Source organism: Nicotiana tabacum, chromosome 1 (assembly GCF_000715075.1).
Source record: "Nicotiana tabacum cultivar K326 chromosome 1, ASM71507v2, whole genome shotgun sequence".
In the NCBI taxonomy this organism is placed as follows: Eukaryota; Viridiplantae; Streptophyta; class Magnoliopsida; order Solanales; family Solanaceae; genus Nicotiana; species Nicotiana tabacum.
Genome location: NC_134080.1, coordinates 207,751,402 through 207,823,490, shown reverse-complemented (window position 1 = coordinate 207,823,490; position 72,089 = coordinate 207,751,402). Strand labels below are relative to the sequence as shown.

General features: G+C 39.2%; 1 protein-coding gene and 1 pseudogene across 1 annotated transcript; one reads left to right on the top strand and one right to left on the bottom strand.

Moving 5' to 3' along the window:
• Positions 1-28,825: 28,825 nt before the first annotated feature.
• On the bottom strand, positions 28,826-30,615 carry LOC142182179 (uncharacterized). Its single transcript, XM_075256207.1, has 2 exons — positions 30,446-30,615; positions 28,826-30,013 (listed from the first exon to the last, which is right to left on the bottom strand). Exon 2 carries the CDS (start codon positions 30,003-30,005, stop codon positions 28,986-28,988), a length of 1,020 nt encoding a protein of 339 aa, XP_075112308.1. The 5' UTR covers positions 30,006-30,013; positions 30,446-30,615; the 3' UTR covers positions 28,826-28,985.
• A 767-nt stretch (positions 30,616-31,382) lies between these two features.
• LOC107800381 (DNA-directed RNA polymerase II subunit RPB2-like) lies at positions 31,383-49,668 on the top strand (annotated as a pseudogene).
• The last annotated feature ends 22,421 nt before the right edge of the window (positions 49,669-72,089 follow it).

The following is a 72,089-nucleotide window of genomic DNA, read 5'->3' as shown; positions in this document are numbered from 1 at the left end:
CAATGAGAGTAAGCTGGGATTTGGTAGCAGACCTCAGCAACGATAAATTAAAGTAAGAGTTATGGCAGTAAATTCATACAGATGGCTAAACAGACATATACGATGAGATAAATATTCATGAATTCAACAAAGTATCGAGCAAAGGACTTTAGTATACGCATAGATTCCCAAAGGGACATCTTATCAAGCTCTACATATGAAGCCTAGAGATTAGCACACTTACAAGGTCAAAATCGTACAGACTGCATGATGAAAGGTAGAAATAGTTACGAGATTAGAAGAATTTCGACTACAGGTTGTGGGGTGAGGAGGAGGCCTAAAGGGGGAGTGCCCTGGACTTTGGACTTATTCACAAAACAGTCGTCTAGATTGCAAGGGAAGTTCTAAAGTATTCGGAAGATATAAGTATGAAAATGATAAGAGCATTAGTCAACAACGCGGAGCTCAGGACGCGAACGCGAAGCTTTTGTTACGCCCCGCAATATTACGTTGATGATGTTACGTCCTGCAGTATTATATTACGAGGATGTTATGCCTTGCAGTATTACATTACAGTGATGTCACGATTCACAGTATTAAGTTACAATGATGTTGCACCCTGAAGTATTGTACGTGGAATCTGTTGTAAGGTAATTGACATCAGTCCAAGTAAAAGATTATTTGGAGATTATAAGGATTATGTTATTTCACAAGTGATTATTAAATTCGTGAAGGTGTGAGGGGAAGAAAGTCGAAGAAAATGAATTTTGTTGAAGTTTGGCATTTTGAGATAAAATACGGCCCGAGCTAAAATACCTGGTATTTATGAACTAGTACCATACAAGGTACCTCATAGCCATGATAGTAAGGTGTATAAGGTGTATTAAAAGACAATAGTATTTTAAGTAATTCGAGACAATTTTTAAATTATGCAGGTAATTAATTAATTATCGGGTAATAGGACATTACCCAGTTAACTAAAAAGTGGATAAAGATTTATAATCTTTACCCACCCTTCCATGTGGTATAAAGCCACAATAGGCAAAAGATGACTCTTACGTCACCTTGCCAGATGTCTATTATACCATGAATTAAGTCTTAACAAGACTTTGGATAAGATTAGAATTCTTTGTAAAAAAGCCAAACCAATCTGCCTTTGGCTTAAAATTAAAAATCCAAGAACGTTAAGTAGAGGCATTTCATTTCAAACGAAATTGCTTCTTGGGAATTCTTTGTAAAAAAAAAAGCCCAACACAAATCTGCCAAGAACGTTGAAAGAAGAACCATCTTCATGTTAAACAAAGCAAGTTGTCGTTTAATCCGATTTTTTTTAGGTTCTAAGTTCAATCCACGAAGGTTTCCAACGGAATATTATACGGAGTTTTTCCTACTCAAAGTATGTTATGGCTTTCCCTTCTTTCTTTTGGCATGATCCATACGATACGAATGAAACGTGCAAATGCACAAATTCTATGAATGACTCTATTTATAGAAGTATTAGATATATATATATATATATATATATATATTCTTGAATTTCCATGTGTTATAAAATTTTATCATTTGTTCATGGGTCTCAGAAAAATACGAAAGTTGAAAAGAGTTTACTTTATAATATTACTCAAAGGCAAAATGGTCTTATGACATTCCGAAAGAATTTATTAACGTACTTTTCATGTATTGCATTCATGTACATTGACCCGTGATATATATATGTAAAAAGGAGGTGTGACAACGCGTATATATGTATGTATTCAAATAGCGTTATATACGCATATATATGTATGTATATATATGTATATGGGATATGGAAAAGTTTATGGCGTTATATACGCACCACCACCTGATTAGCTGGTATACGTTGATGATTTTGCCCACAGTGGCCAAGATGTTATGATGGGATGCCCTCAAAGGCTGATGATGTTATGAAACATGTACCTATGCACAACATGACATTCATATGCATATGCATGATACTATAATTATTTCGTGATTTACAAAGTTATTCAGACTTACAGGTTGAGTCATGTACTCTATATTTCTTCCATGTCTATTATGTATTTATTTATGTGCCTTACATACTCGGTACATTATTCATACTGATGTCCCTTTACCTGGGGACGCTGCGTTTCATGCCCGCAGGTCCCGATAGACAGGTCGAGAGCCCTCCAAGTAGGTTATCAGCTCAGCGGAAGATGTCGGTGCGCTCCATTTGCTTTGGAGTTGCTTGTTTGGTTGGTATGATTTAGACGTGTATTGTTTGGTATGGCGGGACTCTGTCCCGACCTTTATGATATTTATGTAATCTTAGAGGCTTGTAGACATATGTCGTGTATGTGAAAGATTATACGGCCTTGTCGGCCTATGTTTTGAGTTTATAAATAATTATGTTGGGTTATTAGGCCCGTATGTCACGTGTATATGATGATGTAATAAGAAAGATACATTACGTTGGTACTCGGTTGAGTAAGGTACCGAGTGCCCGTCGCAGCCCATCGGTTTGGGTCAGTGACAATTATGATAAATCACATCTTGATTTCACTTAAACTATCAGCTTTCACTACGTATGGCTCTAATGAAATAACTCTCTGCAAATTCCTCTTTCCCGACTCATATGTCCTTTATGAACTAAATTAGTTCTCCAAGAAAATTTATATTCAATATTGTCCATTACAATGCAGTCAAACACCAAAACTCAATCATTGTACCATAACTTCATTCATACCTAACGAAGATCATGCATATAGTGAGACTAGTTTAATTAAAAATACATTGATATCTTATTTTTTTCAAGTGAATCTATCCTATAGTAAGCAATTGCATTATTTGCCCACAATAATTCTCACTAGTATTAAATTTTTCATACCCTGTGAAATCCTTCAAATACATAAACGAGATAAAAAAAATTACCAGAAGAAAATGACTCAGATGAGAAGTTCGAGTATTACCCCTAAGAACCAGTACGTATTTAAAATTCCTCAAAGTTTGTTCCGGTCTTTTTCTTCGTCTTATCTTTCTTTCTTTTTTTCCTTTCATTGCATTTTTTTTGTTGCTATAGCTTCTGTTGCAGTGGCCTATGCGCTGCTTTCCCTTCCCCCAAATCCATTTTGTTCTCCTTGTGCACCCCTTTCCAGTGGGCTTAGCCCATTTTTTTTAATTATAATCTTCTTTTTATTTTTCTTTTTTCTTTTTTTGGCTAAATGATTAACACTTCCTCACTTAAATATGGGTTATTACATATTTCCCACCTTATGAAAATCTGGCCCCCAGATTTAACTTAAGTACATATCTGTAGACTGAAATAAATGAAGATATTTTAATCGCATAACATCTTGAATTTCCCTTGAATCTTCATCAACTATATGGTTTCTCTATTTGACTTTCCCGAACACAATTTCTCTTAACCATATCTTTCTTACTTGCATATTAAGAATAGTCATCGACTCCTTCTTGTAAGATAACTTCTCATCAAGCTGTATAGTCGGTGCTCAAGCACTTGAGAGTAGTCCGATATATATTTTCTAAGCATAGAGACATGAAACATTGGATGAATAAATGATAACTCAAGAGGAGGCGCAAAAGGATATGCCACAGCTCCCACTCGTTCATGTATCTCGTACCCTTGGGCTCAACTGTAACAACCCGGCTAATTGTTTTGAGAATTAAAGTCTCGTTTGGCGGCATAAGGTCTTGAGCAGTTTCATAATAGTGTGGTCGAGTTCAGTTACCGGATGATTCCAAGTTTAGTTGAAAGAAGGATTCTAGCTTTGGAATCTTAAGCATTAAGAGTTGACCAGAATTTGACTTTTATGTAAATGACTCCAGAATGGGATTTTGATGATTTCAACAGCTTTGTATGGTGATTTATACTTAGGCATGCGTCTGGATTTGGTTTTGGAGGTCCGTAGGGTAATTCGAAGCATTTCGGTGAAAGTTAGAAAAGTTGAGGTTTGGAAGGTTAAGAGGTTTGACCAAGAGTTTACTTTTGTGATACCAGGTTCGGAATGTGATTCAGAGAGTTAGAACAACTTCGTTATGTCATTTAGGACTTACCTGCAAAAATTTGACGTCATTCCGGGTTACTTTGATAGGTTTCGGTGCGAGTTTTAGAAGTTGGAAAATTTGAAAGTTCATAAGTTTGATTCATGGTGCAATTCGTAGTTTCAATGTTATTTGATGTGATCTGAGACCTCGAGCGAGTCAGTTTTAGGTTATGGAACTTGTTGGTGTGTTTAGACGGGGTCCCGGAGGCCTCAGGTGTGTTTCAGATGGGCTACGAGCTATTTCCTTCTATGCTTGGATTGTTGAACTGCTGGTGTCTAGTTTCCTTAATCACGTTCGCGTCCGTGTACCCGCTATCGGGTAGTGTAATTTTGGGGGATGAATTATTTGTTCTTCGCGTTCGCATGACTCCATCCGCGATCGCACAAGTCTGCCTTTTCCCTTCTTCGCGTTTGCGTAGTAGAAACTAGGAGTTGGGCGTTGGTGACCATTTCCTCTTCACATTCACATAGAACAGTTCGCGATCGCGGACTTGTGCCTTTTTGTTCTCCGCTTTCGCGTCCATCTCTCTGCGTCCGCATAGTGCCTTTCCCTGAGGCAGTGTTATTTCACCTAACACAATAGCATTCTTTGTCCGCGATCACGTAGTGTTTTCTCTGGCAGTTGAAGATTTATTCTTCGCGATCGCATCAGTTCTTCCGCGATCGCAATGTACAAATACCTCGGCAGAATATAAAAGTACTTTATTCTGAGGGTTAGCTATTTTTAACATTTTTGGAGTTCTAGAGCTCGATTTTAAGCGATTCTTTGTGGGTTTTTCAAGCAAATTGATTGGGTAGTGTTCTTCACCTAGAATTTATTATATTCCATATTTTATCTTTATTTTTATCATTAAATTAGAGTTTTGAGTTGAAGAAAAATGGGGATTTTGAAGAACGCATTCAAAATGTAAAAATGATGATTTGAGGGATGAATTTGTATCGAAATTTGATAATTTTGGTATGGTTGAACTCATATCGGAATAGGTGTTCGGGTTCTATGAAATTTATTGGGTTCTGAGTTGCGGGCCCGTGGGTTGATATTTACATTTTGATAAAGATTGAGGTTTTATTATACGAATTAGTTTCTTATGAGTTTTATTTGTGCTTTGAAGTTATTTTGGCTAGATTTGAACCGTCCGGAGATTATTTCACTCGAGAAGTTCAGTTTAGAGTATCAGTCTATCTTCTTGTCATGACCCAATTCTAGTTTAGGCCGTGATGGCGCCCAGCACCTTTGTTAGGCAAGCCAACAGTGAACAATCTAGTAATTTCCATTTTTTAATAATTTTTTCAAACAAGTAACTTTCATTAAATTAAAGAATTTAATGAATAACGGATTTTTAAAGTAATCAAAACGAAAGCAGCTAAATGAAATCATAACCGTAAAAATACAACCCAAAATCATAAGACTATCAGTGTATGCCAAGACCCGATGTCACAAGTGTATGAGCATTCTAGTAGAATGTACAAAAGAATATTAGTCTACTGTCCAAAATAAAATAGACAGAAAAATATAATAAAAGAAAGACTTCGGTTGATGTAGTACGGCTCGGAAGGAAGCTCACCGTGTAGTCTCGTAGAGGGGATCAAATATGCACGTCGGACTGGTAACCAGATGTACTCGCCTCAGATCCTGCACGATTAAGTGCAGAAGTATAGCATGAGTACAGAAACAATATGTACCTAGTAAGTATCTAGTCTAGCCTTGAAGAAGTAGTGACGAGAGGTCGACTTTGACACTTACTATGGGCTAACAATGATATATTAAAATTTTATACTAAGCATGGATTTCATGAATAATACTAAAAGCTCAATAGCAGGAAATAATAAATTCTTCTTTCACAAATATTAAATACCAAGTTTAGTTTTATCATTTAACAGTTTGTATTTCAAAGCATTTAAGCAATATCAATCATGAATAGTTTCAAAGACTATAATGCACAATTATACTGAAGTCGTACGGCCCGATCCAACATAATATTTAAACTTTTCACTGCCGAGCGTTGAACGACATGAACCATAGATGCATCTATCTGCTACCGAGGCGTTTGGCCCGCTCCACAAATAGAAAACATTCAAATAAAATACAAATTCTCATTTATAGTCAAGTGTTCCATTTCACAACTTCAAGTAAGTGAATTTAACCTTCTACAATGCTTTTATCAACTTCCAATATGACTTAAGCAATTAAATCAACAAGTAGGGTACAAACATTTAAAGTATAGCACTACCCGGACAATAGCATAATTAGTAGCTACGTATGGACTGTCGTCACCCCGTACATACGTAGACCCCACACATAGGACCACATATTAGTTATAATTCACCTATGGGGTTAATTCCCTCTTACAGGGTTAGGAAAGAGACTTACCTCGCCTCAAATCCTACTTCCCGGTTCAAGATAGTACCCAATCCCTCAATTTGGTGCCGAATCAACCCAAAACTAATCAAATAGTATATAAACTAATCAATACATACTCAAAAGTTCGTATTTTGACCATTTACGAGGTTACCCAACCCTAAATGTAAGATTCTTAAATTTTACCCCCATACCCACGTGCCCGAATTCCGGAAATTTTCAAAGAAAATTATTACCCATAACCCTATGAACTCAAATATATGATATTTACCAAGTTCCATAACCACTTTCGTGGTCAAATCTCATTTTTTATCAACACCCTAGGTTTTCATCAAAACCCTAGGTTTTCATCTAAAACCTTGATTTTCATTAATTTTTTCATGTTAATCTACCCATAATCTATGTATTTAACTCATGGTATGTAAAAATTACTTATGTCAAAGTGCTAGGTGAAAATCCTCTTCCAAAAACTCCAAAAATCGCCCAAGGGATGAAGGAAAATGAGAAAAATGCTCTAAGTCCCGCATTAAATGAGCTGGGCACAGGTCTCTGATGTCGCATTTGCGACACCAGGTTTGCAATGCGACAAATCTCCCACAGCTGCAGAACCTGGGCTTCAGCTGCTAAGGTTGTAAATGTGACGAAACTGTCGCAAATGCGAACACTGGTGAGGTCGCAAATGCGGCTCAAGTGTCGGAAATGCGAACACTGCCCCAGGTCGAGCTTCTTCGCAAATGCGAGGCTCGCAAATGCGAACAATTTCTCACATTTGCGAGACCGGCAATACCAACAATAAACACAAGAAAACGGTTGTTTTCTCATCTTTTTGAACGTCCGAAACTCACCCGAGCCCTCGGGGATCCACACCAACCACCCACACAAGTCTAATAACATCATATAAACTTGATCACGCAATCGAAACACCGAAATAACATCAAAAACCACGAATTGGATGCCAAAATGCATGGATTAACTCATGAACTCAAAAACTTCTAAAAACACTTCCGCACGTCTGATTCCTATCAAATCAACTCGGAATGACACCAAATTTTGCGTGCAAACCTTAAATGACATTAAGGACCTATTATAACTTCTAGAACTGGAATCCGAACCCGATATCAAAAAGTCCATCCTCAGTCAAATTTTCCAAAAACTTCAAATTTCTTACTTTCGCCAAATGACCCCAAAACAACCTACGGACCTCCGAATCCACTTCCGGACGCGCTCCTAAGAGCACAATCACCACACGAAGCTATTCCACTACTTGAAATCCCAAATGGACATCTAGAAAGTAAAAAACCATTTCATCCCAAACTTAGGGAATTTGCTCAAAATGTCAACTTTCACTATTACGCGCTGAAATGCTCCCAGTCATCCGAAATTCGATCCGAACATACGCCCAAGTCCAAACTCAACATACAAACCTATTGGATCCGTCAAATCCAGATTCCGAGGTCATTTACTAAAAATATTACCGAAGTCAAACTTAGCCTTTTAAGCCAACCTTAAGGAACCAAGTGTTCAGATTTCCACCTGAACCCTTCCAAATCCTGAACTAACCATCCTCGCAAGTCATAAAACAGCAAAAGCACATAAGGGAAGTCTTATTTAGGGGAATGGGGTTCTAGAAAGCAAAATGACCAGTTGGCTTGTTACATTTGCCACCTCTTAAACAAATATTCGTCCTCGAACGGTTTAGAATCATACCTGGAGTGTTGAATAAGTATGGATATCTGCTCTGCAGGTCCTCCTCGGATTCCCAGATCACCTCCTCGACTAGTTGGCCCCTCAACTGAACCTTTACCGCAGAAATCCTCTTGGATCTCAACTAGCAAAGCAACATTGGCAATTGGCTCCTCCTTATAACCCAGGCTCTCATCTAACTGAATAGTGCTGAAGTCTAACACATGTGATAGGTTGGTGTGATACCTCCGGAGCATAGACACGTGAAAAATCGGATGAACTCCTGACAGGCTGGGAGGTAACGCAAGCTCATAAGCAACCACCCCAACTCGTTTCAACACCTCAAATGGGCGTATAAACCTTGGGCTCAACTTGCCCTTCTTCCCAAATCTCATGTCTCCCTTCATCGGTAAGACTTTCAAGAGAACCTTATTGCCCACCATAAATGATAAATCACGCGCCTTCTGATCCGTGTAGCTCTTCCTTCTGGATTTTGTTGTGCAAAGTCGCTCCTGAACAACTCTCCCTTTTCCAAAGCTTCTTTAACCAAATCAGTACCATATAACTTAGCCTCGCCGGGCTCAAACCACTTGATGGGGGAACGACAGTGATGACCATATAAATCCTCAAACGGAGCCATCTCGATGCTAGACTGTTAATTGTTATTGTAAGCAAACTTGGCCAGAGGTAAGAATCGATCTCATTGCCCTCCAAAGTAAATCACACATGCTCTGAGCATGTCCTCCAGGATCTAAACTGTCTGTTTCGACTGCTCGTCGGTGTATGGATGAAATGTTGTGATGAGCTCTACACAGGTTCCCAACTCACTCTACACGGCACTCCAGAAATTTGAAGTAAACTGAAAGCCTCTATCTGATATGATGGAACAGGCACACCATGCAACCGAACTATCTCCTAAATATAAATTTGGGCCAACCTCTCTAACGTATACGTAGTCACAACCGAAATGAAATATGCTGACTTGGTCAACCTGTCGATAATGACCCACACTGCATCAAACTTCTATAAAGTCCGCGGCAACCCAACTACGAAGTCCATAGTAATGCACTCCCACTTCCACTCCGGTATAGTCATCTGCTGGAGTAGGCCACCTGGACTCTAGTGCTCATACTTAACCTGCTGGCAATTTAGGCACCTAGATACATACTCAACTATGTCTTTCTTCATCTGCTGCCACCAATAATGCTGCCTTAGGTCACGATATATCTTCGTAGCGCCTAGATGAATGGAATATCGAGAACTGTATGCCTTCTCTAGAATCCTCCCTCTCCAACCATCGACATTAAGAACATATAGACGTCTCTGGAGTCGTAGAACACCATCTTTGCCGATAGAAAGCTCCTTGGCACCACCCTATAGTATCGTCTCTCTGAGGACCATCAAATGCGGATCATAAAACTGTCAAGCCTTGATCTACTCCAATAGTGAAGACCGAGCAACAATGCATGCAAGAACTCGGCTGGGCTCTGAAATGTCCAACCTTATAAGTCTATTAGCCAAGGACTGAATGTCCAAAGCTAGTGGCCTCTCCTCTGTTGTAATGAATGCTAAGCTACCCATACTCTCTACCTTTCTGCTAAAGGCTTCCGTGACTATATTTGTTTTGCCCGGATGATAAAAATGGTGATATCATAGTCCTTCACTAACTCAAGCCATCTGCACTCCTCAAATTGAGATCTCTCTGCTTTAACAAATGTTGTAAGTTGCGATGATCAGTGTAAACCTCATATGACACCCCATAAAGATAATGCCTCCAAATCTTAAGAGCATGAACAATAGAGGCTAACTCTAGATCATGCATATGGTAATTCTTCTCATGGATCTTCAGCTGACATAAAGCATATGCAATAACTCACCTCCCCTGCATCAATACACATCCCAAACCGATGTGTAAAGCATCGCAATACACCGTATACATCTCTGAATAGGAAGGCAACACTAGAATCGGTGTTGTAGTCAAAGCTATCTTGAGCTTCTGAAAGCTCACCTCATGATCATCGGCCCAACGAAATGAAGCACCCTTCGGGGTCAATCTAGATAAAAAAGTTGCAATGGATGAGAAGCCTCCACAAACTGGCAATAATAACCTGCTAACCCCAGGAAACTCCTGATCTCAATCGCCAAAGTGGGACGAGGCCAACTCTGAATTGCCTCAATCTTCTTGGGATCCACCTTAATACCCTTTCCTGATACAACATGCCCCAAGAATGCCACAGAATCTAGCCAAAATTCACACTTGGAGAACTTAGCATATAACTTCTGTTCCCGCAAAGTCTGAAGCACCACTCACAAATGCTGCTCATGCTCCTCCATACTACGCGAGTAGATCAAGATATCATCGATGAAGACAATGACAAACAAATCAATATAAGGCCTGAACACCCTATTCATAAAATCCATAAACGTCGTCGGGGCATTAGTCAAGCCAAAGGACATCACCAGAAACTTATAATGGCCATACCTAGTCCGGAAAGCAGTCTTCGGAACATTTGAGTCCCGCATCTTCAATTGATGGTACCCTAATGTCAAGTCAATCTTATAGAACACCATAGCACCCTGCAACTGGTCAAACAAATCATCAATACACGGCAACAGGTACTTGTTCTTGATGGTGACCTTGTTCAACTGGAGGTAATCAATGCACATCCACATAATCCCATCTTTCTTCTTCACAAATAACATTGGTGCACCCTAAGGTGATATATTTGGTCTGACGAACCCCTTTGCTAACAACTCCTTAATCTAATCCTTCAACTCTTTCGGAGCCATACGATATGGTAGGATAGATATACCTGGAAGGTTAGGAAAAAAACACATTGGCAAACTCCCGAACTATTGGCATTAAATCAATTGCCGGAGACTCTGTGGTAGTATCCCGAGCATAAGCTAGGTAAGCCAAACAACCCTTCTTAACTATATGACGAGCCTTTAGAAAAGAGATGACCCGACTAGATATATTGACAGATGAACCCTTCCACTCTATTCTCGACAAATTTGACATCACTAAAGTAATAGTCTTGGCATGGCAATCAAGGATGGCGTGATATAGGGATAACCAGTACATGCATAGGATAACCTCAAAGTCAGTCATATCAAGCAACAGATGGTTTGATCTAGTCTTGTAACCATATAATGTGACCACACAGGACCAGTAGATCTGATCCACAATAAAAGAATCACCCATAAAAGTGGACACATAAACTGGAGTACCCAAGGACTCACGAGGAATATCCAAGAAATAAGCAAACAGAGGTGACACGTATGAATAGGTAGACCCTAGATCAAATAATATTGAAGCATCCCTACCGCAAATAGAAATAATACTTGTGATCACGTTATCTACGGCCACTACATCTGGTCTAGCCAGAAAGGCATAGAACCTGGCTGGAGCGTCGGCTGGCTGGCCTTTGCCTGACTGAACAGTAGCTGGCTGAACTCCCCCTTCCTGGACTCCACCTCTAGGGCGGCCCCTACATGTCTGCCCTCCGTCTCTAGGTGACTAGACAGCTGGTGCTGTAATCATGGGGTGCTGGCCCTGCTACACTGCCTTGCCCTAAGCCTGGGGCAGAATACTAAAAATGTTGATCGAAGTCAAACTTAACCTTTTAAGTCAACCTTAAGGAACCAATTATTCTGATTTCCACCCGAACCCTTTCAAATCCCGAACTAACCATCCCCGCAATTCATAAAATAGCAAAAGAACATATGGAAAGTATTATTTAGGGGAACAGAGTTCTATGAAGCAAAATGACCGGTGGGGTCGTTACACTTCATTGAGGTAAGTAACTTGCCTAACCTTGTGTAGGGGAACTACCCTTAGGATTTGAGTGTTATATGCTAGTTGTACCATGAAATGTCCGTATACGTGATGTGACGAGTATGTACACGAGCTTAATTGTGGAAAATTAACCTTTTAGCGCTCGTAGGTTCTTATGTTTGTTAGATATGAAGTTGTTTTATTATGTTAACCTTTCCCATTTACTAGTTTCACCTCTACATATTTTATTTGGACTTAATTGCTTCATGTTCTACTCTTATTGCAGATTTGACTCTTGTGCGCCTTAACTGAAGTTGTTGCCTCTTTGATTGCCATTCTATCTTTTCCTAACTGCTTATCTTTATTAGAAATTATTATTATCTCTTCTGTAATTGTTTATCCTTAATTGAGGCCATGATTATCCTTTTTGTTGCTTATCCTTAATTGTAATTGTTGTGCCTCTTTCGTGAGTGCTAAGTCTCAAATGAAGTTAGTTATCCTTTATCATAGTTGCCTTATCCTTATTTAGAATTATCGACTCGTGATATCTCCCTTATTGTTGAATTGAACTTATGTGGAGGTCATTGCTACATAGTATCTCTTCCTCATTGAGCTTTTTCTAGGTGGCATCATTATTTTCTGTTGTGTCTTTCCTTATGAGTTCTTTTCTTCCGTTTCTTTGAGTTTTGGAATTACTGAATTGATTTATTTACCGTACTCTTATGTTATTGTCATTATTGGTATTGTACTTATTCTTGTGATGCACGAGGTTTCTGTCATACGATTGTTATTGTGATGCATGAGTTTCTGTCGTACGGCTGTTATTGTGATGCATGAGGTTTCTGTTGTGCAGATGTTATGGTGTTGCACGAGGTTTCTATCGTACTATTGTTATTATGGATATTTGCATATACGGAGTAACAAGGCAGGCTATATATGTGAGTTGCGCATGTAGCGAGACAAGGTAGAAACATTATTATTCAATGGTGGCAAGACAAGGCGGGCATTTACTTTATTATGGCGCATGTGGAAAGACAAGGTAGGAAATGTCGAGGATTGATTGTGATAACTTGTGATGGCCTGAGGGCATTGTTAAGATCCTTGCGTTGACCCTTTCCTGAACCAGAACCGGGGGAGGATGAGAGGAAAAGGGGATCAAAATGTCCCATCAATAAAGTGAGGGCTTTCCATTCTTCCTTCCCCCTCCCCCTCACTCCCCCTTTTTCAATACCTTATCTCCTAATCTCATCTACTGAAAAAGGGAGCCCCCTTGATCACCTGAAGAGATTTTTAGGCAGAATTGGCATAAACCGTGAGGATTGAGATGCCAAAAGAGATTATCCTCCCTTGGGCTGGAAGAGAAGATTTATTTTATTTTTGTTATTTGTGTAGTGGTGTGCCTAAAGTGTGTGAGTCAAACCGTGTTCATTTCATTTTGGTCATCTCTTATGTGTCATTCATAGTTTTTATTCTTATTAGTTGGCCTGAGTTGTGATAGAACACTGGCACAAGCATACACGTAGTTAATCACCCCTAACGATTTAAGAAAATGGATCCTAATGTTATTGATCATTTTTGTACACCCTCTTCTATTTTCCTCTATGTGAGAAAGGTTCTATTAGCACGTGCGTCATTCGTGCAGTTATTGGTTACAATGAAGGCACAAGATGCCAAGTGTTTAGGGTTCACAAATTGGGACCTGTGAATTATTAGTATTTTGAGGTTCGTACCTCATGGAGATTATTGGATAAAACTTGATGTGAAAGTGGTTATTTTCATCTGGTTGCTACCTTCCATTCTTTTAATTGTGTTCATCAGATTTGGACTGTGTTCAGCTTACTCTACTGTGTTAGTACTTGTTGTGGTATGTTGCCAATTGTTGTTTCTATTTCTTATTGCAAGTACCATATTATCGTTGTCATTATGCGTTGCAAAGATAATGTATTTTGTTAGTTCTACACTTATACTTGCTCAGGTTATTTAGTCTTGTAGGCGTCTTGACTGTTCCTCGTCACTACTCTGTGGTGTACTTATACTACACTTCTGCACATTTTTGTGCTGATCTGGGTATTTCGAAGTCAGTCGCTTGTTAGCTAGTTATGTGGATTTTGTTGTGGAGACTCAAAGTAAACCTACTACTGTGTTTGCAGGCTTTGAAGTCACCTTGTGATGTTGTTTTTACACTATTTATCCTTATTTTGAAACAGTTATATTAAGAAATTCTAACAACTCTGTAGAACTTATGCCTTGTACTATCGATTTTAGGATTTGTAAACTGTATAGAGATTTCTATTCCTTATTGTCAGATGTTGGTTAAATACTATTAATATTTCTATGAATGTTACGCCTACCTAGTCCCTAAGACTAGGTGCCATCACGACCTCTTACGAAGGAGATTTGGGTCATGACAAGTTGGTACCAGAGCTCTAGGTTCTTAGGTGCTATGAGTCATAAGCGAGTTTCATAGAGTCTTGTGGATCGGTACGGAGACGTATGTACTTATCTTCGAGATGCTACGGAACTATTAAGATAGTTTTACTTCTTTCATTCCTATCGTGCGAGCTTATTGGTCTCGGAGTTTGAGCTTTTATAATTTCATTCTCTCGCAGATAGTGAGAACACGAGTTGCAGTTACTGATGATGATGCCCTCAGAGCAGGTGTTGCTAGGGGCAGAGGCAGAGGCCGAAGATGAGCATATGCCACAGCTAGGGCCCTTACCAGAGCAGCAGTTGAGGAGACACCGGTAGCTCCAATTGGGGGACAGGTATCGGAGGCACCTACTATTACCCCCGGACTTTAGGAGACATTAGCACAGTTCCTGAGCATGTTTGGTACGTTGGCTCGGGCGTTATTGATTCCGGTTACACCATTTACTTCACAAATCGGGGGAGGAGCTCAAACTCTTGTTGTCCATACTTTAGAGCAGCGAGTTCCTGTTGGCCAGGTTCCAGGTGTCATGGCGACATAGCCTGTGGTTCCGGTTCAACCCATGGCTAGGGCAGCAACATCTGAGGAAGAACAGCTTAGACTTGCAAGGTTCAAGAAGTATGACCCTTCTACTTTCAATGGTTTGGCTGCAGAGAGTGCTCAAGGTTTTCTAGAGGAATGACACCACATTCTCCGTACTATGGGTATTGTGGAGGTGAGTGGGATTGCTTTTATTACGTTCCAGTTTAGGAGAGTGGCTTATCAGTGGTGGTGGGTGTATGAGTTGGGTAGCCCGATCGAGGCAGCTTCACTTACATGGGCTCAATTTTTAGAGTTGTTCCTGAGAGAGTTTGAACAACTGTGCCAGGGCAGTATGTCAGTATTAGAGTATGCCATCAGATTTAGTGATTTGGCTAGACATGCACCTGCTTTGGTCGCTACAATTAGGGAGCGAGTCCTAGGTTCATTGAGGGGCTCAGGCATGACATTTGGTTCAGCATAGCTCGGGGAGTTAGATTCTGATATTTTGTTTTAGCAAGTGGTAGGGATCACTCGCCGATTGGAGGGCATGTGGAACCAGGAGAGAGGGGACAGGCAGGGCAAGGAGAGAGATGGAAAATGAGCTCATGAGAGAGAGGACAGGGAGACTAGGAGGCCTCGCAGATCGGAGAGATCCACTGGTCTTTATTTTGGAGGCAGGGTACGGCATGGTTGCACTTTAGGTTTCGCACGATATTTCAGGTACTCATGGGTCTCAGGGCACCCTTACCACACACTTTGCACAACTACATCAGCAGAGAGGTTGCTTTGAATATGGAGATACCAGCCATATGGTAAGAGATTGTCCCAAACTCCGGACAGATGTTTCACAGCAGGGTATTTAGGTGAGTAGAGGGCTCCTAAAAGGGGGAGGCCTGGCACGTTGATGTGTTTCATAAGGTAGGTGTGAGGCCGATGCGCCAGATGATGTCATACAGGTATGCTTTTGATTTGTTACAGAGGAGCACCATTCGTATTTTTGTTTCGGTTCTTCTTATTAGGATGAGTCCTCCTATTTTGCTTCACATGTGGGTGAGTTTTTTGATTTAGTATTCTGCATATGTGTTTGCCCTTAATGGGAGATACTATGAGTGGTATCCCGTGTCTATCATTTTTTTTATTCATTATTGAGAGATGACGAGACTAGAAGTGAATTCCTGTTATCTGTTAATGGTAGGTTTTGATGTTATTCCTGAGTAATTGGGTTATGATTTGTGATTTAGATGCTCCACCGGTGTAGGAGCCAGTTCTTGTTGTAATTTTGATGATAGAATTGAACTAGTGGAAGGTTTCAATTGGTATGATGTGCATTCTACTTGTTATTCAAAGTTGAGGGTGAGACCCGCACGATTTCATGTGATTTGATATGTTTGAGTCGGGTTGCGTGCCGCGCTGGAAGTTATATCGGATGAGATCCTTGTAATTTGTTCATATACTTTGATTGTTCCTTGTAAATTGATTCGTAGAATGGTACTGATAGAGAGTTGTGCCTATCATGCTTGTTTGATATTTTTCTCTTATGTGTTCTGCCTTACTTATTTAGTCATTTTTGTGTTGTGCTTATTTGTGTTTTAGTTTGCGTGGTTTGTGGCGTTAGATGGGACTTTCTGATTCGGGCGAATAGTTATGAGGTCTTCATGTTTCTTGTATCATTGTTAGTGTTGTGGAGGGTTGAAATATGGTTCTAACAGATATGAGGTTAATTGTCAGTTCTAGATTTGACTACGGGCAGCTATTGTGATCAGAAATGTTATTATGGGCCTATGTGTGGTGTGTCACATTGTGTGGTTGTACCTGGTGGGTGTAGGCATAAGTTGTTGCGGCTGGTTGAGATTGATATCGGGTGTGGATGAAAGAATCGGGCCTTTAGGAGGTGAATGGATGGTGAAAAGCTTGACTCTAAGGCTTATTGGTATTGGTGGAAGGGATAAATTACAGTTGAGATGGTGTCGTCATGCTTATGTGGATTGGGGTGATGTGGAGTCACCTGCGGGTGTATGTTGGATGAATGCATTCAGTGAATTGACGACTTCGAAACAATTCTTGGCACGTTCAAGGATGAACGTTTGTTTAAGAGGGGGAGGATGTAACGACCTGACCGATAATTTTGAGAATTAAAGTCCTGTTCGATAGCATAAGGTCTTGAGCAGCTTCGTAATATGTGTTATGACTTGCGTTCATGGTCGAGTTCAGTTACCGGATAATTCGGAGTCAAGTTGGAAGAAGGATTCTAGTTTTGGAAGCTTAAAAGGTAAGAGTTGACCGAAATTTGACTTTTGTGTACGGAATGGGGTTTCGATGATTTCAATAGCTTTGTATAGTGATTTTGAACTTAGGCGCGCATCTGGATTTGGATTTGGAGGTTCGTAGGGTAATTCGAAGCATTTCGGCGAAAATTGGAAAAGTTGAGGTTTGGAAGATTGAGAGGTTTGACCAACAGTGGTCGTAATGCGATTCAGAGAGTTGGAACAACTCCATTATGTCATTTCGGACTTGCCTGCAAAAATATGATGTATTTCGGGTTGATTTGATAGGTTTCGGCGCGCATTTTAGAAGTTTGAAGATTTGAAAGTTCATAAGTTCGATCCATGGTGTGATTCGTAATTTCATTGATGTTTAATGTGATTTGAGACCTCGAGCAAGTCCGTGTTAGGTTATGAAATTTGTTGTGTGTGTAGACGGGGTCCCGGGGGCCTCGGGTGTATTTCGGATGGGCTATGGGCCATTTTCTTCTATGCTTGGACTGCTCAACTGCTGGTGTCTGGTTTCCTTAATCGAGTTCGCATCCGTGTATCGCGTAGTGTAATTTTGGGGGATGAATTATTTGTTCTTCCCTTTCGCATGACTCCATCCACGATTGTGCAAGTCTGCCTTTTCCCTTCTTCGTGTTCGCTGCTACCTCTCCGTGTTCGCGTAGTAGAAACTAGGAGCAGGGCGCTGGTGACCATTTCCTCTTCGTATCACGGACTTGTACCTCTTTGTTCTCCGCATCCGCATAGTGCCTTTCCCTGAGGCAGTTTTATTTCACCTTACGCGATCGCATTTCTTTGTTTGTGATCGCATAGTGCTTTCTCTAGCAGTTGAAGATATCTTCTTCGTGATCACATCGGTTCTTCCGCGATCGCGATGTACAAATACCTAGGTAGAATATAAAAGTACTCTATTCCGAGGGTTAGCCATTTTAAACATTTTTGTAGTTCTAGAGCTCGGTTTTGAGCGATTTTTTGTGGGTTTTTCAAACAAATCGATTGGATAAGTGTTCTTCACCTATTTATTATATTCGATGATTTTATCATTAAATTAGTGTTTTTAGTTGAGGAAAAATGGGGATTTTGAAGAAACTTTCAAAATGTAAAAAACAATGATTTGAGGGATAAATTTGTATCGGAATTTGATAATTTTGGTATGGTTGAACTCGTATCAGAATGGGTGTTTGGGTTTTGTGAAATTTATCGGGTTCCGAGGTGCGGACCCGGGGGTCTACTTTTGGGTTGATTTTTAGATTTTGATAAAGATTGAGGTGTTATTATCCGGAATAGTTTCTTATGAGTTTTATTTGTGCTTTGAAGTTATTTTGGATAGAGTTGAATCGTCCGGAGGTTATTTCACTCGAGAAGTTTATTTTATAGTACCGGTCTATCTTCTTTGAGGTAAGTATCTTGCCTAACCTTGTGTGGGGAACTACTCCTTAGGATTTAAGTCTTGTACGGTAATTGGACCATATAAAGTCCGTGTACGTGAGGTGACGAATATGCACGCGGGCTTATTTGTGAAAAATTGACACTTTAGGGCTTGTAGGTTCTTATGTTCGTTAGATATGAAATTATTTTATTATGTAAAGCTTTCCCATCTAATATTTTCACCTCTACGTATTTTATTAGGAATTAATTGCTTCATGTTCCACTCGTATTGCCTATTTGTATCTTGTGTGCCTTAACTGAAGTTGTTGCCTCTTCAATTGCCATGCTATCCTATCCTAACTGCTTATCATTATTTGAAATTATTATTATCTCTTTTGTAATTGTTTATCCTTAATTGAGGCCATGATTATCCTTTCCGTTGCTTATCTTTAATTGTAATTGTTGCGCCTCTTTCGTGAGTGCTAAGTCTCAAATAAAGTTAGTTATCCTTTATCATAGTTGTCTTATCCTTGTTTTGAATTATCGACTCGTGATATCTCCCTTGTTGTTGAATTTCACTTATGTGGAGGTCATTGCTACACAGTATCTCTTCCTTGTTGAGCTTTTGCTAGGTGGCATCGCTATTTTCTATTGTGTCTTTCCTTGTGAGTTCTTTTATTCCGTTTCTTTGAGTTCTAGAATTTTTGCGTTTATTTATTTGTCGTACTCTTGTGTTATTGTCATTGTTGTTGTTGTACTTATTATTGTGATGCACGAGATTTCTGTCGTGTGGTTGTTATTGTGATGCATGAGGTTTCTGTCGTACGGTTGTTATTGTGATGCACAAGGTTTCTACCATGCGGATGTTATGGTATTGCATGAGGTTTCTGATGTACTATTGTTATTATTGATATTTGCACATGCGATGTGACAAGGCGGGCCATATATGTGGGTTGCGCATGTGGCAAGACAAGGTGGGAATATTATTATGCACGTATGACGAGACAAGGTGGGCATTTACTTTATTATGGTGCACTTGGCGAGACAAGGTGGGCTATGTCAGGGATTGATTGCGATAACGTGTGATGGCCTGGGGGCATTGTTGTGGTGTGCCTACCCTGTGTGAGTCAAACTGTGTTTATTTCGTAGTGGTCGTTTCTTATGTGTCATTCATTGTTTCTATTCTTATTAGTTGGCCTGAACTGTGATAGAACACTGGCACAAGCATACACGTAGTTAATCACCCCTAACTATTTAAGAAAATGGATTTTGATGTTATTGATCGTTTCTATACACCCTCTTCTATTTGCCTCTACATGAGAAGGGTTCTATTAGCACGTGCATCGTCCGTGCAATTATTGGTTATAATGATGGTACAAGATGTCAAGTCTTTAGGGTTCGCATATTGGGACCCATGAATTATAAATATTTTAAGATTCAGTACCTCATTGAGATTATTGGATAAAACCTGATGTGAAAGTGGTTATTTTCATCTAGTTGCAACTGCCCTTCTTTTAATTGTGTTCATTGGATTTAGACCGTGTTCAGCTTACTCTATTGTGTTATTACTTGTTGTGTTCTGCTGCAAATTGTTGTTTCTATTTCTTATTGCAAGTACTATATTATCGTTGTCATTATGCGTAGCTTTAAAGAGATGACGTATTCTATTAGTTTTGCACTTATACTTGCTCAGGCTATTTAGTTCAGTAGGTGTCTTGACTGTTCCTCATCACTACTCCACTGAGGTTAGTCTTGATACTTGTTGGGTACCGCTGTGGTGTACTCATACTACACTTCTGCATATTTTTGTGCAAATATAGGTATTTCGAAGTCAGTCGCTCGATAACTGGCTGTGCGGATTTTACTGTGGAGACTCAAGATAAACCTGCTACTGTGTTCGCAGGCTTCGGAATCACCTTCTGATGTTATTTTTACTCTATTTATCCTTATTTCAAAACAGTTGTCTTTAAAGATTCTAGCAAACTCTGTAGAGCTTATAACTTGTACTACCAGTTTTGGGATTTGTAAATTGCATAGATATTTCTATTCCTTATTGTCAGATGTTGGTTAAATACTGTATAATATTTCAATGAATATTAGGCTTACCTAGTCCCTAAGAGTAGGTTCCATCACGACCTCTTACGGAGGGAGATTTGGGTCGTGACATCAACTTACCTCTTTTCCCAAACTGTCTCACACCTTTCATAGGGGAGACCCCTAGGATCACGTTATCCCCAATTGTGAATGCTAAATCTCTTCTTCTCTTATTTGTGTAAGACTTTTGTTTGTTTTGAGCTGTGATCCTGGTTAATTAAACACTGTCAATAGCTTCTTGTACTAGGCCAGGTCCCCATAAGTTATTCTCACCAGCTTCAAACCATCCGATAAGAGAACAACATCTCTTACCATACAATGCTTCGTATGGTGCCATGGCATCTGAATGTTGGACTTAATGTTATTATTGTAGGGAAATTCAGCTAAAGATAGATAGGCATTCCAACAACCTCCAAACTCAATAATGCAATCTCTCAACATATCCTTTAAGATCTGTATAGTATATTCGGACTTTGTGTTTGTCTGCGATAAAAATTGATACTATGATCTACTCGTGTACCCAACATTTCTTGAGAAGGTTTTCAAATAGTGAAGTAAATTATAATCTTCTATGAGATGGTGGATAATAAAGCTTTATTGAGTCAGATAATTTTCTGTTCAGGTAGATCTGTGTATATTTTACCTCACTATAAGAGGTTTAGACTATGAAGAAATGTGCCTACTCTATAAGGTAATTTACAAATATTTCACATATAATCATACCTCTAATGGTTTGGGTAATTTAGTCATATAATATATTAATTCAATTTTATTTCTATTTCAGAATCTTGAATTGTTGTTCTAGGCCTGTGACTCGCAATTGCTTGCCTTAACATGCTGACATGTCAAATAGTTAGACACAAAGTTAACGAATTTTTTTTCCTTCTTTCTTTTCCAATCAATCCAATTTTTTCTAGTCATGGTTCATCTTATAGACATGATATATACAGTGTATCATCTCCATCATGAATAGCATGTCTCAACCCATATGTGTTTGCTACACATAATTAATTACCTAATTGGAGAATACCATCTAGAAATTAATCTCGGTACTTGAACAATCACTCATCCTCGTATTGACTAGCCTTTATGCACTCTACATCAGGCTTGACCAATAGCCAATAATGTCTTTGAATTTTTTTCACATTAAATCTAATACGTGTATCCTCTAGTTTATGCATATCTTTGTCCAGAAGTATCTTTACAGGAACTATATGTGCCAAATTAGCCATGTTTTTTTTTTTTGCATAAGCCATAATATTTATATTTCCCGAACAATATAACATAGTACAATTATATCTTCATTAGTTCCCTCCATCAACATTGTTAAATATTTATATCTTTGTTAGTTTTAAATGTATTTCATGCTCTTGTGGTATGTATAAATCTCATAGATTTCTTCGTATAAATAGTGTCTCTAAATCTTAAAAAAAATACCATTATATCCATCTCCAAATCATAAGTGGCATAATATGACTTGAGCTTCTTCAATTTCCTTGAGCTTCTTCAATTTCACATGACTATTGTGCATGAGAAAACATCCTAATCCTACCCTCGAAGTATCACAGAACATCGTGAATCCTCTAGAGCCTACTAGAACAAGGCTAACATTGGTATGATTGTCAAACGTGTCTTGGCTTCAGGAATCTCGTTGTACATTCCTCCATCCGCTGAAGTTTAGTGATTTTGTATGTTAACTTGGTGAGTGGTGCTGCTATTCTTAAGAAATCCTACACAAATGCCTACAGTAGCATGTCAAACAAAAGAAAAGTCAATATCTGTAGGAGAAATGGGTCTCGGCCATTTATAAATTGCTTCTATCTTCTTAGAATCTACCAACTTTTCATTCTTAGATACCATGTGTCCTGTGAATACCACCGAGTCTAACTAAAATTCACAATTGAAGAACTTGGTAAACAGTTGATTTTCCTGCAGCATCTTTAACATATTTTTCAAGTGATTCTCGTGCTCTTCCTGGCTACGAGAATGTACCAAAATATAGCAAGTAAAAACTATGATTTTTTTTTCAGAAATAAATTTGAACACCATATTAATTATATACATCATTAATGCAGTTGGAGCATTGGCCAATCTAAAGGACATCAAAAGTAATCATAATGTTTGTACCAAGTGTTAGAGGCAAACATCAAAATATCTTCCTTTCTTATCATAATCTGATGATTACTAGACCAAAAAAATGGTTCTTTGTAACTGATTAAACAAGTTATCTATACAAGACAATGGATATTGGTAATGCATTGTTATCTGATTTAATTATTTGTAGTTGATGCACATTCTGAAGGACTTATCCCCTTATTTTTTTCAAACAATATTGGTGTACCCAATGGTGCAACACTCGATATTTTAAAACCTGTATCCAGTAAGTTAGCTCTCTCAACTTTGTTGGTGCCATATGATATGGTTTACGTGTCAGGTGTCAAATCAATACTAAAGTCTATTTCTCATATTGGAGGTAGTCTTGGTAAATCCTTAGGAATACATAAGAGAATCTCTCACTATGATGCTTCTACTTTTTTTCAAACTAAGTTTCACATATCTTGGATATTTTTACTGAAGTTATGAGACCTTAACCATTCTTATTCAATAATTGTAGAGCTTCCTTAAATGATATAACCTCGATTATCACTGGGATATGATTTTTTTTACAATTAGGTTTGCTAAATACAATTAGGGATAAAAAAGAAAATAATTATATTCTCACTGTAATTGCTCTTATTAGATAAAGCGTATAGATAAATCAGTTTCAAATTTTGGCGTTAACCTGACGGGCTGGTCTGGGCTGGGCGCGAAAAAGATAGCCCGTTCGGTTATTGTTCCGAGCTGGTTAGTGGGATGGATAAATGGGCTGAGAAATTCCGATCTAGTTGGGATCCGTCTGGGTTTGGGCTTAACGGGTCCGGATCGGGCCGGGTTACTTATTTTTTCTTTAGCATATTTTGTTTTTCTTATTCAATGTTATTGATACTTAAATGTTTGCAAACTTTTAAGGCTTAGAATTAAACTTTAATGTTTTAAATTTGAAATTTGAATTTTAAAATTTTAAATTAAGTGTCCACAAAAAATTATTTAATAAGATCAATAGGCAATATGTAAGGATCAACTCCGAAGGCTTTTGTTTTATATTTTCATTGAATAATAAATAATATTTCAAATTAATTTGCAAGTTCTGTTTTAAATTTTTTTATTTTTGAACTTGCAAATTAAAATTTTACAACAATTATAAAAAATAAGAAAGAGTAAATCATATGCTTTGCATCATTTTTGTAAGTTCATCCATGTCAACATGAGGTTCTTGGTTTCCGGCATTGCCTGATCAGAACCATAAATCATTATATCTCCAATTTCTTGGTCCTCTGTATCATCTACCTCTTCACGCCCTTGATTTCGCCATTCTGATCTTATTTAATCTCTGAAGCACACTAGAATTTTCAAAGCGTTGCTGCCCAATGAATGACGGGTATCTCCTAGTTGCTGCCTTGCTTGACTAAAGGCGCTCTCTAATTCGACCGTTGAAATCGGCATATTTAGCATGTCTCGATCCATGGCCAAAAGAACAGGAAATTGATTTGAGTTGCTTCTCCACCAACCCAGCGGTAAAAATTATTTTGTGTGAGTCTCAGTGACTTTTGCAAGTAGAATTGGAGTTCATCAATATTATTGCTATTAGTTTGTTGATGTTCTCCTAGTGTAGATCAACTCAAATAATCTTTAACACCATCATTATCCTCCAAAGCACTGGTCCCAGATGTTGAAACTAACTTGAAGGAATATTTGCATCTACAGGAGTAAAAGCATCAACAATGTTAGCATAATAAATATATTAAATTTGTAAATGTTTGTGTAGATCAGAAATATTAGTTTCAATATCAGGGATTTCAGTTGGTCCAATATCCATATAAACATATAAAGCAGTGATTAATTGGCAACAAGTGGCCATTTTGATAGAAGTGTTTAAAATAGCACCAGTTAGGTAAATAGGGGTAATTGGGTAGAAATATTTCTTAAATTTATCTAGCATAGATTCAACAACAGTAGTATATCCTTCTTTCTTCTTCAAATTATGGAGTAAAAGAGACATTTCAGCAATATGAACTAAACCATTTGATAAAGTAGGAAAATAAGCTCCAGAAAACTCAACTGTAGCTATATAAAAAAAAATTATAAAAGTTTACAATATTTTTAATGGCATCCCAAGTTCTAGATGTTAACAAACGATTAAGATTGGTACAATGAAAATTAGCAACTTGTTATGAAATATAACCCAAAATAACAATATAGAACAAGCAAAAACAAACTAAGAGATATAGAGAGAAAGAGAGGAAGAGAGATTCTTATTTCTTCTTCAATTGTGTATTTTTCCTATCTATTACAAGGCCTTTATATAGGCATAAAAAGTGAAGAAAATATGTCATGGAATATGTCATTGAACATACAAATTATGTCATTGAATATGTCATTAAGCATTTTAGCTAAAGATCATGGAAGAAGAGTAGACATCCACCATAATGTGATATTCATCATAACACTCCCCCTTGGATGTCCATAGATAATGTGCCTTGTTAAAAACTATCTAAAAAAAATATTGGGATGTACATAATTATTTATGATATGCATTGCTTGTTGCCTCATTAAAAACCTTACCAGGAAAACCCAGTGGGACAAAACCTTGGCTAAGGAAAAGAGTGCAGCGTATAGTTACTCCCCCTGATGAAAAATCACTTAATGTCTCGAAGACGACGCATTCCAATCTTATATATCAGCTTTTCAAATATTGAGGTTGGTAATGCCTTAGTGAACAGATCAGCCAAATTATCACTTGAACGAACTTGTTGTACATCTATTTCACCATTCTTCTGAAGATCATGAGTGAAAAAGAATTTTGGTGAAATGTGTTTTGTTCTATCTCCTTTGATATATCCTCCTTTCAATTGAGCTATGCATGCAGCATTGTCTTCATACAATATTGTTGGAATATTCTCTTTCGAAGAAAAACCACATGTTTGCTGAATGTGTTGAGTTATAGATCTTAACCAAACGCATTCTCGACTTGCTTCGTGAATGGCTATTATCTCTGCATGATTTGAAGAAGTAGCAACCATAGTTTGTTTTGTCGAACGCCATGATATGGCTGTACCTCCACTTGTAAATAAATAGCCTGTCTGAGATCGACCTTTGTGTGGATCAGACAAATATCCTGCATCTGCATAACCAATCAATGATGGCTTGGATTCGTTTGAATAAAATAAACTCATATCAATGGTCCCTTGGAGGTATCTGAATATATGTTTAATACCATTCCAGTGTCTTTGTGTTGGCGAAGTACTAAATCTTGCCAATAAACTTACTGAGAAAGCTATATCTGGTCGGGAATTATTGGCAAGATACATTAATGCCCCAATTGCACTAAGATATGGTACTTCGGCACCAAGAAGCTCTTCATCATTTTCATGAGGTCGGAATGGATCTTTCTTTATATCAAGTGATCTCACAACCATTGGGGTACTCAATGGATGTGCTTTATCCATATAGAATCACTTTAAAATCTTTTCGGTATATGTTGATTGATGGACAAATATTCCATCTTTCATATACTCAATTTGTAGACCAAGACAAAATTTTGTCTTTCCAAGATCTTTCATTTCAAATTCTTTCTTCAAACAGTCTACTGTTTTTGGAAGCTCCTCAGGAGTTCCAATGATATTTAAATCATCAACATACACAGCGGTTATAACAAATTCAGATCCAGACCTTTTTATAAAGACACAAGGAAAAATTGGATCATTCTTGTACCCTTCTTTCAACAGGTATTCACTCAGGCGATTGTACCACATACGACCTGATTGTTTCAATCCGTATAAAGATTTCTGAAGCTTTATTGAACAAGTTTCTCGAAAACCTTTATAGGCTTCTGGCACTTTAAATCCCTCAGGTACTTTCATAAAAATTTCGTTGTCTAATGATCCATACAAATAGGCTGTAACAACATCCATTAGATGCATATCAAGTTTTTCTTGCACTGCCATATTTATGAGATACCTGAAGGTGATAGTATCCACTACAGGAGAATATGTCTCCATATAATCAATTCCAGGCCTTTGGGAAAACCCTTGTGCCACAAGTCGTGCTTTATATCTAACGAAATCATTTTTATCATTTCGTTACCGCACAAAAACCCATTTATACCCTACTGGCTTTATGCCTTCAAGTGTTCGAACTATGGGTCCGAAGACTTCACGTTTTCCAAGTGAAGTTAACTCTGCCTGGATAGCGTCTTTCCATTTTGGCCAATCATTTCTCTGTCTACATTCATTGATAGATTTTGGTTCAAGATCCTCATCTTGTTGCATTATTTCAACAGCAACATTATAAGCAAAAATGTTATCGATAACAACATTATTTCGGTTCCATCTTTTCCCGGTTGAGACGTAACTTATTGATATCTCTTCATTTTCATTATTTTCAGGTACCTGGACCTCCCCTAAGGTCTTATCATTTGTTACGTCTTGGGGCTCTTCTTGAGCCACTACCTCTGTGTTATGTTCACTTTGATCATTTGCTCCTTTTCTTCTTCGAGGATTTTTATCTTTAGAACCGATTGGTCTACCACGTTTCAAGCATGGCTTAGACTCATTTGCTTTAATTAATTGTCCTGCCGGGATATCAACTCGAATTGGTGCATTAGCAGCTGGAATATGTGACTTGGTCACCCTTGGTAGGTCAGTGAATGCATCTGGCAATTGATTTGCAATATTTTGCAAATGAATAATCTTTTGAACCTCTTGTTCACATTGATTTGTTCGAGTATCTAAATGAGACAGTGATAATGCATTCCAATCTATATTCTTTTTCAGCTGCTTATTTTATCCCCCTAATGTTGGATATACTAATTCATCAAAATGACAATCAGAAAATCTTGCCGTAAATAAATCTCCAATCATCGGCTCTAGATATTTTATAATTGAAGGAGATTCATATCCAACATATATCCCCAACCTTCTTTGAGGACCCATCTTTGTGCGTTGTGGTGGAGCAATTGGAACATATATCGCACAACCAAAGATCCTAAGATGGGAAATATTTGGCTCCTGGCCAAAAGCCAATTGCAATGGGGAGACTTTATGATAACTTGTGGGCCTTATCCGCACAAGTGATGCTGCGTGCAAAATAGCATGACCCCATACTGAAATGGGAAGTTTTGTTCTCATAAGAATTGGTATAGCAATTAATTGGAGGCGTTTGATCAATGATTCTGCAAGACCATTTTGTGTATGAACATGAGCAACCGGATGCTCAATGGTTATCCCAGTTGAAATACAATAATCATTAAAGGCTTGGGATGTAAACTCACCAGCATTATCAAGACGGATTGTCTTAATTGCATAATCTGGAAACTGTGCTCTTAGCTTTATTATTTGAGCCAACAATCTCGCAAATGCCATATTGCGAGTTGATAGTAAGCACACATATGACCATCTTGTAGATGCATCTATCAAAACCATATAATATTTAAATGGTCCATATGGAGGGTGAATGGGCCCACATATATCACCTTGTATACGTTCCAGAAATGCAGGGGATTCCATCCTAACTTTAATAGTTGATGGTCTAATAATTAATTTTCCTTGAGAACATGCAGCACAAGAGAATTCCTTAAATTGAAGAATTTTCTGATTCTTCATTGCATGTCCATGTGAATTCTCAATTATTTTACGCATCATATTAGAACCAGGATGGCCCAACCGGTCATGCCAAATAATAAAATTATCTTGATTAGTAAACTTCTTGTTTACTACGGCATGTGTTTCAATCCTGCTAATACTTGTGTAGTATAAGCCGAAGGAAAAAGCGGGTAACATTTCAAGCACATATTTCTTACCGGACGTTATTGTAGTAATATAAAGATATTCAATCTTTTCATCATTTGTAGTCTCAATATGATAGCCATTTTGGCGAATATCTTTGAAACTTAATAAGTTTCTTTGAGATTTACTACAATATAGTGCTTCATCAATAGCCAAATTTGTTCCTCCTGGTAGTAATAAATTGGCTCTTCCAGAACCTTCAATTAATCTTGTACTGCCGGATATTGTATTAACATTCGCTTCTTTCATTACCAAATAAGAGAAATATCTCTTATCTTTTAAAATAGTGTGTGTTGTAGCACTATCCAAAAGACATATATCATCTTTATTAATCTTGAGTCCAACTGAAGACTGTGGAATTTTCATATTCTTCATAAAAAAGACAAATAATACATCATAAGAAATATGAAAGACAAGCAAAAAAAATATTAAGAAATACATTAGAAATATAGAAACTAGCAATACATGATGCATTAGGAAAATACACTCAAGAAAAAATAAACTAGTTGCAAACATAAACATAACAACTTTTATAACTTCATTCCCCAGTAAGATGATTCATTCTTCAGTCAATATCCTCAAAGAAGTCTCCAACTTCTAAATGAGTAATTTGTTAGGCCTTCAAAATCATCATCTTTATATGCAGGATGTGCCTTAGAATCATATTTATTTGAGGGACCTGCTTCATCATTATTATTTTGAAAGGTCAAGTGTGCCTCCACATTATTTTCTTTTTTCTTGAGGGAGGCTTGATAAAGTTTGACAAAATGTTCTGGCGTACGACAAATGCGCGCCCAATGACCTCTCATACCACATCGGTGACACATACTAGCTTTACCTTTTGAATGATTAATTTGAGAACCCTTATTGTTCTCCAATTTATTTCCACCATAATGACGATAATTGTTTCGCCCCCTGCCACGTCCACGTTTATGACCATGTCCACGACCACGGTAATTATTTTGTTTTCTTTCAAACTTATCATATGTTGCTATAGCATTCACTTTCGGAAATGAAGCTGACCCAGTAGGACGGGCTTCATGATTTTTCATTAATAGAGTATTATTCTGCTCAGCCACAAGTAGGCATGTGATTAACTCAGAATATTTCTTAAAACCTTTTTCACGGTATTGTTGTTGTAGCACCACATTTGAAGCGTGAAAAGTAGAAAATGTTTTTTCCAATAAGTCCTCATCTGTGATAGTGTCTCCACATAATTTTAATAGAGAACTTACTTTAAAGATAACAGAATTATACTCACTTACAGTTTTAAAGTCTTGCAACCTTAAATGTATCCACTCATACCGAGCTTTTGGTAATACCGTAAGTTTTAGTTGGTCATATCGATCCTTCAAATTAATCCATAATTCAAGTGGATCTTTTACTGTTAAATATTCAGTTTTTAACCCTTCATGTAAATGATGGCGAAGGAAAATCATGGCTTTCGCTTTATCCTGATTTGATGCTTCATTTCCTTGTATAATCGTATTTCCAAGACCTTTAGCGTCGAGGTGAATTTCAGCATCAAGGACCCATGATAAATAGTTCTTCCCGGTGATGTCAAGTGCCACAAATTCAAGTTTTGATAAATTTGACATAGTGAAAACTATCATAAAAGATGAATAAGTTAGAGAAATAATTATAATAATAAACAATTAATGAAACAAATCGATTAAGGTAAAACAAATGAAAATAAAGCTATATCATGTTAGCAATCTACTATTTCATTTTATTCATGCCATAAAATAGAAACTATATATTATTTCATTTCACTTTATATTATTGATATATATATAGAATTTAACGTTTTATTAGTTGCAGTGACTAGATAATGTATACACTACATACATATGCATACATTTTTTTTAATGGTATTGTGTCAGGTGTGAAAAACAACATGATAAACAAAAATATGAAAAAGGGAACAACAACATGAATGATGTAAATTATCAAAAATTGCAAAGAAAAATTTAGGTTGTAAGAATTATGCATATGATATATGTACTGCCATAAATAAAATGATTATAATGATACATACCTCAATAAAATATGGCTCAACTTAGCTGGAGTTAAGAATAAAATTAGAGCTTCGTGCTGATAACGTGTTATGAAATATAACCCAAAATAACAATATAGAACAAGCAAAAACAAACTAAGAGATATAGAGAGAAAGAGAGGAAGAGAGATTCTTATTTCTTCTTCAATTGTGTATTTTTCCTATCTATTACAAGGCCTTTATATAGGCATAAAAAGTGAAGAAAATATGTCATGGAATATGTCATTGAACATACAAATTATGTCATTGAATATGTCATTAAGCATTTTAGCTAAAGATCATGGAAGAAGAGTAGACATCCACCATAATGTGATATTCATCATAACACAACTTCAATTATAGGCATTTTATATTTTTAACAATATATTAAGAATAAATAAGTATAATTCCACCTAATAACTATTTCTTCAAGCATGAGTCTTGATTTTAGTCCATATTGTATATATTTTTCCTTAAATGCATTTAATCTAGCACTTCTATTATTTCCTTTAATTACACTAACAGCTCTTCTAACTAAAGTGATCTCATCTCTAAATAATTTAAGGTCACTCTTCACAATTAAATTATAAATATGACATGCACACTTAATATGAAATATTTCAGGAAGTGGTGGGTATAGATGAAATTTTAATATTATAATAGCAGCATTGTTGTTAGAAGCATTATCAAATAACATACACAAATCTTTTCTGAAAGATTGTAAAACATAGCAACTTCATAAATAGTATTACTTATAAATGCACAAGTATGACTTTGATCTTTATCATTTTTAAAATCAATAATATATTTTTTCATACAAAAATTATCATCTATCCAATAGTATGTAACAGTCAAATAAGCATTTTCATTAACAGTACGACCAATATCAGAAATAAAAGAAACTCTATAAGAAAGTCTACGAGAAGATGGTAAGAAAATTATGCTAAAAGTGATAGTAACTGTTTGTTTGTTATTATGAGAATATTTTCCATCCGTTTCTTTATCATATGCAGGAAGATCAAACTATTAGGCTTGGGATATTTTATCATGTCGGATAGAGAGAAATTCGGATTTCTACAGACTCTGGCCGTTGTAGTCGTCTGTTGTTCGTTGTGGAAAATCGGAGGCTTTTAATTAAGAAGAGAGATATTGAAGCATTGAAACAAATGGTTTGCTAATAGTCCCCCACCCCCACCCCCACCCCCACCCCCACCCCCTCTTCTTGTTCTTTTGTCTGATATTACTTTCTATTTGATTATCAAGAAAAGAATATCAACTTTTTCTGTACTTGAAGTTTTGTACTTTTCTTGCCTCAATTACTTATTTGTGATCAATATTTGTTTCCAGGAATCCTCTGAAGGTGGCTGGGGGGTCTGGCAGACAAAGGCTATATTGAGCTCGACGCGGAAGAGAAAGAAAACATGATGATTGGCATGTTTATAAATGTAAATAACATTTTCTAATGCACTTTACGATTCCACGAATGTTGAAGGCTTATATTAATGTTCTTAAGGATCTTGTAAAAGCACGCAAGGCACGTGGAAATGCTCCTTATACACATTGGGAGATTCACCCATCTCTCATATTGGGCGTCTGTGCATCAATTATTCTGTTTCCTAATCATAACCAAGTGAATTATGTTTTGAATGTCAATTCTGTAGTCAACTGGTTAGTCTTCTAACTTTATGATGCTTTAGTTTTTTCTTCTTCTTTTAGTCTCCTCGTAAAGCTAAAACATGTGCTCTGAGTAAGCAAGCTTTGGAAATTTACGCCGTCAATTACCAATCACGTGTCGCAACCCAAACCGATGGGCCGTGACGAGTGCCCGCGTTCTATCTATCGAACATCCCTAAGCATATGTCTAAGATGTAATTGTTGTGACCAAAAACACTCACGCAAGTGCACGTGATCGTCAAGTAATAGAGTAGTGAGTAGAGTGTGGTTCCCACGAAGACTTATGATTAACTGTTGACTGATTCAAACCCAATTTCTTTATCTACCCAAGAGATTGTTCACAAAAGAGAGATGTAATTGTTTTACTACTTCAACTATAAAGAATTAATCTAACTAAACCAAGTAACCAAACGAATAGCAATTTCGAGTAACAAACAGTAGGAGAGGATATTCCAGAGTCACGGGCATAGTTAACAATCGTGTTATGTTCTTGGCTTAAAATGACTAATCAATTTATCTGGGTTATTGATTGACAGGGTTGATATTACTCATAAGAATCTATCGAGTTCTTACTCGCCTATTCAAGTCAACTCAATGCCTATATGTCTATGGAATTAAGATTAACAAGAACGCATTTACAATTCCTGTATTTCAACCAAGCAAGGCAATTAGGTATATGTCTATCCCAATTGCGAATCCGTTCCCCGAGGCCCGGGTTCAAGAACTTGCTCTATTTAATTCTATAAGCAATCTAAAGTTCCCACTTTCGAGTTCAACTAAAGATTCGTAGATAATATTTCACTGTTATCTACTCAGCAAAATAATTAAGAACAGAATTAAATAAACAACCCAATATGATAAATCGACTTTGTTGAATTAAACTTCAAACTACAACATTCATGTTTTACCCATGACCCTAGAACAATGGGTCTTTAGCCACTCATACTAGTGTTCATCACAAATAAGTTCAATTTCATCTCAAAATAGCAAAAACAAGAGAAGAAAAGAAGAACTTGATGGTCAAAACTCCTTCTTGCCTCTTGCCTCTCTATTTCTTGCACTAAACCATGAAAACCTTTTTTTTTGTTTTTTTTAACCTTGGGCGAGCTTGACTTTATATAGGTTAAGTGGGTTTCTCTCCAGATTTCCAATTTTACCCCTAAATAACGTTTTTCCAGACCAGACACACGCGAGCTCGCGCATAACTTCGCGCGTTTCTTCGCGCATGATTCTGCCTCGGCCTTTATTATGCAAGAACTCTTGCGCGGCTTCGCGCGTTTCTTCGCGCACCAGGAGCTTGATTTCGTCAATTTTTTCATCTCGTCCTTGCGCGCACTCAACTCCGAGGGGTTGTTCTTGCTCATAAATCATTCCAATATCCTCTTGAGAGCATCATATAGTCTCCTCATCCTGCAATGTATACATATCACAATTAGATCCTATTTTCATCAATTAACCATAATATGTCATTGGAATATAATCAAGCGGAAGCATAAACAATAACTAAATCACCTAGATTTCGCCTATTATCAACACCTCACACTTAATTCATTGCTAGTCCTCGAGCAATCAACTATACTCTCTAGAGAATCCTTCACTCAACCATTTCCCTTAACGCATTACACCTAGAACAATGTACATGTATTATGCCTAGCAGTGAACAATCCTAGCCTCAAAGTCGACTCTCAAGTGCCATGCAATATTCACACTTCCTCAAAGTACTCTACACAAAAGTCAAGACTTGCTTTTCCTTCACGAACCATATGCCCTCACAATTACATCAAGAAAAACTGAGTTCAATCCACCACATTCAATTCATATACTCACATATATCAAGGAAATCACTCACTCTCACAAAAGAGGTCACATGCATGCAATTGGTACCATAAGCTTGCCCTTAATGTAAATCTCTACTAATGTAAGCTAGCTCGATCCAAAATCAATTAGGACTTTTTCATGGTTGTAATGTGGGCTAAGGGACGAGTAGGATGTATTTAGTAATAGTGACTCAACCCCTAAGAACTTTAACACATCACATGAGCAATTTTTAGCGCACATTCTTCAACCCACTTCTCATTCACACACAATATCATCCCACAAATACTCCCTTCTTCTTTAAGCACTCTATTAATTCATTCCCACTAGTTGGAACAAGACACAATGTAATCATCTCTTCTTCTTTTTTGATAAAGTTTATTCTTCTTGTCACTCAATTTCTGCTAGTGGTGCATTCGTTTACAACATAAGTGCACCTTTCATCCTTTTATTGGTTCCACTCAAAAGTCACCCCACACTTATTTCTTTCTTACTTCTTTTAGAGCTCCTCTCACAATTAAAGTGATTTAAGAGGTAAAAGGATCAAAAAAATATCAATTAAGAACAAAAGGGTATAAGCTTGTAATGCGGGTGCCAAACAAAAGTCTAAAGGCTCAAAAGGGTTAACTAGGGACAAAGTTTATTTGTGATAAGCAATTAAGCTCAAAAAGGTCAAAGAAAGCCTAACATCATTTTTTCAAACCGAGCATCACCTAAAATTTCGCTTCAACTCACATACCGAGCAAGTTCTAGACACAAGTACAATACATGGACTACACAAATACTCACCACACATGGCATATGACTCATTCAGATCAGCTCATCAAGACGCTCCATTACGAGCATTCAATTCAGTAACAAACATACAAATTAAGGCACTTTCAGTGAGATTCAACAATTATGACTAAGCGTTACACTCTAAGATCTATTGTGTTCAGGTGTGTCAACGTTATGGGTTCTCTTTCAATTTTATAGCTCGTAGCCCATTACCCTAATCTACAAATCAAAAAGAAAACAACAATAAAAACTACCTATGCCCGGTTCAAGCTAAACCTTTGAAAAAGAACTGCAGCTTAAAGAAAAACCAAGGGGGAATTGCTACACCACCTAAGAAAAAAATAAAAAATCTTTTTGTTGTTTTCTCTAGACTCACTTCCCTCAAGAAAATCGTTTAAAAGATTCGTCATCAGGAAGAGCCTACAATCTTTTCAGTTTTTTTTTCTCAACTCAGTCCCTCAAGAACCCCGTCGAAAGGGATCCGTCGTTGGGCCGAGCCATTTATCTAAATTAACAAAAAAAACTACTCCTGCTTAACAAAAACTATCAAGTCAACATGAAACAAACAAAACAACCCGGCAATTTGTACAACTACATACAACATAAAGGAATCCCCACCCCACACTTAAAAAGAAGACATGTCCCCATGGCTTAAAATTTAAAAGAGCAGTGAGGTAAAGAGACTTCCCTGAAGCTTCACTCTTGATCGGAAACGGTTTCGGGGTTCACGTTGCACGCACGCCCCAAAGCTCGCAGCCAACCCATGAACTTCTTTTCCGACTTGACTTGTCGGTCAGCTATCGCGTCCACACGAGTGCCCAAATCAGTCATGGAGGTGCCTAGATCAGCCACCTCCTTATCCAATGTGGTGTGTCGGGACACTCTGGCAGTTCCTGAAGAGGACGCTGCTCGTGACAGTGCTGCAGCTATTGCGCTGGGCGCATGGGCTTGCGCTTCGCCCTCCACATCCATTTGCTCATCCTCTTCCTCCTCCGATGCATCAGAACCACTCTCATCCTCTCCACCTGCCGCTACTGCTGGGGCTGACCCCGTCGTGTTCTTGCCAGGTCGGATCTTGTGGCTTTTTCTTACCAGCCCATCCACACGAGTATTTTCATGCACCTGCACTTTCCTGCAAAGCTTAGTCACCAAAGATGGAAAAAAGAACCCATACAGGCATTGGGGGCACCGGATAAACATCTCATCGTGGATCACTTTGGCCATGTCAAAGGGAAGACCCTTGATGAAACACCAAATCAATGTAGCCCTGGGTCCATTCACCTCCATAGTATTTTTTGAGGGAATAAGGCAACTGTTAATCAAATACAGCCAGCTCTTCGCCTCTGGAGTTAAGACGGAGGAATGGAACTTCTCTCCATGTTCCAGCCACTCTACCATTTTTCCTGGTACGCAAATTTCATCAAAGAAGCACTCACACTTGGCATCGGTTGGATTTTGCCCATATTCATAAAAGTCAGTATTCCCAGGCAGAGGGTCGGGCAATTGATATGCTATGCGTATCGCCTCAATGGAGGCATCCACCGCCTTGCGGTGCACCGTGACTACATGGTTGACATGCTCTGGTAGTTTAGCATAGAATTCGCATACAACCATTACATTAGCCTCCCCCGGCTCGTCAATGAAGGACTGCAAACCCTGCTCCATCAACTCATTGTATATGTGGGGGCATCGTTCCTTGACCTTTTTGATGTCAATGCCCCTCTCCGGAATTGGCTTCTTGGCAACCTTCTATGTAAAACGGGTCTGAGCCTCAGGGGAGACAAATTTGTTCCTGTCATAGCGACGTGCAGGGGCCGCCCTTTGGTGGCTTGAGGATGGACCCGTGGCTTGGCGCTTTCTCGATGGTGCCATAATACCTGCAAAACGTGGACACATTAGCTCAGCCCAACAAAAATAGTGTGACTTAATGTTGTTACTCAGACTTCACACGCAAAATTGGTCACAACTACATAATCATGCTTATTGAGGCCTTTCCACAAACACCTTGTGGGCATTAGGCTCTCACAACTCTTTTCTAAGTGTCTTGCAACAAGGGCCTCCCACAAATATTATCCATAACCCAAATCAAGTACTACCCACCTCACACTTGCAACAAACTAACCCCACAACATATTTCACCAAGTTTGAACACCAAATCACCAAACACATCTACACTAATGGCATAAGATACAACATACAAAAAGAAAAAAAATCTGAAAATAGAAAGAGAAAAAGAAAGAAAACTACAACTAGGGCTCTTACCTTGTGAAGGAGAATGGGGAAGATGCTAGTGAGTTTGGGGAAGAAAATCGTAAGAGGGGGATGGGGGCAGGGGTGCTGCAATTTGGTGAAGGAGTTGGGCGTTTTTGGGTGAGAATGGGGAGAGGAACGGGTATTTTTTATTAGAAGGGGGTAATTGTTTCTAAAAAATAACCAATTAAACTAAAAAATAAAAAAAGAAAAAGAAAAACTAAAACTAAAAAAAATACAAAACGCCGGAAGAGTTCCGTCAGGTGCGCGAGCTCGCGTAGTCTTCGCGCGTTGCTGTTTTGTTCCAGGCAGAATGGTTCACTCAGGCGCGCGAACTTGTGCGTGTAGTCGCGCGAACTTGTGCGCGAAGTCGCGCGAACTTGTGCACGAAGTCGCGCGAACTTGTACGCGAAGTCGCGCAAACTTGTGCGCGAAGTCGCGCGAACTTGTGCGCGAAGTCGCGCGAACTGGGCATTTATTTTTGCATTTTTTTCCATCTGTTTTGCTCCTGGTTGATGGTCCTTTCACTCGCCCTTCGTCGCCTGCATTTGTTAGTAAGTTAAAGCTCAAAGTCAAACACTACTACTATCGTTGGGTTGTCACCCAACCAGCGCCTTATTTAACGTCGTGGCACGACGGTTACAACATTTCAATGGGTTGCCTCCCATCCAGTGCCTGATTTAATATCGCGGCACGACTCAACATGTTCTCAAGCATCCTTCAAGTCCACTGAGGTCTTGTGCCGTGCAAAGTCACCACCCCAGTAATGTTTTATCCATTGACCGTTCACCAAGAAAGTGCCAGTTGAACTCATATCTCTCAACTCCACGGCTCCATGAGGCTTCACGCTTACCACAACTAAAGGCCCCGACCGACGAGATTTAAGCTTTCCGAGAAAAAGCTTCAACCTCGAATTGAACAACAGAACTTCTTGCCCTGGCTCGAACTCTCGATGTTGAATGTGCTTGTCATGCCACCTCTTAGTCTTCTCTTTATACAATTTGGCATTCTCATATGCATGTAATCAAAACTCCTCGAGCTCATCGAGTTGCAGCAACCTATTCTCTCCAATTAAGTCCCCATCCATGTTCAGCTTCTTTATTGCCCAATAGGCCTTGTGCTCAAGTTCGACAAGCAAGTGACATGCCTTCCCATACACCAATCTATAAGGAGAATCACCTATGGGAGTTTTGTATATTGTTCGATACGCCCACAATGCGTCGTCTAACTTCCCGGCCCAATCATTTCTATTTGCACTCACTGTTTTCTCAAGAATTTGCTTGACCTCTTTGTTTGAAACCTCCACTTGACCACTCGTCTGTGGGTGATAGGCAGTGGAGACCTTATGCTTGACCTCGTACTTTGCAAGGACATTGTTTAACAGTTTGTTGCAGAAATGCGTACCTCCATCGCTGATCAACACTCTGGGAGTTCCAAAGTGTGTGAAGATATGCTTCTTGACAAAGCTTACCACCACCTTTGCATCATTAGAGGGAAGAGAAATGGCCTCCACCCACTTAGACACATAATCAACTGCCACCAAGATGTATCTATAACCGTTCGAGTATGGAAAAGGTCCCATGAAGTCAATTCCCTAAACATCGAAAAGCTCCACTACCAGGATGTTTTGCAGCGGCATCTCGTGCTTCTTAGTGATCGTCCCGGTTCTTTGGCACCTATCACACATTTTAACAAAGGCGTGTGCATCCCTAAACAATTTTGGCTAGTAAAAACCTGATTGTAGCACTTTCTGAGCTGTCCGGTCTCCACTGTGATGACCTCCGTATGATGAGGCGTGACAACTATGAAGTATGGTGCTCATCTCCTCCTCAGGAACACATCTCCGCACCAACTGATCTGCACAGAGCCTGTATAAGAATGGCTCATCCCACATGTAGAGCCTTACATCATGCATGAACCTTCTTCTATTGCCTGGTGTGAATTCTGGTGGTGTCACCCCACTTGCAATGAAGTTCACATAATCCGCATACCACGGGGTTGTGCTTGAGGTGATTGTCAACAACTGCTCATCAGGGAATGTTTCTTTGATTGTATCCCCTTCAGCCACATGATTCCGATTTTCTAATCTGGACAAGTGATAAGCCACTTGATTCTCTGTTCCTTTGCGGTCTCGGATCTCTAAATCAAACTCTTGTAGCAGTAGGACCCACCGAATTAGTCTCGGCTTGGCATCCCTTTTCTCAAACAAGTACCTGATGGCTGAATGATGTGTGTAGACGATGACTTTGGTCCCCACAAGATATGACTTGAACTTGTCAAACGCCCATACTACTACAAGCAACTCTTTTTCCGTGACGGTGTAGTTCATCTGAGCTGGATTCATAGTTTTGCTCGCATAGTAGATGGAGTGGAAGATCTTGTTTCTCCTCTGTCCCAAGACAGCCCCAACAGCCAAGTCGCTAGCATTGCACATCAACTCAAATGGCTGCTCCCAGTCTGGAGCAATTATGATAGGTGCAGTCACCAACCTTCCTTTCAGCTCTTCGAATGCCTTCAACCAAACATCATCGAATTTGAAGACTACATCCTTCTCAAGCAACCTGCACAAGGGAGAGGAAATTTTCGAGAAATCTTTAATAAAACGACGATAAAAACCTGCATGGTCCAAGAAACTGCGGATGCCTTTGACAGATATCGGTGGAGGCAATTTTTCAATCGCTTCCACCTTTGCCTTATCCACCTGCAAACCGTCTTTGGACACCTTGTGCCCTAAAACTATACCTTCACGTACCATGAAATGGCACTTTTCCCAGTTTAGTACCAAGTTAGTTTCTTCACACCTAGCAAGTACTTTATCGAGGTTCATTAAGCAGTTATCAAAAGAACATCCGAAAACAGAAAAGTCGTCCATGAATACTTCCACAAACCTCTCAACCATGTCAGTAAAGATGGCCATCATACACCTTTGAAAAGTCGCAGTGCATTACAAAGACCAAAGAGCATTCTCTTGAACGCATACGTGCCATAAGGACACGTAAAAGTGGTCTTTTCTTGGTCCTGTTGGGCTATAGCAATCTGATTATACCCCGAGTAACCATCCAGGAAGCAGTAGTACTCCTGGCCAGCTAATCTATCGAGCATTTGGTCAATAAAGGGGAGGGGAAAGTGGTCCTTCTGGGTGGCATTGTTCAATTTTCTATAGTCAATGCAAATTCTCCACCTGGTGACAGTTCTTGTTGGGGTTAGATCATTATTTTTATTAACTACCACAGTCATCCCCCCTTTCTTGGGTACACATTGGACTGGGCTTACCCATTTGCTGTCTGAGATAGGAAATACAATACCTGCATCAAGCCACTTAATTACTTCTTTTCTTACCACCTCTTTCATGATAGGATTGAGGTGGCGATGTTGCTCAACATTGGGCTTATGTCCATCCTCCATGAGGATTTTGTGCATGCATAAGGCTGGACTAATGCCCTTAATATCATACATCGTCCACCCCAGTGCGCGCTTGTGCTCCCGTAGCACTCTCAGCAACTTTTCTTCCTGCAATTTAGACAAGTCAGAAGAAATAATAATAGGTAGGGTGTCAGAGTCACCCAAATAAGCATATTGCAGGTGAGATGGGAGAGGTTTAAGCTCCAATTTTGGGGCTTTCTCAATTGACGGCTTTGGAGGAGGTCCCTCTGGCCTGTTCAAGGGTTCAAAGGGGTGTATCCCCTGCATGTATGCACAAGATGTGTCAAGGATGTGCATCATCTCCTCGACCTCCTCATCATTGCCCAGGTTATCAAACAGCATAAGTGCTTTCTCTAGAGAATCGTCTAGAAAAACACTTGGATCATAAATTTGTTCATCAGCCTCTACAACCGATATCATGGAGATCTCCTCATAGTGACGGGGAAGTTGGATTGCTTTGTAGACATTGAAAATCGCTTCATCATCTTCTACCCTCAAGATCATCTTTCCCTCTCTCACCTTGATAATTGCGTCACCAGTATCCAAGAGAGGTCGCCCCAATATGATTGGGACCAGTTCATCAGCCTCATAATCGAGGATAATGAAGTCAGCAGGGAAGATAAATTTCCCAATCGGCAGCAACACATCTTCAATCACCCCCTCAGGGTGTGTTATTGACATGTCAGCCAGTTACAACATCACAACAGTTGGCCTTGGAGCTCCCAGACCCAATTGTTTGAACAAATATAGGGGCATCAGATATATGCTTGCCCCCAAATCTCAAAGAGCACGACCCACATCAACATTTCCAATACGCACAGGAATCGTAAAGATTCCAGGATCCTTAAGCTTTTGAGAAAGCTTATTTTGGACCCTAGAAGTGCACTCCTCAGTAAGTGCAACTCTATCAAACTCAGCCAATATCCTCTTATGAGCCACTATGTCTTTTATGTACTTAGCATATTTTGGAATTTCGCGAAGCACATCAACCAGTGGAATATTCAATTGAACCTAGCTCAATATGGAGAGGAATTTGCTAAACATGAAATCATCATTTCTTTTGCAATATCTGGGGGAAAGGTGGTGGTGGCCTTGGGGCCTCTACAGGCTCTGGAATTTTAGCAGTCTTCTTTGGCTCGTTTGTCACTTTAGGGATCAAGTATCCCTCAAGTACAGGCTTATCTTTCCTTTTCTTTGGCACTTCCTCAAGCTCTCTCCCGTTCATGCCGGGACGATCTACCACAGAAGCTATCCACCTTATTAGGAGGATGGTGGAACAGTACAGAGATAAGAAGAAGGATCTCCACATGGTGTTTATTGATCTGGAGAAAGCGTACGATAAGGTTCCTAGGAAGGTCTTATGGAGTTGCTTAGAGGATAAAGGGGTACCGAGTAACTATATTAGGGTGATTAAAGACATGTATGATGGAGATAAGACTCGGGTTAGGACAGTAGGAGGTGACTCTGAACAATTTCCAGTTATTACGGGGTTGCACCAAGGGTCTGCGCTCAGCCCATTCCTATTTGCCCTGGTGATGGATGCACTGACTCATCATATTCAAGGGGAGGTTCCATGGTGCATGCTATTTGCTGATGACATTATTCTAATTGACGAGACAAGAGGCGGCATCAACGAGAGGCTAGAGATTTTGAGACATGCTCTTGAGTCTAAAGGTTTCAAGTTGAGTAGGACGAAGACGGAATACCTCGGTGCAAATATGGAGTTGAGCCGACGGAAGCGGGAGTTGAAGTGAGGCTTGACTCTCAAGTCATTCCCAAGAAAGGTAGTTTCAAGTACCTTGGATCGGTTATTCAGGGGATCGGGGAGATTGACGAGGATGTCACACACCGCATAGGGGTGGGGTGGATGAAGTGGAGGTTAGCGTCGGGAGTCTTGTGTGACAAAAAAGTGCCACCGTTACTAAAAGGAAAGTTTTATAGAGTAGTGGTTAGGCCTGCCATGTTGTATGGAACTGAATGTTGGCCGGTAAAGAACTCACACACCCAAAAGATGAAAGTAGCAGAGATGAGGATGTTGAGGTGGATGTGCGGGCATACAAGGATGGATAAGATTAGGAATGAAGATATTCGAGAGAAGGTGGGTGTGGCCCCCATGGAGGACAAGATGCGGGAAGTGAGACTCAGATGGTTCGGGCACATTCAGAGGAGGAGCACTGATGCACCGGTGAGGAGGTGTGAGCGACTGGCTATAGTGGGCATGCGGAGAGGTAGAGGGAGACCTAAGAAGTATTAGGGAGAGGTGATCAGACATGACATGGCACGACTTAGGATTACTGAGGACATGGCCCTTGATAGGGATTTATGGAGGTCGAGCATTAGGGTTGTATGTTAGGGGAGAGTGTGAATATTTCTACAGCACAATAGAGGGAGACTATCCAGTTAGGAGTTAGACTAGGAATGTCATTAGGCATCTATTGATGCAGGGCTTTACCTTCTAGTTGTACTATACCAGCCATCTATTTCGTATTTTCGTTGTCGTATCCTGTATTTCATATTTCATATCTCTTATATATTGTTGCTGTTTTATTACGCATTTTTATGGCACTAATGTATCATCTCCTATTGCTTTTTTTGAGCCGAGGGTCTCCTGGAAACAGCCTCTCTACCCTTCGGAGTAGGGGTAAGGTCTGCGTACATATTACCCTCCCCAGACCCCACTTGTGGGATTATACTGGGTCGTTGTTGTTGTTGTTGTTGTTGTTGTTCCTCAAGCTCTCTCCCGTTTCTACGTGTAACGGCATTCACTTGTGGATTCTTCTCTGTGTCACTAGGGAGAGCGCCTGCAGGTCTAGTGTTTTGATTAGTAGCTTACTGCCCCAACTGCCTCTCAAGATTTCTGAAGTCAGTCTTGAGCTGCTGATTGTCAGTCTTGATCTGCTGATTGTCAATCAACAACTTTTTTAACAATTCGTTGGTGCTCTCTTCCATTTGTTGGGGTGGCTTTTGAGGCTGATTGAAACCCCTTTGGGGTCTATGCTGATTCTGATTCTGCTGATTTCCACCCCATGAGAAGTTGGGATGATTCCTCCAATTCGGATTGTAAGAATTCCCATATTGTGCATGCTGATTCGGTGGACCTCTGTTCTATTGCCCCACATAATAGATGGATTCTGGATTTGTGGGGCACATGTCACTCACATGATTGTCACCACATAATTCGCAGCAAATAGCCATTTGGTGTACATGTTGCATCGGTTGTGGTTGCTGCATTGTCATTCTAGTCATCTGATTGGCTAGCTTTGCAATATCGGCTCTCATGGTTGAAACCTCGTCAAGTTCAAGTAACCCAGCTAATTTTTGCTTAATGTCCTTCAGTGAATCACCCTCACCTTGCCAGCTATTATCATTAGCAGTGAAATTATTCAGCAAAATTTGGATTTCACTATATGGTCTGGCCATGCAACTACCCCCACAAGCTGAGTCTAGATTCATCTTTGAAGCATCATCTAACCCATCTACAAAAGTATGACCCAATACCTTGTCTGTATGACAATGATGAGGACAGTCTCTGAGCATCTTCTTGTACCTTTCCCATGCTTGACGAAGTGTCTCGCTAGCTCATTGTTCGAACCCAAGAATTTGACTCCTCAACACCTTTGTTTTCTTGGTGGGGAAAAACTTGATTAAGAATTTCCTCGCCAGATCATCCCAAGTGCGGATTGAATTTGCTGGCTCTTTATTCAACCACTCCTTAGCTTCCCCAATCAGTGAAAAGGGGAAAAGTGTCAGTCTAACAAAGTCCTTGGAAACGTTCGGATAGTTGTAGGTATCTGTAATTTCCAAGAAATTCTGAATGTGCCTCTGCGGGTCTTCATGAGGTAAACCCACAAACAGCCCTGTGGAATGGATCAGCTGCACCATGTATTGTTTCAGCTCAAAGTGCCTAGTGATGCCAGGCTTCACAATAGCCTGAGTCATATTAGCCAGATTGGGCCTTGCGGCTTCAATCACCGCGCGTTCCTCATTACCTGCCATCTCAATTGGATGTGGTTGAACTATGATGTCCAACTCTCTTTCAATTCTGGTTCTAGCGTCCACCTCCCTCCTCAATTTGTGAAGTGTTTGTTCAATTTCCGGATCAAGAGGAAGGAGATTGTTTGCGCTTCTACTTCTTCGCATTCAATAGAAACTCATGTATTAGCACAAACAAAGAGAACTGAAAGTTAAAACTCGAATAAATAAATAATAAAACCTCAATTCAGTCAAGTAGCTAATTTCTAAGTCCCCGGCAACGGCGCCAAAAACTTGTTGCAACCAAAAACACTCACGCAAGTGCACGTGATCGTCAAGTAATAGAGTAGTGAGTAGAGTGTCGTTCCCACGAAGACTTATGATTAACTATTGACTGATTCAAACCAAATTTCTTTATCTACCCAAGAGATTGTTCATAAAAGAGAGATGTAATTGTTTTACTACTTCAACTATAAAGAACTATAAAGAATTAATCTAACTAAACCAAGTAACCAAACGAATAGCAATTTCGAGTAACAAACAGTAGGAGAGGATATTCCAGAGTCACGGGCATAGTTAACAATCGTGTTGTGTTCTTGGCTTAAAATGACTAATCAATTTATCTGGGTTATGATTGACAGGGTTGATATTACTCATAAGAATCTGTCGAGTTCTTACTCGCCTATTCAAGTCAACCCAATGCCTATATGTCTATGGAATTAAGATTAACAAGAACGCATTTACAATTCCTGTATTTCAACCAAGCAAGGCAATTGGGTATATGTCTATCCCAATTGTGAATCCATTCCCCGAGGCCCGGGTTCAAGAACTTACTCTATTTAATTCTATAAGCAATCTAAAGTTCCCACTTTCGAGTTCAACTAAAGATTCGTAGATAGTATTCACTGTTAGCTACTCAGCAAAATAATTAAGAACAGAATTAAATAAACAACCCAATATGATAAATCGACTTTGTCGAATTAAACTTCAAACAACAACATTCATGTTTTACCCATGACCCGAGAACAATGGGTCTTAGCCACTCATACTAGTGTTCATCACAAATAAGTTCAATTTCATCACAAAATAGCAAAAACAAGAGAAGAAAAGAAGAACTTGATGGTCAAAACTCCTCCTTGCCTCTTGCCTCTTGCCTCTTGCCTTTCAATTTTTTGCACTAAACTATGAAAACCTTTTTTTTGTTTTTTTTTAACCTTGGGCGAGCTTGACTTTATATAGGTTAAGTGGGTTTCTCTCCAGATTTCCAATTTTACCCCTAAATAACATTTTTTCGGACCGGACACGCGCGAGCTCGCGCATTTTTTCGCGCATGATTCTGCCTCGGCCTTTCTTACGCGCGAACTCCTGCGCGGCTTCGTGCATTTCTTCGCGCACCTGGAGCTTGATTTCGTCCATTTTTTTGTCTCGTCCTTGCGCGCACTCAACTCCGAGGGGTTGTTCTTGCTCATAAATCATTCCAATATCCTCTTGAGAGCATCATAAAGGCTTCTCATCCTGCAATGTATACATATCACAATTAGAGCCTATTTTTCATCAATTAACCATAATATGTCATTGGAATATAATCAAGCTGAAGCATAAATAATAGCTAAATCACCTAGATTTCGCCTATTATCAATAATCATGAAATAAGTGTAGGTCATGCATAAAATCTGAAAATAAACTACTGATTCATATGAACAACATACGTGGGAAAACATGCCCAAAAGACATATTACACACACACACACACACATACGAAATACAGTAGGGCGAGCCGACAAGGCCACATACTATCCAAATATATATGACTATCTACAAGCCTCTAACAGAGTGTACAACTATATAAAGGACGAGATTGGGCCCCGTCATATCCATATGTATACAAAAATATCGTACCAAAACTCAATAGCAGCTCCGGATCAAATGGAGCACACCAGCTCTCGCTGAGCAAGGATCCTAAGAAGGGGGACCGTCAGCTTGTCTACCTGCACCTGCGAGCATGAAACACGGCCCCCAGGTAATAGGGCCGTCAGTACGAATAATTTACCGAGTATGTAAGGCATAAAAATCAGTATATAAAAGACATGAATGAAACATGGAGTAACGGACTCAACTTGTAAGCCCGAATAGCTTTGTGAATCATGAAACATTTATAATGTTGCATAGAAATGTCATGTCATGCATGGATATATGTGTAGATAACATCATCAAGACCCTGAGGGCATCCCATCATATCATCTCAGCCTCTATGGGAATAATCATAAACGTATACCAGCTGATCAGGTGGTGGTGCGTATATAACACCATAACCTTTCCCCATACCCCATATATATAATATACGTGTATATAACGTCATCTGGTTATCGGTCAATATACATGTACAAATGAATGCAATGCATAATGAAGTAAGTTAATAAGATCTCTCAAAATGTCATGAGACCCATGAACAGATGATATAATATTAGGACATATGGGGAATCAAGAACATAGTCAACTCTAGTACTTCTAAGATCAGAATCATTTATGAAAGTTGTTTCGTTGTATCATATGGATCATGCCAAAAGGAAAGAAGTGATAACCTTAACATACCTCAAGCTGTCAATGCAACTCAACAACAAGCTTATGACAACTAGCGCGTTAACCCTATAACAAAGAAATACATGTACAACTTAGAGGGGGCTAGTATATCACGTATCTCAAACGATAACTCGATTCTAAATAAAACGGGCAGTATATCACCTGATTTTATTGCTCCCCCAAGCATATTATAGGCGATATACAAACACAATACAATCAACAACTCAAAAACAATCCAACTACAATTCGGGACCTTCAATACAACAAAAGCCCCAAATATACCATAACACACGCAATCAACAAGTTATCAATTAGCCAGAAATTGCACCGACGAGCGACGAGCCTATTACCCTACCACATGTGGAGTTTCTCCACGCCCTTTTATCCTTCCAAACTCCATAAACTATCAGAAAAAAGGCCAGCACGAGTGGACTATAAAACAGACCATTAAAAGTAAATAAATCTAACTGACAACTTCCGATCAACGTCATGTGAGTTCTAACTATTAGAAAAACTTTATCAGCCTTCATTGATATTTAAAGCTTAAATACATAAAGCAAATATTTTCTTAACTATGAAGTACCTTCCAAAACTCAAACAACAAAGAAAAGAGAGGTGATATAGCGATACTTACTTAAGTTGTAGGGATCATTCTAATATTGTCGCTTCTTGATTTCATACCTGGAATGTTATTATCCTTTGAAACCCTAGAAGAGAGCTGATGGATATGTTTATGGATGTTCTCAAGTCATATTCTATGGAAAAATGAATATAAAATGGCCTAAGACCTTTATATATCAACTTGAAAAGTCAAAGAGGTTTTAGTTTGGCACCCTAGCATGAGCCCATCTTCCAACATTTATATCTTTTTATTCGGATGTCGTATCAATGAACAGCTAAGAGCATTGGAAACTAATTCCAAGACCTATAATTTGATATATAATATATCCCAAAAAGACCCCATATAGAACACAAAATTTATTGCTCAAAATGCTCTATTACAAGGCAAATCCTTAGTCGGTTTTTCCGCAACTTAAATCCGATTTTTCCCAAACTTTATATTTTCTATCCAAACATCATATATAGTCATATTATGACTTTAAACTCATTTAAATCATGATTAAAATGTCTCATATTCATTATACATCACCTTAAGACGCATATGGTGTAACATCAGGGATGGTAATGTTTCGGTTACTTTTGAGTTTATCTATGTATTATTCATGAAGGTGACATTTCTTTCCTTTTTTGTTGACAGGAGACACTATCGCATGTGCTCTATTATCCTCAGAAGCCTCTTGTCACCACTAGATGCATGGAACACTTGCATTCCAAGCAACTACCTGCGGGCGTAAATGCAATTGTGGCCATTACATGCTATTCAGGATTCAACCAAGGTGATCCTTTCATTCTGAATCAACCCTCAATCGACTGTGGACTCTTCTAGTCGCCATCGTACCATTGTTATAAGGATATGGAAAAGAAGATGGGGAGATTAGTGAGGGAGGAGTTTGGACGTCCTGATAGATCTAACACGCTGGTATGAGTCATGGTTATGATAAATTAGATGATGATGGTTTTGCCTCTCCTGGAACTAGAGTTTCTGGTGATCATTAGTAAGACAATTTCCATCCCTCACGATGATTATCAAGGGCAAGCTACCCCTTCTAATAGGCCTGAATGCAGTACCAGTGTACGCCATGAGATTCTAGAAATGGTAAATGGTAATAGAACTAGAGTTTCTGGTGCAAATGTGATCATTGGAGATCAAGGGCAAACAACCCATTTTACTAGGTGTGATTGCAGTACCAAAGTACGGCACGATGAAATTAGAATGGTAGATCAGGTTAGTGAAAGTGCTAGTGGGCATAGACTTGTAAAAGTGAGAGTGAGATCAGTTCGAAATCCCCATATTGGGAATAAGTTTAGTCGTAGGCATGGTCAGAAGGGAGTGGTTGGCATGACATTTACGCAAAAGGATATGCCATGGACTCTGGAAGGCACCACTCCTGATGTTATTGTGAATTCTTATTCTATTCCATCTCGAATGACTGTTGGTCAGCTAATGGAGTGTATAATGGGCAAAGTTGCTGCACGGGAGGCGAAAGAGTGTAACGGTTGAAAATATTATTACGGAATTGCACAAATGGGGATACCAAAGGTTCGGCATGGAGACCATGTGCAATGGTCACACGGGCCTACAACTAGTAGAGAAAATTTTTCTCGAGCCTGCATATTTTCAAAAAATGAAGAAGATGGTGGATGATATTGTTCATTCTGTGAGAGAGGCCCCGTGGAAATGCTTACTAGGCAACCTGTCAAGGGTGGGTCTCATTCGGGTAGGCAAAGAATCGGAGAAATGGAACAGGACTGCTTAATTGCTCATGGTGCTGCTCATTTTCTCGAGGAGCGATGTTTGAGCAAAGTGACCCATTCTGTTATTTTCTTTGTAAAAGATGCGGGCCGGTTGGCATTATGCAGATCCGTTACAATAAGTTCAAATGTAAGGGGTGTTGAAACAGAATTGAGTACGTTCAGGTAATTGTGTTATCTGTAACTTTTCTTTTACTTGAACTCTTTCCTTTTTATGTAGTTATATGTTGTTGAAATTGGTTTGTTTGGTGTAGGTGGAGACTCTATATACCTGAAAATTGCTAGTACAGGAGTTGAGCGCAATGGGCATTGCACCAAGTATGTTGCCAACTAAGGAACTAAATGAAGAAAGTAGGGCATGAGGTGAAGAAATAGAGAAAAATTGCATGTTTTTGTCAGAAATGCCAAATCACTTCAGGCATGAGGTGGAGAAATACATAACACTTTTGCCTACCCTTAGTCTCATGCTATGTATTCCTTCACCTCATGCCTGAAATTGTGAATTGGCATTTCTGATAAGAACATGTATTTTTTTCTCTATTCCTTCACCTTATGCCCTACTTTCTTCATTTAGTTCCTTAGTTGGCAACATCCTTGGTGCAATGCCCATTGCGATCAACTCCGGCACTAGCAATTTCCAAGCATATGGAGTCTCCACCTACACCAAACAAACCAATTTCAACACCATATAAGTACATAAAAACAAAAGACTTCTAGAAAAAGAAAAAGGTTATAGAAAAAACAATTACCTGAACGTAATCAATTATGTTTCTACACCACTTACATTCGAACTTATTGTAACAAAGCTGCATAATGCCAGCCAACCCGCCTCTTTTACAAAGAAAATAATGAAATGGGTCACTTTGCTCACATTCTCAATGAGCGGCACCATGAGCAATTAAGCAAGTCTTGCTCCATTTCTCCGATTCTTTGCTCACCCGAACGAGACCGACCCTTGACAGGTTGCCTAGTAAGCATTTCCTCGTGGCCTATCTCACAAGAATGAACTATATCATCCACCATCTGCTTCATTTTCTAAAAATATGTAGGCACGAGAAAAATTTTCTCTACTAGTTGTCAGCTCGTGTGACCATTGCACATGGTCTCGACGCCGAACCTTTGGTATCCCCATTTGTGCAATTTCATAATATTATTTTCAACCATAACACTGGTGAAGGGTGTCGCATTACACTCTTTCATCCATTCAGGCATGCTCAGCCAGCTCGCCCAGATTATCGTTGGGCGTCATCGGGTCATGGTTCTCACAGTTCTCATCAGGGCAAGTCATCACTTAGTGCTCTTCCAGCTCAGAGTTCGTCCCGTGCTCCATCAGTTCAGGACTCTTCCATGCCAAGTGTATCATCTAGTCATTCCGGTGCTAGGGGTTCCCTTCAGACCCCTTCTCCAGCACCCGGGAGTTGCTATGAGTATGGAGAGATGGGTCATATATGGAGGCAGTGTCTTCATCGTCTCGCGGGTCCATCTTAGCAGAGGGGTCAGTCGTCGGCTTTAGCGCCAGTTACTTCATCATCACCCACCCAGCCAGCTAGGGGCGGAGGTTAGTCAGATAGGGGTACCCTAGAGGGGAGGTCAATCAGGTGGCGTCAGGCCCGTTTCTATGCACTTCCAGCTAGACCCGATGCTATTGCTTCTGATGCTATCATTACAGGTATTATTTCAGTCTGCCACAGAGATGCCTCTGTATTATTTGATCCCGGTTCCATCTTTTCTTATGTGTCATCATATTTTGCTTGTTATTTGGGTACACCCTGTGAGTCTCTTATTTCACTTGTTCATGTATCTACCTCGGTGGGTGATACTGTTGTTGTAGACCATGTGTATCGGTCGTGTGTGGTAACTATTGTGGGATTGGAGACCCGAGTGGATCTTTTACTATTATGTATAGTGGATTTCGATGTTATTTTGGTCGTGGATTGGTTATCTCCATGTCGTGCTATTTTGGACTGTCATACTAAGATAGTGACATTGGCTATACCGGGTGTGCCACGGATTGAGAGGTGAGGTTTCAATGATAGTGTTCCCAGTAGAGTAATCTCATTCTTGAAAGCGCAGCGTATGGTTGGGAAGGGTTGTCTTTCGTATCTAGCCTTTGTGAGGGATGTCGGTATAGAGACTCCTAGTATTGATTCTGTTCCAATTGTGAGTGATTTTCCTGATGTGTTTCCTGCAGACCTATCGGGCATGCCACCGGACAGAGATATTGATTTTAGTATTGACTAGGTGTCGGGCACTCAGCTCATTTCTATTCCGCCGTATCGTATGGCACCAGCTGAGTTAAAGGAGTTAAAGGGGTAGCTTAGGAACTCCTTGATAAGGGGTTCATTCGGCCTAGTGTGTCACCTTGGGGTGCGCCGGTTCTATTTGTGAAGAAGAAGGATGGCACTATGAGGATGTGCATTGATTATAGGCAATTGAACAAAGTAACAGTTAAGAACAAGTATCCTTTGCCTCGCATTGATGATTTATTCGACCAGCTTCAGAGAGAGAGTGTGTTCTCCAAAATTGATCTCCGTCCAGGTTATCACCAATTGAAGATCAGGGACTCGGATATTCTTAAGACGGCTTTCAGGACCCGATATGGTCATCATGAGTTCTTGGTGATGTCTTTTGGTCTGACCAATGCCCCAGCAGCATTCATGCATTTGATGAACAGTGTGTTCCGGCCTTATCTAAACTCTTTTGTCATAGTCTTCATTGATGATATTCTAGTGTATTCGCGTAGTCAGGAGGAGCACGGGAAGCATTTGAGAGTTGTGTTGCAGAGATTGAGGGAGGAGAAACTTTATGCAAAATTCTCCAAGTGTGAGTTTTGGCTCAGTTCAGTGGCTTTCTTAGGGCACGTAGTGTCTAGCGAGGGTATTCAGGTTAACCCAAAGAAGATAGAGGCGGTTCAAAGTTAGCCCAGACCGTTCTCAGCCACAGAGATTCGCAGCTTTCTTGGTCTGGCTGGTTATTACTGCCGGTTTGTTCAGGGATTCTTGTCTATCGCATCGCCCTTAACCAAGTTTACTCAGAAGGGTGCTTCATTTGTATGGTCAGATGAGTGTGAGGAGAGCTTTCAGAAGCTCAAGACAGCCTTGACCACAACTCTAGTGTTAGTTTTGCCATCAGCTTCAGGTTCATATACCATGTATTGTGATGCTTCGAGAGTTAGTATTGGTTGTGTATTGATGTAGAAGGGTAGAGTTATTGCTTATGTTTCTCATCAGTTGAAGCCCCATGAGAAGAACTACCATGTTCATGATTTGAAGTTGGCTGCCATAGTTCACGCATTGAAGATTTGGAGGCATTACTTGTATGGTGTGTCTTGTGAGGTGTTTACTGATCATCGTAGTCTCCAGCACTTGTTCAAGTAGAAGGATCTTAATTTAAGGTAGCGGAGATGGTTGGAGTTGCTAAAAGATTATGATATTACTATATTGTAACATCCAGGAAAGGCCAATGTGGTGGCTGATGCCTTGAGCCGAAAGACGGTGAGTATAGGGAGTTTGGCATATATTCCAGTTGAGGAGAGACCTCTTACAGTTGATGTTCAGGCCTTGGCCAATCAGTTTATGGGGTTGGATTTTTCGGAGCCTAGTCGGGTATTGGCTTGTGTGGTTTCTCGATCTTCCTTATATGATCGCATCAGAGAGTGTCAGTATGATGATCTGCATTTCCTTGTCCTCAAGGATAGCGTTCAGCACGATAATGACAGAAATGTGACCATTGGTGATGATGGGGTGTTGAGGATGCAGGGCCGGATATGTGTGCCCCATGTAGATGGGCTTTAGGAGTTGATTCTGGAAGAGGCCCATAGCTCGCAGTATTCCATTCATCCGGGTGCTGTAAAAATGTATCAGGATCTGAGACAGCAATATTGATGGAGAAGAATGAAGAAGTATATAGTGGGATTTGTAGCTCGGTGTCTCAATTGTTAGCAGGTAAAATATGAGCACGAGAGACCGGGTGGCTTGCTATAACGGATGGATATTCTAGAGTGGAAGTGGGAGAGGATCCCTATGGACTTTGTAGTTGGACTTCCACGGACTTTGAAGAAGTTCAATGCTATTTGGGTGGTTGTGGATCATCTTACCAAGTCCGCGCACTTCATTCCTGTGTGTACTACCTATTCTTCAGAGCGGTTGGCACAGATCTATATCTGGGAGATTGTTCGTTTGCATGGTGTCCCAGTTTCCATCATTTTAGATAGGGGCACTCAGTTTACTTCGCAGTTTTGGAGGTCTATGCAGTGAGAGTTAGGTACGCAAGTTGAGTTGAGCACAGTTTTTCACCCTCAGACAGACGGGCAGTCCGAGCACACTATTTATATATTTGAGGACATGTTGTGTGCTTGTGTCATTAATTTCAGAGTGTCAAGGGATCAGTTTCTACAGCTTACAGAGTTTGCTTATAGCAACAGCTACCAGTCGAGTATTCAGATGGCTCCATATGAGGCTTTGTATGGGAGGCGATGTAGGTCTCCAATTGGTTGGTTCGAGCCCGATGAGACTAGGCTATTGGGGACAGACTTAGTGCAGGATGCTTTAGAAAAGGTGAAGGTAATTTAGGAGAGGCTTCACACAGAGCAGTCAAGGCAAAAGAGTTATGCTGACAGGAAAGTTTGGGATGTGTCCTACATGGTTGGTGAGAAGGTTTTGTTGAAGGTTTCACCCATGAAAGGTGTTATGAGGTTTGGAAATAAAGGTAAATTGAGTCCTCGGTTCATTGGACCTTTTGAGGTGCTTCGGAGGATTGGGGAGGTGGCTTATGAGCTTGCTTTGCCACCCAGCTTGTCTAGTGTGCATCCGGTATTTCATGTTTCTATGCTCCGAAAGTATATTCTGGATCCGTCTCATTTCTGGATTTCAGCACGGTTCAGTTAGATGATGATTTGACCTATGATGTTGAGCCAATAGCTATTTTGGGTCATCAGGTTCGAAAGTTGAGATCAAAGGATATAGCTTCAGTGAAAGTGTAGTGGAGGGGTCGGCCCATAGAGGAGGCTACCTGGGAGACCGAATGGGAGATGCGGAGCAGATATCCTCACCTATTTGAGGCTTCAAGTATGTTTCTTGACTCGTTTGAGGACAAATGTTTGTTTAAGTTGGGGAGGATGTGACGACCCGGCCAGTCGTCTCATGAGTTACCGCTCTGTTTTCCCCATTTCTGCTTCTTATTGCTTTGTCTATCGGTTTTAGATGTGATCGGGTTGGTTGGCTCGGGTTCGAAAAGGATTTGGTAAGTTTTGACACACTTAGTCTCTTTTGGAAAAAAAAGTGAATTGGATGTTGACTTATGTGTTAGAGGGCTCGGATGTGAGTTCCGAGGATTCGGATAGCTTTGGGAGGTGATTTAGGACTTAAGAGCGTGATCAGAATGAGTTTTAGAGTCTGGAGTAGATTTAGACTTGAATTGGCGAAAATGGATTTTTGGCATTTTTCGATTGATAGGTGAGATTTTGATATAGGGGTTGGAATGGAATTTTGAGAGTTACAGTAGTTCGGGTCATTCGGACGTGGTGTGCAAAACTTTCAGGTCATTCGGACGTGGTTTGGTTGGGTTTTTGATCAAAAGCGTAATTCGAAAGAATTTGGAAAGTTAGACTTGAATACGATGTGTTTTGGTTAATCTGATGTTGTTTGAGGTGTTTTGAAGATTGGTATAAGTTTGAATAAGGTTATGGGATATGTTTGTGCTTTTGCTTGAAGTCCCGGGGGCCTCGGGGTGGTTTCGGATGGTTGACGGAGAGTTTGGAATTTTTGTAGAAGCTGCAGATTTTCTGCTTCTGGTATTTCCGCACCTACGGATTGGGGACCGCAGGTACGATACCGCAGATGCGAAGGGGAAGGCTGCAGAAGCAGAAGAAAGTGAGGGAGGTAGAAACCGCAGAAGCGGTTGGTGAACCGCACCTGCGATGGCGCAGGTGCGGCTGGTGCATTGCAGATGCAGAAAGCTAGAGGATAAGTGAAAACCGCAGAAGCGGCTCTTGGACCGCAAAAGAGGTACCGCAGATGCGATGGATTGACTGCAGATGCAAAAATGCCTGGGCTAGAACATATAAATTGTTTCCTTCACGATTTTTGAGCTATACCACCATTTCTAAGTCGGCTTTGGAGCTTTTTGGACGATTTTGAAGAAGGGTTTCAAGGGAACATCTATTTTGGACCTAAAACTCGTTCCTATGGTATTATTTCATGGATTAGAGCTATAATTAATAGAACTTAATGGTTAAAATTGGGGAAACTAGGGCCTGGTACTAGAGACCTAGACTTGAGGATTTGAGGGACCATTCGTGGTCGAATTTTGGTACTTTTGATATGTATGAATTAGTAGGGAGATGAGGAATCTATTGATGTGAATTTTATTGAATTTCGATATATGGGCCCGGGGGTCGGTTTTGGTAATTTTGGGATTTAAGTTGTAAATTAATTATTTTCGCTTGGGCTTCGTTCCCTTAGCATATTTTGACGTCATGATTCTAATTTTGGTTAGATTCGATGCGAGTAGAGGCTGATTCGAGGGGCAAAGGCGTTGCGGGCTAGATTTGGACCGGATTGAGGTGACTAATGATTGTAAATGATGTCCTGAGGGTATGAAACCCCGGATTTGCACATCGTTGTGCTATGTTGAGGTGACGCACACACTTGATGACGAGTGTAGGGTCGTGCACTGTTGGGGATTGTGACTTAGTCCGTCCTGAATGACTATTTTGCCACGTATTTGACTGAAAACTATTTGCTATCGTCATATTTTGGGCCGACTATCATATTTGGGCCTAGTGCCAACTATCTGCACCCTTAGGGGATTTTATTGATATTTCCTCACTGTTTTGACTTTATACTTGAACTCAGTCATGCTATACTCTAATGTTTTTCATAACTCAGCCATGTTTACTCTGCTTTAACACTTAAATGATGTTTTAAATGATATTTTGGGCTGAGCATTATATTTTACTATTGCCTGAGCGGCTGTGAGGTTCTGACTGAGTAAGGCCGAGGGCCTATGTTGTTAGGAAACACTGATTAGGATTATGAGGCCGAGGGCCTGAGATTTATACGCCACGAGATGGCTTGTTGATATGAGGCCGAGAGCCTAGTGATGATACCACGAGATCGCTTGATATTGCGTTTGGGCCGTAAGGGGCCCCTCCAGGAGTCTGCACACCCCCAGTGAGCGTGGGTACCCATTGTGATGTGAGATATAGCTCGAGGAGCTGGTATTGTTCTGAGATATTGCCTGAGGGGCGGATTTGTTGATATTGTGCCTGAGGGGCGAACCTTTATATGTGTATCTTTCTTATTTATTTGTTGTTTACCTGTTTAATTGTTGAATAGGCATTTCATGAAGTTAAACTGAACTTATATGATTTTACATATCTTTACTGAATCACTATTGTTACATCTTTTACTGTTTCATTATAGCATGTAATGTGTCTTACGTGTTTTCATATCTCTCAGTCTTTTATATATGATTATTACTCACTGAGTTGGAGTACTCACTTTACTCTCTGCACCCGGTGTACAGATTCAGGCGTTGCTAATCCTGCTAGCGCGAGTTGAGAGCTCCTGGCAGACTTTGGAGTCCACGAGGTAGCTGTTTGGCGTCTGCAGTCCCGTGTTTCTCCCCTTTTATCTCATTTATATCTCTTTATCAGTTATTCTATAATAGTTTAGTAGGCTTTTCAGACTTGTGTTAGGATTGATAGATGCTCATGACTAGTGACACCTTGGTATCGGGCTGTGTTGGTTTGTATTGTCACTACTTACTTTTGGATTTATATCATGTTTAAGACTAAACGCTTATTGTTTAATTGCTTAAAATAGAATTGGAAATGTGTCGGCTGGCCTTGTCTTCACGAGAGGCGCCATCACAATCGGGTCTGGGTTTAGGGTCATGACAATGAGACGGGAGCAGGACAGGCATTTTCAGACTTGCTCGGAGTCATCTTCTCGTGACGTTGATAAGGAACAGAATCTGAGTGGTTAGGTGAGGAGTAGAGTGTGGATGAGACTCTGCTTTAAGGTTTGGATTGGTGGTTGTGTTGGGGAAGGAGTCTATCGCTGGAGTTCTAACTAGTATGGACTCAATGAGAGTACTGTCGGGTACACTAGGGGTTACTTGATTTTCAGACATGGTGAAGTTTTACTTGAAGAATTTGTGGATTGAGAAGAGAGAAGACAAAGAGAAGGTTTTGAATTTGGAAGTGAAGGGATGTGATGTTGATAGACGTATTTATGAAAAGGGACCAATTCTAAAACAGCGGCAATTTTGCTTAGGGAGTTGGATCGTTCAGAGACGGTGAGACACTTTGGATGAAAAGACACAATGAAAAGAGACTGACACGCTGATTATGTGGCATTAATTTTTTCCATTTTAAATTGTGTATGAGAGAACAAAGAAGCTGCTAACCTATGTCAAGAGAACCAGGTTCCCTGACAGGTCTTGAAAGTGAGTTTAACCCCTTTTACCAGTATGTACTGTATCAGTTGCTCTGTATTCATCATGTTGTCTACCTGTAATGGTATAGAAATGAGTTAGACTTGGACAGAAAACACTTTAGCTAATTTTACCTGTATATGACTTTCATAACCAATCATTGTGAACCAGGTCCTCAGTTGGGTTTTATCAACTCCAGTGCTAGGCGATTTTTCTCAGAATGTTTTTTTCTCAGGGCTTTGGTGAAGATGCAGTGATCAACGTACTTGGCCCTCTTTTGTTGGATTGGATTTTTGGCCATATTGAGTGCACTTGTATTGTCGCACAAGAGTGGTACACAATCAGCGTATACCCCAAGGTCTTCCAATTGCTACTTGATCCACAGTAATTAAGCACAGCAGGAGGCAACTGCTAAATATTCTGCTTCAGCTGTTGAGAGTGCCATTGAATTTTGTTTCCTTGTACCCCATGAAATAAGACAGGAACCCAGAGAATATGCCATTTCAGACTTGTTTTTCCTATCCACCAGATAACCTGCATAATAAGCATCAGCATACCCAATAAGATCAAATTATCACCTGAAGGATAGTAGAAAACCAGGCTCTGTATTCCTTTAAGATATCTCAAAATTCTTTCAACAGCTTTCAAATGAGACTCCTTTGGATTTGACTGAAACCTTGCACAGAAACCCACTCTAAACATAATGTATGGTCTACTTGCAGTCAGACACAGGAGCGATCCAGTGATCCCTCTATGCATGGTTTGATTTACAGGAGATCCAGGTTCATCCATGTCTAGATGTGAAGCTGTGGCAATGAGAGTGTCGATGACTTTTGATGCTTCTATGTCAAACTTTTTTCAGCAACTCGTTAATGTTCTTCTGTTGACTTATCAATGTTCTAGGATACCCACTTGGTTCCTATAACAGCTCGATCTACAGGTTGAGGAACCAGGTGTCATACCTTGTCTGCATCAACGACTCTATTTTCAACTTCTATTGTTTTAATCGTAGGACCAGGTTTCTCGCTGATGGATAGAGAAGTAGTTGTATTATCTTTACTGGATTCTTTGACATGACTCATCATGTCTGCCTTCCCATTTGCTATATTAATAACATCACCTAGAATCAATAAGGATTCTCTATCTTGATCAGCATTCATGTCCCTTTTTTAGACGAGTAAACCAGAAAGATTTCTTCATCTCTTTTAGCATCAAATTTTCCAAGTTGATCCTTTCCATTGTTGAGAACATAACATTTGCATCCAAATGTCCTCAAATGAGTCAGCAACTTTGGTAAAGATATTTGCAATCCCTCTATCAATTAATATTGATGGAGCCATATCTTCAAGAGTCATGTTCTTCTTTTCCACAACTCCATTTTGTTGCGGTGTTCTTGGAGCTGAGATGTGGTGAGTAATCCCACTTTCAATACAGAATTCATCGAATCTAGCATTATCAAACTCTGTCTTATGATCTGATCTGATGCAACCCACATTGGTTTCCATCTTCACTTGGATCTTCTTGATAAAAGCCACAAATACTTGAAAGATCTCATTCTTGGTTCTGCACAAATACTTGAAAGATCTCATTCTTGGTTCTGAGGAATAGAGTCCAAGTGAACATAGAGTAGTCATTCAATATCACAACGATATATCTTCTTCCTCTTCTGTTTGGCTCCCTCATTGGCCCACATAGATCCATATGAAGAAGATCAAGTGGCCTTGAGGTGCTGACTACCTTTTTGGGCTTGAATGAAGTTATGACATGCTTTCCTTTTGCACAAGCATCGCACATTTTATGTTCCTTGAAGCCCAATTTGGGTAGACCGAGGACCAGGTCCTTCTGGACCAGTTTATTCAGTAATGAAAGTCTTGCATATCCCAGCCTTCTATTCCATAGTTCAGCATTATCATCAACAACTTTCAAACAACTTAGATCACCACTTTGCAGAGACTAAAACACAGCAACATAATTATTCTTGTATCTTTTAGTCACAAGCACCGCCTTACCAATCACAAGATTTGTGACTGTGCTTCTCTTTGATAAAAATTCAACTTTATTTCCCTTGTCACATATTTGAGAAACACTCAAAAGACTGCACTCCGGGCCATTGACATAGTACATGTTCTTAATTGAGTGAGTGAGTGACTTCTCAATCCTTCAAACTCCAAGAATGTATCCCTTTTTTCCATTCCCAAAGGATACACTCCCTCATTGCATGGCTTTTAGTGAAAGGAAATCAATTGTATTTCTAGTTATGTGCTTTGAGCAGCCACTATCCATGTACCATTTGTAGGCTGCTTCCTTTCACTGTTCCCTGCACAAGAAAATCAGGAGTTAGACTTAGGAACCCAAACTAGTTTAGGTCCCTTGTAATGAGGAAAGGGGTGAATGAGGGATCTTTTGGTCCATGCAGGCATTATGCATTTTTTATATGAGGGACCAGGTCCTCTAGCAGTAGTTACTCTCTCAGCAAAGACTTTATTTTTTTGATGAAACTATATCGTGGCCTTGTAGTTTTCCTTGAGGTACCCATTGTTTCCACAGTGGGTACACAACCAATTGTCAGGTACAGTAACATACTTGCTATGAAGGTTGTAGGGAGTCTTCTCCATTTGAAACCCAATTCCCTGCATGTTTCCCCCATTGTTAACATACACGGCAGTAATAGCATCAGTGGACCAGCTCCACTTAAGAGATTTTACAAGATCACTCTTCATTTTCCCTGGTTCTTCCTGAAGTTGTTTGTTTTTCTCAAGCTCAGCACACAAACTGGTCTTCACCAAATTTAACTCATTTTCAAGCTTAATATGTGCCTCACTCACAACTTTCTTTCTGATTTCAAATTTTATAGGCCTACTTTCCATTTTAAGTTCTTCAATTGTCTCCTTCAAGTCTACTACCACCACTACTAGATCATCTCTCTCATACACAATGATAGCAACACTCTCAGTAAAAGTTCCTTTTTTTACATACACGCTCAATGGTTTCTTGTAAGTCAACCACAACAACCATTAGATCATCTCTTTCATGTTCTATACTGGTAATTTTCTCATCTAAGGCATCCTTTTAATTTTTCAGGTTCTCTATTATTTCATTCAAATTAACTACAACGACTACTAGGTCATCTCTGATTTGTTCAGCTTCTCCTAATTCCATAGTTAATGCATCTTTATCATTTATAAGACTATGGTACGCATCAATTAATACATTTGCTAATGACATGAGCTTTTTAGGAGAGTAAGATTTCAGATTTCTCTGAACATCCAGAAAATTTACCTCAACATTGTCGTCATCTTCATCGTCATCAGATTGAGCCATCAAAGCAAAGATTGAATCATACTCAATTGCTTCATTTTCCATTGCCATCATTTAACTACCACCATGATCATTTTATTCTTCAGATTCACTAGAGGAGTCTCCCCGTGCAACAAGAGTTTGCTTTACAACACTGTTAGCGTCATACTTTCTCTTGAAGCGTTTATCAGGAATCGGGTTCCTCTTGGCTGCTTTGTCAAAGTTGTTATTGTACAAATCTTGCTTTAGGAGAGGGCAATCCTTGATGAAGTGTCCTGGCTTTCCATATTTATGACAGAGGTCATAATTTTTTGGCTTTCTAGAACTTCCCTTTTTGGAATACCTCCATTCATGCGAACCATCTTCTAGAATCTTCTTGTCAAGTAAGCCATATCACCATCCTCAGTAGTTGAATCATTGATGTTCGTCTTGAGGACCAGGTTCTTTTCCCTCTTGGTCTCTCTTCTTTCATTGTCCTTGTTCTTCTTCATTTCATAAGTTTTCAAGTTTCCAACAGGTTCATCCATGGTCAGTGTCTGCAAGTCCTTCACCTCTGCAATGGCGTTTACTTTTCTTTCCCAAGAAATAGGCAGTACACTAAGAATTTTCATGACAAGCTTGTTTCTCGGAATAATTTCACCAAGAGAGTGAAGCTCATTGATGATGGAGGTGAATCGAGTATGCATATCTTGGATGGATTCATCATCTTTCATTCTGAAGAGCTCATATTCAGTGGTGGGCATATCAATCTTGGATTTCTACACATGTGTTGTTCCCTCTTGAGCTACCTGAAGAGCCTCCCTGATTTCTTTTGGCTGACTGACATGCTGATATCCTGTTGTATTCGTCAGGACCAATACCACAAACAAGAATTTTCTTTGCACGAAAATTCTTCTCTACCGCCTTTTGATCAGCAGCATTGAATTCCTTCCTTGTCTTGGGAATGGCTATAGCTGGGTCGCCAAGGTTCTTGGTAGGGACAAAGGGTCTGTCATATATGACATCCCATAGCTCAGAATCTTCAGCCATGATGAAGTCGTGCATCCTAGTTTTCCATTATCCGTAATACTGTCCATTGAACCTAGGTGGTCTGTAAGTAGACTTGGCCTTCTTCGAAGTTTGGAGGAGTAGCCATGAAGATCCTTTCTAGGTGTTAACCTGATAGAAAGAACCTGCTCTAATACCAATTGATAGAATTTATGGGTCCACCAAACTCTATAGAAAATCATGTTCTCTATCAGGTTCAACAGAACGTATGCACACAGCAGTAAGTAATGACAAGAGGAATTTTACGTGGAAAATTTCCAGTTCAACGGGATCTAAAACCACGACCTACCCTTGTAGCATTTCAACTTCACTATTGAGAAACTTTTAGATTACAACCTGTGATGACCCAGCCAGTCATCTCATGAGTTACCACTATGTTTCCCCCATTTCTGCTTCTTATTGCTTTGTTTATCGATTCTATCTATGATCGGGTTGGTTGGATCAGGTTCGGAGAGGTTTTGGTAAGGTTTGAGACACTTAGTATCTTTTGAAGAAGCTTAAGTTAGAAAAGTCAATCGGATATTAAATTATGTGTTAAATGGCTCGAATGTGAGTTTCGATAGTTCGGATAGCTTCGAGAGGTGATTTGGGCCTTAGGAGCGTGATCGGAATGTATTTTGGAGGTCCGGATTAGATTTAGGCTTGAATTGGCGAAATTGGAATTTTGGTATTTTTCGGTTGATAGGTGAGATTTTGATATAGGGGTCAGAATGGAATTCCGGAAGTTGCAGTAGGTTCGTTGTGTCATTTGGGAGGTGTGTACAAAATTTTAGGTCATTTGGACGTGGTTTGGTAGACTTTTTATCAAAAGCGTAATTCGGAAGATTTTGGGAACCTTAGGCTTGAATCCGATGTGTTTTGGTTGATTCGATGTTGTTCGAGTTGTTTTGAAGATTGGTATAAGTTTGGATAGTAGTATAGGACTTTTGGCACTTTTTTTTGAGGTCCCGGGGGCCTCGGGGTGATTTCGGATGGTTGACGGAGAGTTTGGAGTTTTGGTGAAGCTGCAGAATTTTTCTGCTTTTGTTGTTTTCGTACCTGCGGATTGGGGACCGCAGGTGCTACGCCGCAGATGCGAAGGGCAGGACCCGCAGATGCGGAGTGCTGAGCGCACCTGCGATGGCGCAGGTGCGGTTATTTGATCGCAGATACGATTTTGGGCGTCTAAGTGGAAACCACAGGTGCGGTGGTCAAGACCGAGAAGCGGGACCGCAGAAGCGGTAAAAGGGTCGTAGGTGCGAAAAGCCTGGGCCAGAAGGTATAAAAGAATTCCTTCGCGATTTTTGAGTTGTTCTTCACCATTTCAAGTCGGTTTTGGAGCTTTTTGGAAGATTTTGAAGAGGGATTCTTGGGATAACGTCTAAAGGTAAGATTTTTGAACCTAATAATTGATCCTAAGGCATTATTTCACTTATTTGGATTGGGATTAATGGAAATTAAGAGTTAAAATATTAGGGATTAGGGTTTGGTATTGGATACCTTGACTTGAGGATTTGAGAGGTCATTTATGGTCGGATTTTGGGACTTTTGATATGTATGAACTCGTGGGGAGATAAGGAATCTATTTATGTAAATTTTATCAAATTCTAAGACGTGGGCCCAGGGGTCGGGTTTTGGTTAATTTCGGGTTTTATGTTGTAAATTGATTATTTTCGCATGAGCTTCGTGCCCTTTGCATATTTTGACGTTGTGATTCTAATTTTGAATAGATTCGACGCGAGTTGAGGCCGATTCGAGGGGCAAAGGCGTCGCGGGCTAGAGTTTGGACCGGATTGAGGTGAGTAATGATTGCAAATATTGTCCTGAGGGTATAAAACCCCGGATTACACATTGTTGTGCTATATTGAGGTGACGTACATGCTAGATGATGAGCGTGAGGTCGTGCACTGTTAGGGATTGTGACTTAGTCCATCCCAAATGACTGTTTACCGCGTATTTGATTGAAAATTGTTTGCTATTATCATGTTTTGGGATGAATGTCATATTTCGGCCTCGTGCCAACTGTTTTGGACCCTTAGGGGATTTTTACTACTATTTCCTCACTGTTTTGATTCTTATATTTGTACTCAGTCATGCTATATTCTACTGTTTTCATAACTCAGCCATGTTTACTCTGTTTTAATACTTTAAAAGATATTTTGGGCTAAGCATCATATTTTTCTATGCCCGAGTGGCTTTTAGAGATTTTTGACTGAGTAAGGCCGAGAGCCTGTGTTGTAAGGATACTTTTGGGTCAGGTTGCACGTTGCAGCAGTGATACACTAATTTATGATTATGAGGCCGAGGACCTGAGATTGTACGCCACGAGGTGGCTTGTTGATATAAGGCCGAGAGCCTATCGATTATGCCACGAGATGGATTGATATTGCGCTTGGGCCGTAAGGGGACGCTCCCGGAGTCTGTACACCCCCAGTGAGCGCAGGTACCCATTATTATATGAGATATAGCCCGAGGGGCTGGTGTTGTTCCATGTTATTGCCCAAGGGGCTGATTCTGTTGACATTGTGCCCGAGGGGCCGATTTTTATCTGTTTATCTTTTCTACCTGCATTTCATTTACTTGTTTAACTGTTAAAAAGGTGTTTTTTTAAAGAAGCTTATTCTGAACTAAGATGTTTTATAAGATTTCACTGTTCGCTGCCCTTTTTTGGTTTTACACTGCTTCTCTATAGCATATTATTGTGTCTTACATGATTTCTTATCGCTCAGTCTTCATTTATTGTTATTACTCACTGAGTCAGAGTACTCACATTATTTCCTACACCTTGTGTGCAGATACATGAGCATCAGGTCCCGCTAGCAAGTGTGGATTGCTTCCAGCTCAGGCAGTTCGGAGTTCAGTAGTTATCAGCTCGGCGTTCGCAGCCCAGTGCTTCTCCCCCTATCTCATTTTCTCTTGTTTAGTTCTGTAATAGACTATGTAGACTCTTCCTGCTTTTAATCGGTAATTATATGCTCATGACTAGTGACACCCCGGTGTCGGAGTGTGTTGTTTCCGCAAATTGTATTATTCACCTTTATTATGGGATTATTATCATGTTAATGACCTAAGTTTTATTACTTTTAATTGTTGAAATGAATGGGTGTTGTGTCTGTTGGCCTTGTCTTCACGAGAGGCGCCATCACGATCGGGTTTGGGTTTAGGGTCGTGACACAACCTATGTACTAGGAATTAACCTCTTAATCCCTCACTAACCTGGAATACTCTATTACAAGCCACTTTGTAATAACTCTATTACAAAGACTTTACAACTCGACTATCTCTAGCCAAGACTCAAACACAAAGGTTTGAGGTTTACAATAGTTTCCTATAGAATACTTCTAAACAAGCTAAGTAGAAATTACAATTGAAGAACTAATACAAAGTTACAACTCTACTGAGGACATACAAAGACTTGATATGGGAACTGGTCCGTAGCAGCGCCGTACTTTGTTCTTGATGCATTGGAGAATCGTTTTTCTTGATGATCAATCACTTGGAGTGCTTGAGTGAATTCTCTTAGTGTTCAAGTGAGTGTGTTTTACCTTCCTTGATGTTAATAATACATGTGTGGCCTCACATACAATGATGTAAGCAAGGTAGATAAAAAGTCTTACACAAAAAGTTAACTGATGCACAGTTCATGTACTATAGCGTGTACAGGCAGCAACTTTTCCAGCTGGAGAGTTGACTTCGTACAGTCATCTCGGGAGCTGGTAGGGACCTGTTCCCTCGTCTGTTCCTTTGACTTTGGAGATTTGAACCATATCCCAAGCTGGAACCTTGTGATATTAAGGTTTTGAGAATGTGTAGCAGATTCCTTATCTGATTCTTGATAGTAAGTTTAGTAGATTATCAAAACATAAGACAAGGTACTTGTAACCTATCACTGTGATATAAATTAATATGGAGACAACTATATAGTTTAAATAATTATATTTATAATTTCACATTTTAGATATTAAAAGAAGGAAAATAAAATTGTAATAATGCATTTGATATACACAAAGAAGAAAAATAAAGTTGTAATATGTCATTTGATATACATATTATTATTGTGATATACATTTATTGGCTACCTAATACTGTGATGACCCAAAATGTTATCTTTAAATTAAATAATCATCTCGGTGTTTTAAGACCTTGAAAAGATCTATTAATTATTTTTTGACTTTCCTGCGGAGTCTATATAATCTTCTAAAAGGTTTTTATGTGAAAAATGGATTAAAATGTGAATTAGAGCTTTAAAACTCAACTGAGTTGACTTCGATCAATATTATGAGCAAATGAACTTTGTTTGACGTGGTTTGAAGCCTCAATTAAGTTCGTATTATATTTTGGAACATGTTGGTATAATTGGTTAAGGTCTCGAGAGTCTCTGGTGGATTTCGGAAGGTTAACGGACTGGATTTCGGACAAAAAACAGGTTTCTTTTGTCTGAAATCCATTCCGTTAACCTTCCGAAATCCACCAGAGACTCTCGAGACCTTAACCAATTATACCAACATGTTCCAAAATATAATATGAACTTAATTGAGGCTTCAAACCACGTCAAACAACGCCGAAAATACAAATCGCGCATCGAATCAAATTATGAGTTTTCAAATCTTCCAACTTCTATATTTTGCGGCGAAACATATCAAATCAATCCGGAATGACTTCAAATTTTGCACACAAATCATAAATGACATAATGGAGCTGTTCCAATTTTTAGAATCGGATTTCTACCCAGATATCAAAAAGTCAACTCTCGGTCAAGCTTTTCAAAAATCTTCTATTTTTCAACTTTTGCTAAGATGTGCCGAATTGTCCTACGGACTTCCAAATCCAAATCCGAACATGCGCCTAAGACAAAATTATCATACGAAGGTATTGGAATCATCAAAATTCTATTCCGGGGTCATTTGCTCAAAAGTCAAATCTTCGGTCAAATTTAAGAAATATTTAGCCTTAGATTTCTAGATTCTGTTAAATGACGATAATTTGAGCTAGGGACCTCCTAATTCCATTTCGGGCATATGACCAAGTCCCAAATCATCATACGGAACTACCGGAGTAGTCAAAAATCGAATCCGTGTTTGTTTGCTCAAAATGTTGACCGAAATCAACTTAGTTGAGTTTTAAAGCTCTAATTCACATTTTAATCCATTTTTCACATAAAAACCTTCCGTAAAATTATACGGACTCTGCAGGTAAGTCGAAAAATAGTTAATAGAGCTTTTTAAGGTCTTAAAATACCGAGATGATTATTTAAAAGTGATATTTTGGATCATCACAAATACCAATGTGTATAAGTAAGGCTTTTTTTTGCTAATTATATGGGTATGTTGTCGTAAGGCAAAACTTAGTATTGTTCAGGTTGGGCCGCGGAAAAATGCCTCCACTAGTATGATGGGGAGAAATTAAAAAATAGCCAGATTTATAACTGGTCGTTCAAAAATAGCCCAGTTTCAAAAGTAATCGAAATTTAGCCACTTTTCATGTAAAGATAAATCTGAGCGAAAACACTGTTCAAAATCCGAAAAATACGCCAGTATATTATACTGGAGTTCCAGCATAAATATGTTTGAACTCCAGCATATTATACTAGAGTTCCAGGATAAGTATGCTAGAACTCGAGCATAATATGATGGAGTTCCAGCATAAATACACTATAACTCCAGCATAATATACTGGAGTTCCAGCAAGTATAATTGTCCAGTATAATATACTGGAGTTTAGAGCACCGGTGCTTCAGTCTCCAGTATATTATACTGGAGTCAACAAAGTATACCGGTCCAGCATAATATGCTGGAGTTCATACACAGGTGCCCCGAACTCCAATATATTATGCTGGACCGGTCTCTGTTGCAGCAAAATAGTAGCTATTTTTCATCGACTTCGTAAATGCTGGCTATTTTTGAATGACCAGTCCGAAAACTGGCTATACCGTGCTATTTTTACAATATGATGTGAAGGGCGGAATCCCAATTATTTATATTTTCAGATGATCTAAGGTCGTTTCTCAGCCCAAGTCAATTCGCCTTAAGGAGTCCAAAGACAAGGCCCGTAAAAGAATCCAATATTCCTTTTGATATTTCTTTATTCTGGGGTTTAAATTAAATTAAGTATTTTGATTAGGACGGTTGGATTGTTTTTTGGTGTAGAATGTGGAGGACTATTAAGCCAGTGAAGAGCAACACAGCTGATCCTCAAAATTTTCATTCTCCTTATTTATCAGTCTGTGATGTAGATGCTCAGCTGGATTTTTGTGAAGCTGAAGAGCTTGGGGTCAGTGCTTTTGAACTTCCTTTTTTTTTTTCGATTCGTGTGTATCCTAGTTAATATTCCCAATTTTGTTTCGAATTAATGAGATTGTTTAATTTACTTATGATTATGAAACTATTTTGGCGTTATTCTCCGAATTCTTGGGTGTGGCCTAGTGCTCTATGAAGTGGGAGAAAGAACCATGGGGTGTCCAATTAAGGCAAAAAATATTACATGATTTCTTTTTACCTAACTAAGTTGGTGGACAGAATTACCTCGTAGCAGAGTTACCTACTGGAATACTCAAGGTAGCTCAGACATTACCATCATTAAAAAAAGTGAAAGATGATTTTTTCCTCGAATAATAACACTTTCTTGACATGTCTAAAACTAATGAGACAAAAGAATTAGAGCAAGAGATGGGAAGCGTAAGTTTTTAATTGAGACTAGTTTCTATGCACGTACGTTGAATATGTATACTGAATCATGTACTCCCTTTTACCTTTTTAGTTGTCATGTTCCCTTTTCGAGAGTCAATATGACTAATCTTCGAAACTAGTGAATTAGACCAACTTAATAACTAAAATTAAAATGTTGACAGCGAAACTATACGAAAAGTACTAAAAGTTGCAATTCTTCTTATACTAATACAATGAAAAGATACATTTTAAAATGCAGGTCAAAGTTCACATAATTTCTCTCGAGAAATGAAATAAGGCAACTAATTTTGGGACTGAAGGAGTAGTACATATGGGGTCAGCCTCATTAAATAAAAGAGAAAAAAAAAGCTAAAGAAAATAAACAAACTCACAATTTGGTTACAACATGTTATAAGAAGTAACGTGGGCGGTGGAACAAGTTGTTAGCCAATTTTCAAGATTGCAAATTCACAAGTAGGCGACATAACCAATTTTGATTTATTTTGGAGAGCTTTCATTCAACTATAAATAGGGACGATGCTGCCTCATTTCAAGTACACCAAAATCGAGAGAAGCCCGAGAGAGTTAGAAAGAGTAATCTATATATTGTAGTATGTGATTTAACTAGTGAGTGTGAGTAATATTGTAGTAAGATATTTAAAATAAAGTGTTATTTCTTTCAAATTTGTAGTAGTCTCTTGACACTACTAAGTTGTAATATTATAGTGGTAATATTGCTCTGCTCGGATATTGTATTTTACCCCATTAAAAGATTTGTTACTCTCTTGTATTATTATTATTTATCGTGGATATTATTCCTAGGCGGGATATTATATTTTTTCCAACAACGTGGTATCAGAGTCATGGCGAATAATGGTCCGCTATCTTTTCAGTACTCCCGTCTCACAAAAGAAAATTATGAAAAATGATGTCTACGTATGAAAGTCATTCTCGGCTCTAAGGATGTGTGGGAAATCGTAGACAGAGGGTATGCAAAACCCGATAATGAGGAAGCTCTGCCTCAAAATGAAAAGGAAGTCTTGGCAAAGATGAGAAAGAATGATCAACAAGTCATCACGCTCATCTACCAATGTTTGGATGATGCCATATTTGAGAAGGTGGCAGATGCTACCACATCAAAGAAAGCTTGGGAAATTTTAAAAAATTCTCTCCAAAGAGTTGACAAGGTGAGGAAGGTAAAACTTCAAACTCTAAGGGTTGATTTTGAAGTTTTAAAAATGAAAGAATCTGAATGCATTTCGGATTATTGTTCAAAAGTGAAGGCTTTTGTAAATTAATTGGGAAGATACGGGTGGACATAGAAGATGTTCGTATGGTAGAAATGATCTTTCGTACTTTAACACCTAAATTAGATTTTGTGGTGTGTGCTATTGAAGAGTCTAAAGATTTAGACTCTATAATGATGGAGCAATTAGAGGGTTCTTTATAGGCCCATGAAGAAAATATTAAGAGGAGATAAGAAGTGCATCCTTTAAGGATTATGGAGGTGAAAAAAGCTATTGAGGACATGAACGAGGACGAGGCCGTGGTAGTCATGGAAGAGGAAGTAATGATAACAACTTCAACACTGAAGTTAAAATATACCAAACATTCAGAGGTCGTGACTGTGGACAAAGAGGAGGAAGAGGACATGGCTACTACCTAGAAAATAATGGACAAAGGTATGATAAATTAAAAATTAAGTGTTATAATTTTAATAAATTTGGCCATTACTCTTGGAAATGTCGTAACAATGTTGAAGAAAAAGTTAACCTTGTTGACGACAAGAAAGAAGAAGATGAGTCAACGTTGTTGCTGGCACTCAAGAAAGAAGACATAGATGATTGTAGCTCGTGGTATTTGGATAATGGAGCAAGCAATCATATATGTAGATGCAAAGATAAGTTTGTGGAGATCAATAAAACGGTGAGAGTTAGTCATAAGTTAATTCAAGATGTTTATTATGTGCCAAAATTTAAAAGTGATATTTTGAGTTTGGGCCAACTTCTTGAAAACGAATATGACAATCCACATGAAAAATATGCATCTTTGGCTTAGAGATTCAAGTAGAATTCTATTGCTAAAGTGCATATGGCAAAGAATAGATTATTTTCTCTGAATCTTAAGACAATTTATGTAAAGTGTTTAAAGACTCTTGAGCAAGATGAATCATGGTGTTGGCATATACGATTTGAGCACTTGAATTTTGAAGTGCTCAAATCAATGGGAGAAAAGAACGTGATGCATGGGATACCATCAACCAACCATCCCAATCAAGTATGTGAAGCTTGTCTTCTTGGAAAACATGTAAGGAGTAGTTTTCCAAAGGAGGCCATGTCAAGATCAACCAAAATGCTTCAGCTTGTTCACACTGATGTATGTGGACCAATTAATCTGCCTTCCTTTAGTAAAAGTAAATACTTTATTCTTTTCAATGATTACTTTAGTAGAAAAACTTGTGTTTATTTTTTGAACCAAAAATCTGAAACTTTTGTTGCTTTTAAAAATTTCAAAGTACTTGTGGAGAAAGAAATTGGCTATGAAATTAAAGCTTTAAGGTTTGATAGAGGAGGGGAATTCACTTCAAAAGAATTTAATGACTTCTGATAGTCTCATGGAATTCGTCTCCCTCTAACGGTAGATTATTCACCCCAACAAAATGGAATTGCAGAGAGAAAGATTAATCGAACGATTCTTAATATTGCTAGATGTATGTAAAAGCTAAAAGTATGCCCAAGGAATTTTGGGCCAAAGCGGTTTTTTGTGAAGTTTATTTGAACAACAGGTCTCTAACAAGAATGTTAGAGATCAAAACCCTCAAGAAGCATGGAGTGGAAGAAAGCCTAGTGTTAAGCACTTAATAATTTTTGAGAACATAATATATGCTCATGTGCCACAATAAGGGAGAGCGAAGCTTGACGATCAAAGTGTCAAGCATGTGTTTGTTGGCTATGATACGAGTTCAAAAAGCTACAAGTTATACAACCCAAGAAGCGACAAGGTGGTGATGAGTCATGATGTTGAATTTGATGAAGAATTGGTATTGGGAAGCTCAAGAAGAAACTTCATATGATTTTCTTAGTGATGAAAAAGAACTAGAGAGCATGGAACCTGTGCAGGATACAACTCCACCTCCTTCACCAACTAATGTTACATCTTCTTCTTCTCCTCAAGAAAGTTCAAATTAACAACCGCAAAGGACGAGAAGCATTCAAGAGCTCTATGATGGCACAGAAGAAGTTACTAATTATGATTTTTTATGTTGTCTTTTTGTTGATAGTGAACCAATGAACTTTAATGAAGTTGTTACAAACAAAAGGTGGAGAAAAACCATGTAGGAGGAGACCGAATAAATA

Coding starts and splice junctions, on each gene's coding strand:
- LOC142182179 (XM_075256207.1), bottom strand. CDS start 30,005: ATGTCAAATTTATCAAAACTTGAATTTGTGGCACTTGACATCACCGGG.